This window comes from Xenia sp. Carnegie-2017, unplaced genomic scaffold, assembly GCF_021976095.1.
Source record: "Xenia sp. Carnegie-2017 unplaced genomic scaffold, XeniaSp_v1 HiC_scaffold_3, whole genome shotgun sequence".
NCBI classification, from domain to species: Eukaryota; Metazoa; Cnidaria; class Anthozoa; order Malacalcyonacea; family Xeniidae; genus Xenia; species Xenia sp. Carnegie-2017.
Window position 1 is genome coordinate 7134702 of NW_025813493.1, and position 72089 is coordinate 7206790.

The 72089-nt window shown below is 32.6% G+C and overlaps 1 protein-coding gene and 1 long non-coding RNA gene across 2 annotated transcripts; both read right to left on the minus strand.

Annotated features, from left to right (window-relative positions):
• Positions 1-1751: 1751 nt before the first annotated feature.
• LOC124454152 (deleted in malignant brain tumors 1 protein-like) lies at positions 1752-59577 on the minus strand. The gene is made up of 4 exons (XM_047004961.1): positions 59541-59577; positions 47725-48042; positions 46382-46699; positions 1752-2058 (listed from the first exon to the last, which is right to left on the minus strand). The coding sequence occupies exons 1-4, from the start codon at positions 59575-59577 to the stop codon at positions 2039-2041; spliced, it is 693 nt and encodes a 230-aa protein (XP_046860917.1). The 3' UTR covers positions 1752-2038.
• Positions 50496-55756, minus strand: LOC124454106. The gene is made up of 2 exons (XR_006951341.1): positions 55658-55756; positions 50496-50727 (listed from the first exon to the last, which is right to left on the minus strand). It is a non-coding gene; the product is annotated as an uncharacterized LOC124454106 (long non-coding RNA).
• Positions 59578-72089: the final 12512 nt, after the last annotated feature.

Sequence of the window (72089 nt, forward strand, 5' to 3'; positions counted from 1 at the left end):
ACTACTCAGCGACATGTTTGCCAGGTTACCAATGGTAGTCGTTATAACACATAGAACTAAAATACATGGAGTGCTACCTAAAGCTAATAATTGAAGCGAAAAGCCTAAATCTTACACCAGATAGGCGAGATTTTACCCCAGACACGCGTGCTTAGTGTTTTGAGACTCTCGCACGGAGTAATAATTGATCGACTTTACAAGCGTGTCTAGGGGTAAAATCTCGCGTTTCTGTAATAAAATCACGGCTTCAAAAAATTATCAGGGTTTTGTATTACAAGTAGCGTTCCATGTATTTTAATTAAATGTTATAACACCATTTGCAATCATGTCGCTATGTCGTTATGTTTTTGAGGTGTAAGGACCTAACGTCGAAGGTTAAAAAGTTTTGATCAAATTATAAGTGTTCTTTCTTAAAAAAAGGGTAAAAAAAGTCGTTAAACTCTTTACTAAGGCATAATGAAATGAAAATGTCTCATGTTTTGATCTAAGATAGTAAATATAGTCTATTGTAAACAGATTCTGCGAAAATCATTGACGTTTTAGCATTTCGTAAATATTTACTCTAATAAAGCAAGGATGTTATTTACAAATGAAGTAATTCTTACACAAATTAACAAATAAAAGATGTTTACTGCATGTGTTTGCACAGGCTTATGCAATCCGAGGATACCTTTGGGAGAACTCGAGAGCAGATCAGTGCAAGCCCGAGACAGAATGTCGAGGGTTTCACATGCTCAAGAGTTTTTACCCCAGACACACTTGCATAAGCCAGTGCAAACACGAAAATCATCTTTTTTTTTTAAAAAAATAACAATAATGCAAAACAAAAAACCGTTATAATATTCTTTTAACGTGTAGTCATGATCAATTTGCAAATTCTCTTTGATTGATTGATTGATTTGATTGGTTGAGCTTAGATCGTTTTTCGCAGACTAATGCAAACACAGGTCTAAACCAATCATCGCACGTGTTACATTTTGTTTATTTTATAATATGAAATGATGTCAAGCAAACGATACTTTAACATTACATAAAGTACATTTTCTTAATTACCAAAACTTTCTGAGCGATACCGTACTGATCTGGTTATGATTCTTCACTGATATATGTCATGAGAAAGATTAACACTTCATTTTAGCTGTAGTCTGTACTAAGAAAAAGTTCAAAAAAATGAAATGTTTTCACTAATAATTTATAATTTGCATTCATTTTATAATAATAAACATTGCAATTGAAGAAATGGAACTTTATGTTGTGCTTGATGTTTGATAAATCATAAATGATTGGAAACATAATAATTCATGAATGCAATATCTGACGTCATTTTCTAAAATCGTAATCCATTTTAAGTGAGACAAAATGATTCTTAATTTTTATTTCGATATCATATTCTAGACATTTCTGATTCCTACAATGCATCAATTTATTGGTATATCAATCTACAGGATTAACAAGTCCCAACGGAAAAACTAAATGTCAAGATTTACAATAGATTGATTTTAAGATTTCTATTAATTACAAAGCTAGTCGAGGTTTGCTTCTCCTTTGGAAACACATCATAAACTGATTTTATTAATTTTATTTTAATGCAATCGCGGTCATCTCTGGTTGGTGGGCAGTACAAGCGGCATGGTAGGTAGCAATCGCCAGCATTGTCTTGCGGAATCCACGCAATAACTTTATGTAACTTCAAAAGAAAATCTTACGGCTTAATTTGTCAATTGTCAAAGATAATGTAATTCAGTAAATCATTTGATTTGTCAATAATATTTATTCTTAGCAGAAATGAAACTTTATCATTTTACTTTTTTTTTATTGATTATGATAATATGTACATTTACTTTATATGATAACATGGTTGATTAAAATTTGTTTACACGTAGTTTTGTGTTACAGATACATTTCAACAATGGATAAAAATGTCAAACACACAGCATTTTCTACATAAGCTTTCAAATTTTCCACGACACTTTTTACGAAAAGCATCTTCGATTAGAATTAGGTTTTTAGTGTATTTCTTTGACATGATTCCCCATCACTAGGATCTTTCCTCATAGCCTATAAAATTTCATGAAATTTAACTCTTAGAAAAGCGCTTTTCTGCTTTCAGTCTATATCAAGGAATATAGGAAAACCCTATCCATGATCTGAACGGGAAAAATTTCGCAAATTTTGGCCAGTTTTAAATTTTGTCCGTAAATACTACTTGTGTTTGCCAAGTCTTACCAAACTCAAATCAAAACAGTTTCATTCATTGTCATAATCATAGTATTGTTCCTTGGTAGCAATAGAAAGATGAAGCACGTCATTTTTTTGCAACGAAAAGTAAAAGAACAATAAATACACTCCAAAAATTAATCTTTCTTCCTGAAGTGTTTATGAAGGAAAACTTCATAAACACTTCAGTAGCAAGTCCCATCAAGCTACTCTGGCTGATTTTGATCGTTTCTCAATAACAACTGGCCATATTGATGTAATGATGAATGCGAAAATGAAGGAAATATTGATGCAAGAGAGAGCAGATGAAGAAAAGAACAAAGAAATTATGTTGATTCTTCTTGATGTGGCTTGCACTCAGGCTTGCACTCAGGAATAGACGTAATGGCAGAATACACTCGTCATCATCGATCAAGAAAGTCACCCAAACGAATTGGTGAGCATTCCGAAATAACAACAGAAAAACCTTTAAAGATTTGTACCGAAAGAAATCTACTTGGTTCTAGACTCACTTATTACCGAGTATACCGATAACATTAAAGTTTGCATCAACCAGATAAAACTTCTTGGAGAGAGCTTACAGATGCCGCTAGAAAGGCCGATGGCTGAAACAGTTAATGGAATGTGTAGTCTTTCCACCGGTGGTATAAGATGTTGATGCAGAAATACTGCTGTCTGAGTTGGAAATTTTAATAATATTGTGTCGTCACAACTTAAATCAGAACCCAAATCCCTTTAAGACGTTGCGTTATTTGCTTTCAATCACAAAACGTCTTTCCAACGGTGCAAGGCGTATCAACTATTGCTGACCGCTCCAGTGTCCGTGGCAAAAGATGAAAGGTGTTTCAGCAAGTATATGATTGTCAAAAACTGCTTGAGATGCACAAAGAAAGATACGCGATTAAATGACTTAATCGTTCTTGCATGTGAAAAAGATCTTACGGACAATGTTGACTTAAATGTTATTTTAAAAAATTGGGCAACTGCAAGGATGTGAAAAATGCCATTAAAGATTTAATAATACACTAAAGTGCGTTCTGTCACAAGAATACAATATGCATTACAAAAATATGTAGCGAAAATCTGTTCAATCATCACAATATTTTATTGTTGAATAAGTACTAATCTATATGATCTGCAGGGCATCTTGTGTCTTTGCAGGGCAATTTCATCCCCACATTAAAAAGTGCTAGTTTAACCCCTGTGCATAAGCCAGTGCAAACACGAAAAAATCATTTATTCCTTTTATAAAGAAACAATAAAGTGAAACTGACAAATTGATAACTGACGTTTTAACTTTACCCCTAAAATGCATTTATGATCGATTTGCAATTTTATTAATTTGATGGGTTGAACTCAGATCTGTTTTGCAGAGACTAATGAAAACACAGCTATTGACCAATCAGAACAGCGTTTCACTCTCTTTACTTATATATTGAATTCTAATTAAGTGAATACCAATTTTATGTTGGTGCCACATAAAATGTTCACTTTAAACAAACTTAAGTCAATTGAGTTTGTTAATTCGGGATGCTGGATTAATTTGCAAACGAAAATGCATCGACTAACAAATTTATGTGAAATTAAAGCGTATCATCCATACCAAACAAGCTCGAAGGCTTACCCACAATAAATCCTTTAAAAAAAGTTTTTACAAAAAGTGGAAAAATCATATTTGATCCAAGCTTGTCGTGATTGATGTGAATATCTTGATATGCATAGTGGCGGTATTCGGAGATGTTACATCTTGCCTTAGAATTTTGATAAAATTGTTTAATGAAGCCTTATTCATTGTTCCATCAAGGAATGTTCATTTTCAAATTTATGGATTTCTTAGTAAATCAACTCGGAAAAACCAACAAAACAAGACTAAATACCAAATCGTTGGCTACGCCTAAGTCCAAAACTAGAACATTGATTGGGAGGGTTGAATATTCATATATGTGAGAATATTCATGGTTTGTGACCTAACATGCTCAGCAGTAGAGCGTGACCGACAAAGAAGTTATGTAAATAGGGGGGTGAATCTGTGTTGAAAAATTTCCAATTATGTACATACAAACCCGAACATTGAACACCAGCATCTTCAGTATGTCTACAATTATGTGATCCCCATCCTCTATGTGAACAACTCGAAATATTAGTTTCATTTCCTACACAACGAACTTCCTCTAACCATATTCTTCCACTGCCATAAGAAACATAACCTCCTTGTAAAGCCCTGACAGCATTGTCATAACCAAGTTGTCGACAAACAACTTTAGCATCGTTTATATCCCAGCCATCATCACAAATTGTTCCCCATTCTCCATTGTAAAATACTTCCACACGACCTCTGCCAAAAGAACTTTCTGGTCCCCGAAGTCTAACAGAGTTGATAACTGATAAAAAAAGAAAATAAAGAGATATTGCAAAATATAGAAGTCTCAACTCCGAAATATTCTAAGTTACATTTATACATATAAAGTATCCTAATATGTTAGATGCCATTGTAAAAACTTCTTAGGCGAAATTAATGAATTAAATTAGTAACAAAAATTGATAAAAACTTACATGAGTACAATATCAAAACGTTTTGGACAAATAGACACTATTTGACTTTCATGAGTCTAAATAATTTTTTATTTAGATCAATCCTCACTTTTTTTGTAATACAAATATCTTATTAACCTTTTAACTTGCAAATGTTCCCCATTGGTTTTCCATTTAATCGTTTGATTTTATTGCCATATGGCAACACTGCCCCATAAATTGTTGAAACAAGCAAAAATAAACAGTAAATTGTTCACATAGTCTCTTCGTTTACAACGTGGGAATCTTCATCGTATTTTTAAAATAACCGTCTTTTTAATTATTCAGAAATAAGTTTCGGGTGCTCTCTAGGCATAGCTTATGCTAAGCCTTAACGGTTTGTAAAAAACGAATTTAAAAATGAATTCTTCAGATAGACAGCACGCCATTACAAGACATAAAGTTACACTGTAGTCTAAATTTGGAGATGCTCCTTTTTAATATGCAAAAAAATTTTAATGGATCTTCATAAGCTACAGCCTGCAGCTTTAAAAAGACATAATTAATGTAAAATTAGTAACCAAACTGATAATATAAGGATTATCACATTCGTCCACGGAAAATTTGGTCAATGGGCTGCCCTTTTTCTCTAGGATTATCGAATCTTTCTATGGGCAATCATAAAATTGGTTATATTTAATTATGTACTCGTGGAACGAGTTGTGTTTATTTGGTTAATTTACGTCCGAAGCTGTGTTTATACTTAAGGTAATTGTCAATATTTGTTTCAGTATTATAAAATCATATTAAATGTTCAAACTATTCTTTGGAGATCACCCAAATAATTCAGTTTACCATCTTTGTACAAAAGGTAAATAATGTACATACAAACCTGAACATTGTATACCAGCATCTTTATCATGTGTACAATTATGCAATCCCCATCCACCATGTGAACAACTCAAAATATTATTTTCATTTCCTACACAACGAACTTCGTCTAACCATATTCTTCCACTGCCATGTGGAACATTACCTCCTAGTAAAGCCCTGACAGCATAGTCATAACCGAGTTGTCGACAAACGACTTTAGCATCGTTTATATCCCAGCCATCATCACAAATTGTTCCCCATTCTCCATTGTAAAATACTTCCACACGACCTCTGCCAAAAGAACTTTCTGGTCCCCGAAGTCTAACAGAGTTGATCACTGATAAAAAAAGAAAATAAAGAGATATTGCAAAACATAGAAGTCTCAACTCCGAAATATTCTAAGTTTATTCTAATGACTGAAAGTTTTACTTCCTATTATATATTTATAACCTTAACCACCAGAAGAAGCTGAACATCAGCTGTGACGTCATGTGCAAAGGGTCTATTAAAGCTTTTCATAAATTTATTACTGATTTCCTGCTTGATAGTATTGATAATGATGAACTTGTATGTGTGGCTGTGAGCCTTATTTTTGTGGTTACATGTAAAATGTAGATGCAGCAAATTCTTTGCACAGAAGCAACAGCACAGAGAACAGCTAAGGATTCTCAACAAAAACAAAGTTTTAAAACTGCACAGAGATGCTCTTTATTCATGATCGGTGATAAAAAATCTTGATAAAGACAGTAATAAATCCATACCTTGGGACGAGTTACATTCTCCTGAGTATCCTTCCATACACGTGCATTGCAATGTTCCAATAATTTTACGATAGTATGTGTTGGGTCCACACAAAGGAAACTGAAAAGTGCTTGTCGCTATATCGATTAATAAAATTAAAAATAAAATCAACCTGGGATTTTAAATGAAACATATTCTTCCTCAAAGAACACAATTTCTCACTCAGTATCCACGTTGACGTACCCAGCAAGCAAGTTTGTTATGCAATGTTGGTAATTTTGGTGTTCGCGCATTTTGTAAAAACAAAACAATTAAATAAATGTTGAAAATTTACAGAGTATGAACAAATTTGCTGGCTGTTTGAGACACTATAAAGGATAGATCTAAAGAAGTTAGATAACTGAAAAATGTTCAGAAATTATCAATTCATCAATAGTTCTCACAAAATTTGTTAAAGCTCATGTATTTTGGCATGGCCTTGCCTTGTTTATTTAAAAGTAAAATAAATTAAAAATTAATCTGGAAATCCTTAAGAGTACTTTGTAATTGCCTCAATTTGAACTGCATGCACAAAGAAAATGAAAACTTTCAAATCTAGTTCAACCAAAAATGTAAAAGTTTGCAATGTACTAAAATTTTAGAAAATTTGATAAATACTAAGCTCACTGCACAACATGCTCAAATTGGACGTTTTTGTCTTTCAATCTATTTTCAGGAATTTTTTTCTTATTTAAGACTGATTAAAAGCCAAAGTGATTCTTGAAACGATGTAAGAAACAATAAAGACTTAAATTTAACACCCAAGAAGTTTGACAAGAATAGACAAACGGCAAAAACGTCCAAATTAGGCACTTTGCACTTTGAACGTAATGTTTATCAAATTTTCTATAATTTGGGAAGGAAGAACAAGCGTTTACTAAGGCAATGTAACTTTGAACTTTTTAACGTCTTTCTATTTTATGAACATTAGCGTGAGAGTTTTTGCAAGTCTTAGATTATCATGTCAAATAAGTAAATATTTAACTACCGTTTGAGTCAGGAGTGATACTGTTTATAGCTACAGCCAAATCAAGATAACCGTTGTTTGCAGGAAGAAAAAATTTACGTCTCGTATCTGCTTGATCTGCTGTGTTATGGACACTAACGACACTTCGTCCAACACTAGTCATGATATAAATAAAATCTCCAAATACTGCCATGGGACCTCCTGAAGTTCCAAAATAAACTACATTATGGGAGTAGTAATCACAAGAAAAAACATTTCCGTTTGAAAGTCGCCAATAAATCTTCTTTTTAGCCATGTCAAGCGTTAGATCATGTGCTATTGACTGAAGTGAAACTGAAAAAATATGATGTTTATTTGCAGTCATGCTCCATAACCATAAGAAAAGTTCTGTACTTTCTGCCAAGAATAGATACCTTAATAAAAATATTTGTTTTGTACATTAGTTTTCTCTATACGTACTGAAATACATAATCAATAAGCAGGCTAATATATGCAAGAAAGGAAAGATAGGATGTTTTTTTTAGTTTAAACAAAGATTTTGTCAATATATTCAGAACTACCTTCATATATAGACGGTTTAATGGAACATATTCATGAAATTTGATAATATAGAAACCTAAAGCTATTGTAACTAACAGCAAAAGATCATCTTTATCATTTGAAATCTCTCTTTTGAAAACCGAACTAAAATATATAAAGTAATTAAACATTGCATTTGGTTCAGAATATAATAATAAATGTAATATGTTATTTTTATTCACATAACTTCTATAAAGATTGGTATTGTTTGCGATTATTGTTTAAATGAGTAATGCTGTAGTATACAAAAGAGCACAGTATAGCAACAAACAATGCTCCCAATTTGTTGAAATCTTTTGTGTAGGGCATATCTTATAAAGCATATAATTACCATGGAGGCGTCAAGCAAATTGCTTTTTCTGAAAAAGAAAAGCCCCCTTAGGTGGCTAGCCGAAGCCATTAATGGAATTAAATGTACAACACTAAGTTGCACAGTGAAGTTGTACTACTTTTTTTTAGGTTGTGGAAAGCCAAGGTTCTGTGAGTATTTCACTAAAGTTTTATGTTCAAAGTAATTATTTAATATTTTATTTCATTTTCTACCGCTCTGTTTTATTTCATTTAATGACTTCATCATATATAAACATTGATCCCTCCGTTGTTACCTTTTTTCTTAAAGCTCTTTGGTTGCTCAACATAAATATCGCTGTCGATTTTTAAAGTTTCAGGATCTGCATGTTATTTTCTACTGCATGTGTGCTGAATAATCACACGAAGCGTGTTCATTATTGCAGTTGGTTTGAAATGCCTTATAGTCACACAATAAAATTCTGCTGGCCAAATCTCTCCGAAAGACGTTGATTTTAATAAAAATATGTCGAACTATATGACGTTTGTTTCTTTATAGCCAACAAAATACTTAATATTTGCTCCCTCGGGAAAAAGCGAGTTTTGATTTCCCTGGAAAATCAATATTTTTTTCTATTATTAAACCTTTAAATAACAAACCATAATACGGACTTATAAAATTCAACTTTTCTATTAAATTAAAACACCGTCTCTAAAAACAAAAACTCTTACCTTACTTAAAAAAATATCCTCCAATAGATTGACATAGTTTATTAATTTTACGCTTACAAGTAAATAAAAGGAGATTCAATATCGCCTTACCCATGTTTTGAGTCAAATGCAATGCTGGAAAATTGTAAGCCTGGTTGAAGTCTCATAACACTTGTAATTTTCGTTTTCAAATAAATTTGGTAGATAATGTTCGTGGAGTCAATGTAAAAGATACGACGACCAATCCAGTCAACTGTAATATGATGAACAGAAACATTTTTCGCAAAAATTTCGTTTCTAGTCAAGTCAAGATTTCCCCGTTTGATGTCTTTGTCATCAATGTAATAAAGCACATTCTCAACTACATCAATTTCTATGTCATTATATCTTGATGCATGGTCAGATTTTTTCTTGCTGGAGCCATTAATAGTGCTGACATGAATATCTCCAGTAATGAAATCAACAGAGTATATTTTATCAAAGCTCATAATAATCAAATATGGCTTTGGATAAACATCTAAATAAATAATAAAAAAACTACAAATAACAACGATGAGAGTGGATTAAAAAAATGCAAATTTTATAGAATTTACGATCATAATATTTTGTGAAAGACCAGAATAATTATTTTTAGAAAGAATTTTTCACTGTGGAAATATTACTAATAACTGAAATTAGATTGGCTGCACACTTTCTACCTATTTTTGTTGAATACTGTTTTTAGTGCTATGAACAAGAAACTATGAAAATTTGTCAAATCTAAAGATTATACCTTTGTAAAAACACATTTCTGTTTGTATTTGCATCATTTCTTTGTTGTATTGTTTTACTTCCTTGCATGCAGTTGTGTTATTGTCATTGCCATTTTTATCAACGCAAGTTTCCATCCATTCTTTCACGTTATCTTTTAGTGTCTCTAAGCTTTTCTTGCAGATCGATATGTCGTCATTACCATTTACTATTTGTAAACTAATAGACAGGATGATAAGAGTCCCAAGAAACGCTTTTGTTGAGCTTGTTATCATCTTTATTTTCTATTTGTTGAAAATTGGACGATTATTAATTTCTTTAAAGCTTTCGTAGTAAAACATTTACTTTTTTTATGAAATGTTTATCATCAATATAATGAGTTCGTTTTTAACTTTGTGGGGGATGAATAAATAAAATAATGATTTCTATAATTATGTAACATTTTAACTTCCTTCTCCAAAAAGTATTTTCACGTTTGCTTTCAGATAATTTATGATGATTGGATATTGTTGCAATAGATTAGACAAATTGTTCATTATAAAGGCTCATGTTTACAACAATTCATTTAAGTAGAGTTCACCCGCCTAGAACGTGTTTTGAATAAATAGATGTAAGGTTTCTAGGAAACGAAAGCATAGAAAGAAATAAAACATTTTAATGTCCACTATAAGGAGATGATGCAATATATGAAATTCACCAAGAGCAGTTTAGAAAAAAATTTAAAATGTGTTGATTTCAAATTTGCTCATGTTAACTCAGTTTACCAGATAAGAGGGAGAGACGTATTGCTTAACTAAGCAAGCAAAATCAAATGCCAAATAATCTGTTGCGCAATGTTTAACAGACTCGCTGGCCTCTCTGTAACTACATGTCGTCTAGTTACAGAAATGGAGGCCATTAAACAATACATGATATTCTGCTTTACAACATCTGTCAGTCGTAAAGAGAAGTTCGACTCTCATAATTATATAAATTCTAAATTAAATGAAATTTATAAGTATTTTGACAGAACTGCTAAAGTAAAGAAAATCTAAAAAGCTAAATAGAGGAATGCAACTTTGCAATACTAAAAAATTCTTACTTCTTCAAATATTTTGTTTTAGACAATTAAAAGACATTTGCCATTTGTCAAAAGTATTCTTGTAATATTGAATAATTGTAGCAAAACACACAAGAGGCGAAAAATGTATCATTTGTTTTACATGCATTCCTTGCTTTTTAAAATGACTTCTGTATTGATGTTTGATGACGATTTGCCCCATTCAATTTGTTGAATCATGTACCTCTCTTTCTTTATCATTTCCCTCAATCCTAAAGCTTAGTTTTAATGTCCAATCAAATATTCTTTATCACACATGCATTCAAATTTTAATTTACTATCATTCTCATGTAAAAACGCAAAACACTTTGCAAATATTCTATTAGTCTTAAATGTCTATGATAGCTAAAAAACATTTTTTTGTTATCTCTATTTAGAAAAAAATTTAATGATGGTTTCTTCAAATATTTCTGATGTAGCTACTATTTTCTCTGGCTTATCATTGGAAATATGATATAATATATTTGCAGACATTTATAAATATAAAAAAGTAGAACTTTATCTTTAGTTGTGATCAGTCAATTAGTTTTTGTTTCCATCATAAGGATAAACATAAAATGATAAAAAGATTTGCCAAACGGTAAAAGATTTTTAAAAAATTATAGACTAGTCAAATTACCAAATGGCAGCTATGTATATATGATGATTAGCTGCGCTACTCTAAACTACAGAAAATGTTTAAAAAAACATACAAAAATGTTTCATAATGCTTTAAGTATTTTATAAGATAAAGATTGTGTTAGATTATCTGTTGGATTACGTATAAGCATGACTATGATAAATGAAATGTATGGTCTTGATAAGGAAGTTAAATCCATAAGAGCTATTATTTTCGCATTATGTGATAGGCTCTGAATTTTAGGATGTCTTTATGTTTTCTTTGCTTACCATTGAAGAGGCAATTTGGCTATCAATGAAATTTCTCTTTTGAATTCTGACGAGTTGTTTTCTATTCTTCTCAAACAGCAGCTTAGAAAAAATACAACTGAAGCACAAAGTGTCTTTTCCTAAAGTGCTAGTAGTATTGGCATTTTGAATTTTGAAATTGACACAAGACAAGTACTTTTCTGTGGACAGGGACACAAATTTTGATGATTTTTCATCTATTTTGGGATAAAGAGCCATAATTGCGAAATTTAGTGTAAGAAAAAGTATGCAACAAAAATATTGTTTCAACAATTCCAAGAAATATGATTTACATTGAAAATAACAGACCAAGTTATTTTAATTTCTTATAACTACATTCCGGGAAAAATATGTTTATGATGACGTTATTCAAATTGGTCAACTATTTCAAGTGTCTCTATAAGCTAAAAGAAAAATGTGCACTGCAGATGTTAGTTTTCGCTCATAGATAAGATACTATAAAGCCAGAAAAGGAGGATTGTATATAAGCATCTTTTGTTCAATTTTATAGTTCATTATAATATGTTTTACCCACTTTTACTTAACCTAACATGAAACTTTCTAAAGTATATCAAATTCAAACAAGCTAATTTCTTAGGTGATTATTTTATACATCCCATTTCACATGATTTCAATTTCTCATGTTTTTAATAAATGTAGTTTATTTCAATGTATTCATTCTCTTTCCTCTCTCAAAATGCAGAAAATAAGGACAAAAAGACACATTAGTGATTGCAGACCCTCCTCTTTAACATTTTCAGACCACAATTTTTGACTTACATTTTACATGATATACATGATATTCTGTTTACAACATCTGTCAGTCGTAAAGAGAAGCTAGACTCTCATAATTATATAAGTTCTGAATTAAATGAAATTGATGAGCATTTCGACAGAATTGCTAATGTAAAAAAGTCTAAAGAACTAAATAGTGGAATTCAACTTTGAAGTATCAAAAAGTTTTAATTCTTCAAATATTTTGTTACAAACAATTAAAAGGCGTTTTCCATCTGTTAAAAATATTTTTGCAATATTGAATAATTGTAGCAAAAGAAACAAGAGGCGAAAAATGTATCATTTGTTTTACATGCATTCCTTGCTTTTTAAAATGACTTCTGTATTGATGTTTGATGATGGTTTGCCCCATTCAATTTGTTGAATTATGTACCTCTCTTTCTTTATCATTTCCCTCAATCCTAAAGCTTAGTTTTAATGTCCAATCAAATATTCTTTATCACACATGCATTCAAGTTTTACTTTACTATCATTCTCATGTAAAAACGCAAAACACTTTGCAAATATTCTATTAGTCTTAAATGTCTATGATAGCTAAAAAACATTTTTTTGTTATCTCTATTTAGAAAAAAATTTAATGATGGTTTCTTCAAATATTTCTGATGTAGCTACTATTTTCTCTGGCTTATCATTGGAAATATGATATAATATATTTGCAGACATTTATAAATATAAAAAAGTAGAACTTTATCTTTAGTTGTGATCAGTCAATTAGTTTTTGTTTCCATCATAAGGATAAACATAAAATGATAAAAAGATTTGCCAAACGGTAAAAGATTTTTAAAAAATTATAGACTAGTCAAATTACCAAATGGCAGCTATGTATATATGATGATTAGCTGCGCTACTCTAAACTACAGAAAATGTTTAAAAAAACATACAAAAATGTTTCATAATGCTTTAAGTATTTTATAAGATAAAGATTGTGTTAGATTATCTGTTGGATTACGTATAAGCATGACTATGATAAATGAAATGTATGGTCTTGATAAGGAAGTTAAATCCATAAGAGCTATTATTTTCGCATTATGTGATAGGCTCTGAATTTTAGGATGTCTTTATGTTTTCTTTGCTTACCATTGAAGAGGCAATTTGGCTATCAATGAAATTTCTCTTTTGAATTCTGACGAGTTGTTTTCTATTCTTCTCAAACAGCAGCTTAGAAAAAATACAACTGAAGCACAAAGTGTCTTTTCCTAACGTGCTAGTAGTATTGGCATTTTGAATTTTGAAATTGACACAAGACAAGTACTTTTCTGTGGACAGGGACACAAATTTTGATGATTTTTCATCTATTTTGGGATAAAGAGCCATAATTGCGAAATTTAGTGTAAGAAAAAGTATGCAACAAAAATATTGTTTCAACAATTCCAAGAAATATGATTTACATTGAAAATAACAGACCAAGTTATTTTAATTTCTTATAACTACATTCCGGGAAAAATATGTTTATGATGACGTTATTCAAATTGGTCAACTATTTCAAGTGTCTCTATAAGCTAAAAGAAAAATGTGCACTGCAGATGTTAGTTTTCGCTCATAGATAAGATACTATAAAGCCAGAAAAGGAGGATTGTATATAAGCATCTTTTGTTCAATTTTTATAGTTCATTATAATATGTTTTACCCACTTTTTACTTAACCTAACATGAAACTTTCTAAAGTATATCAAATTCAAACAAGCCTAATTTCTTAGGTGATTATTTTTATACATCCCATTTCACATGATTTCAATTTCTCATGTTTTTAATAAATTTAGTTTATTTCAATGTATTCATTCTCTTTCCTCTCTCAAAAATGCAGAAAATAAGGACAAAAAAAGACACATTAGTGATTGCAGACCCACTCCTCTTTAACATTTTCAGACCACAATTTTTGACTTACATTTTACATGATATACATGATATTCTGTTTACAACATCTGTCAGTCGTAAAGAGAAGCTAGACTCTCATAATTATATAAGTTCTGAATTAAATGAAATTGATGAGCATTTCGACAGAATTGCTAATGTAAAAAAGTCTAAAGAACTAAATAGTGGAATTCAACTTTGAAGTATCAAAAAGTTTTAATTCTTCAAATATTTTGTTACAAACAATTAAAAGGCGTTTTCCATCTGTTAAAAATATTTTTGCAATATTGAATAATTGTAGCAAAAGAAACAAGAGGCGAAAAATGTATCATTTGTTTTACATGCATTCCTTGCTTTTAAAATGACTTCTGTATTGATGTTTGATGATGGTTTGCCCCATTCAATTTGTTGAATTATGTACCTCTCTTTCTTTATCATTTCCCTCAATCCTAAAGCTTAGTTTTAATGTCCAATCAAATATTCTTTATCACACATGCATTCAAGTTTTACTTTACTATCATTCTCATGTAAAACGCAAAACACTTTGCAAATATTCTATTAGTCTTAAATGTCTATAATAGTTAAAAACATTTTTTGTTATCTCTATTTAGAAAAAATACTTAATGATGGTTTCTTCAAATATTTCTGATGTAGCTACTATTTTCTTTGGCGTATCATTGGAAATATGATATAATATATTTGCAGACATTCATAAATATAAAAAGTAGAACTTTATCTTTAGTTGTGATCAGTCAATTAGTTTTGTTTCCATCATAAGGATAAACATAAAATGATAAAAGATTTGCGAAACTGTAAAAGATTTTTAAAAATTATAGACTAGTCAAATTACCAAATGGCAGCTATGTATATATGATGATTAGCTGCGCTACTCTAAACTACAGAAAATGTTTAAAAACATACAAAATGTTTCATAATGCTTTAAGTATTTTATAAGATAAAGATTGTGTTAGATTATCTGTTGGATTACGTATAAGCATGACTATGATAAATGAAATGTATGGTCTTGATAAGGAAGTTAAATCCATAAGAGCTATTATTTTCGCATTATGTGATAGGCTCTGAATTTTAGGATGTCTTTATGTTTTCTTTGCTTACCATTGAAGAGGCAATTTGGCTATCAATGAAATTTCTCTTTTGAATTCTGACGAGTTGTTTTCTATTCTTCTCAAACAGCAGCTTAGAAAAAATACAACTGAAGCACAAAGTGTCTTTTCCTAACGTGCTAGTAGTATTGGCATTTTGAATTTTGAAATTGACACAAGACAAGTACTTTTCTGTGGACAGGGACACAAATTTTGATGATTTTTCATCTATTTTGGGATAAAGAGCCATAATTGCGAAATTTAGTGTAAGAAAAAGTATGCAACAAAAATATTGTTTCAACAATTCCAAGAAATATGATTTACATTGAAAATAACAGACCAAGTTATTTTAATTTCTTATAACTACATTCCGGGAAAAATATGTTTATGATGACGTTATTCAAATTGGTCAACTATTTCAAGTGTCTCTATAAGCTAAAAGAAAAATGTGCACTGCAGATGTTAGTTTTCGCTCATAGATAAGATACTATAAAGCCAGAAAAGGAGGATTGTATATAAGCATCTTTTGTTCAATTTTTATAGTTCATTATAATATGTTTTACCCACTTTTTACTTAACCTAACATGAAACTTTCTAAAGTATATCAAATTCAAACAAGCCTAATTTCTTAGGTGATTATTTTTATACATCCCATTTCACATGATTTCAATTTCTCATGTTTTTAATAAATTTAGTTTATTTCAATGTATTCATTCTCTTTCCTCTCTCAAAAAATGCAGAAAATAAGGACAAAAAAGACACATTAGTGATTGCAGACCCACTCCTCTTTAACATTTTCAGACCACAATTTTTGACTTACATTTTACATGATATACATGATATTCTGTTTACAACATCTGTCAGTCGTAAAGAGAAGCTAGACTCTCATAATTATATAAGTTCTGAATTAAATGAAATTGATGAGCATTTCGACAGAATTGCTAATGTAAAAAAGTCTAAAGAACTAAATAGTGGAATTCAACTTTGAAGTATCAAAAAGTTTTAATTCTTCAAATATTTTGTTACAAACAATTAAAAGGCGTTTTCCATCTGTTAAAAATATTTTTGCAATATTGAATAATTGTAGCAAAAGAAACAAGAGGCGAAAAATGTATCATTTGTTTTACATGCATTCCTTGCTTTTTAAAATGACTTCTGTATTGATGTTTGATGATGGTTTGCCCCATTCAATTTGTTGAATTATGTACCTCTCTTTCTTTATCATTTCCCTCAATCCTAAAGCTTAGTTTTAATGTCCAATCAAATATTCTTTATCACACATGCATTCAAGTTTTACTTTACTATCATTCTCATGTAAAAACGCAAAACACTTTGCAAATATTCTATTAGTCTTAAATGTCTATAATAGTTAAAAACATTTTTTTGTTATCTCTATTTAGAAAAAAATACTTAATGATGGTTTCTTCAAATATTTCTGATGTAGCTACTATTTTCTTTGGCGTATCATTGGAAATATGATATAATATATTTGCAGACATTCATAAATATAAAAAGTAGAACTTTATCTTTAGTTGTGATCAGTCAATTAGTTTTGTTTCCATCATAAGGATAAACATAAAATGATAAAAGATTTGCGAAACTGTAAAAGATTTTTAAAAATTATAGACTAGTCAAATTACCAAATGGCAGCTATGTATATATGATGATTAGCTGCGCTACTCTAAACTACAGAAAATGTTTAAAAAACATACAAAATGTTTCATAATGCTTTAAGTATTTTATAAGATAAAGATTGTGTTAGATTATCTGTTGGATTACGTATAAGCATGACTATGATAAATGAAATGTATGGTCTTGATAAGGAAGTTAAATCCATAAGAGCTATTATTTTCGCATTATGTGATAGGCTCTGAATTTTAGGATGTCTTTATGTTTTCTTTGCTTACCATTGAAGAGGCAATTTGGCTATCAATGAAATTTCTCTTTTGAATTCTGACGAGTTGTTTTCTATTCTTCTCAAACAGCAGCTTGGAAAAAATACAACTGAAGCACAAAGTGTCTTGTCCTAAAGTGCTAGTAATATTGCCATTTTGAATTTTGACATTAACACAAGACAAGTACTTTTCTGTGAACGGGGACACAAATTTTGATGATTTTTCATCTATTTTGGGATAAAGAGCCATAATTGCGAAATTTAGTGTAAGAAAAAGTATGCAACAAAAATATTGTTTCAACAATTCCAAGAAATATGATTTACATTGAAAATAACAGACCAAGTTATTTTAATTTCTTATAACTACATTCCGGGAAAAATATGTTTATGATGACGTTATTCAAATTGGTCAACTATTTCAAGTGTCTCTATAAGCTAAAAGAAAAATGTGCACTGCAGATGTTAGTTTTCGCTCATAGATAAGATACTATAAAGCCAGAAAAGGAGGATTGTATATAAGCATCTTTTGTTCAATTTTTATAGTTCATTATAATATGTTTTACCCACTTTTTACTTAACCTAACATGAAACTTTCTAAAGTATATCAAATTCAAACAAGCCTAATTTCTTAGGTGATTATTTTTATACATCCCATTTCACATGATTTCAATTTCTCATGTTTTTAATAAATTTAGTTTATTTCAATGTATTCATTCTCTTTCCTCTCTCAAAAATGCAGAAAATAAGGACAAAAAAGACACATTAGTGATTGCAGACCCACTCCTCTTTAACATTTTCAGACCACAATTTTTGACTTACATTTTACATGATATACATGATATTCTGTTTACAACATCTGTCAGTCGTAAAGAGAAGCTAGACTCTCATAATTATATAAGTTCTGAATTAAATGAAATTGATGAGCATTTCGACAGAATTGCTAATGTAAAAAAGTCTAAAGAACTAAATAGTGGAATTCAACTTTGAAGTATCAAAAAGTTTTAATTCTTCAAATATTTTGTTACAGACAATTAAAAGGCGTTTTCCATCTGTTAAAATATTTTTGCAATATTGAATAATTGTAGCAAAAGAAACAAGAGGCGAAAAATGTATCATTTGTTTTACATGCATTCCTTGCTTTTAAAATGACTTCTGTATTGATGTTTGATGATGGTTTGCCCCATTCAATTTGTTGAATTATGTACCTCTCTTTCTTTATCATTTCCCTCAATCCTAAAGCTTAGTTTTAATGTCCAATCAAATATTCTTTATCACACATGCATTCAAGTTTTACTTTACTATCATTCTCATGTAAAACGCAAAACACTTTGCAAATATTCTATTAGTCTTAAATGTCTATAATAGTTAAAAACATTTTTTGTTATCTCTATTTAGAAAAAATACTTAATGATGGTTTCTTCAAATATTTCTGATGTAGCTACTATTTTCTTTGGCGTATCATTGGAAATATGATATAATATATTTGCAGACATTCATAAATATAAAAAGTAGAACTTTATCTTTAGTTGTGATCAGTCAATTAGTTTTGTTTCCATCATAAGGATAAACATAAAATGATAAAAAGATTTGCGAAACTGTAAAAGATTTTTAAAAAATTATAGACTAGTCAAATTACCAAATGGCAGCTATGTATATATGATGATTAGCTGCGCTACTCTAAACTACAGAAAATGTTTAAAAACATACAAAAATGTTTCATAATGCTTTAAGTATTTTATAAGATAAAGATTGTGTTAGATTATCTGTTGGATTACGTATAAGCATGACTATGATAAATGAAATGTATGGTCTTGATAAGGAAGTTAAATCCATAAGAGCTATTATTTTCGCATTATGTGATAGGCTCTGAATTTTAGGATGTCTTTATGTTTTCTTTGCTTACCATTGAAGAGGCAATTTGGCTATCAATGAAATTTCTCTTTTTGAATTCTGACGAGTTGTTTTCTATTCTTCTCAAACAGCAGCTTGGAAAAAATACAACTGAAGCACAAAGTGTCTTGTCCTAAAGTGCTAGTAATATTGCCATTTTGAATTTTGACATTAACACAAGACAAGTACTTTTCTGTGAACGGGGACACAAATTTTGATGATTTTTCATCTATTTTGGGATAAAGAGCCATAATTGCGAAATTTAGTGTAAGAAAAAGTATGCAACAAAAATATTGTTTCAACAATTCCAAGAAATATGATTTACATTGAAAATAACAGACCAAGTTATTTTAATTTCTTATAACTACATTCCGGGAAAAATATGTTTATGATGACGTTATTCAAATTGGTCAACTATTTCAAGTGTCTCTATAAGCTAAAAGAAAAATGTGCACTGCAGATGTTAGTTTTCGCTCATAGATAAGATACTATAAAGCCAGAAAAGGAGGATTGTATATAAGCATCTTTTGTTCAATTTTTATAGTTCATTATAATATGTTTTACCCACTTTTTACTTAACCTAACATGAAACTTTCTAAAGTATATCAAATTCAAACAAGCCTAATTTCTTAGGTGATTATTTTTATACATCCCATTTCACATGATTTCAATTTCTCATGTTTTTAATAAATTTAGTTTATTTCAATGTATTCATTCTCTTTCCTCTCTCAAAAATGCAGAAAATAAGGACAAAAAGACACATTAGTGGTTGCAGACCCTCCTCATTAACATTTTCAGAGCACAATTTTGACTTACATTTTAATGATATACATGATGATCTGTTTAAAACATCTGTCAGTCGTAAAGAAATTTCGACTCTCATAATTATATAAGTTCTGAATTAAATGAAATTGATGAGCATTTCGACAGAATTGCTAATGTAAAAAAGTCTAAAGAACTAAATAGAGGAATTCAACTTTGAAGTATCAAAAAGTTTTAATTCTTCAAATATTTTGTTACAGACAATTAAAAGGCGTTTTCCATCTGTTAAAAATATTTTGGCAATATTGAATAATTGCAGCAAAAGACACAAGAGGCGAAAATGTATCATTTGTTTTACATGCATTCCTTGCTTTTAAAATGACTTCTGTATTGATGTTTGATGATGGTTTGCCCCATTCAATTTGTTGAATTATGTACCTCTCTTTCTTTATCATTTCCCTCAATCCTAAAGCTTAGTTTTAATGTCCAATCAAATATTCTTTATCACACATGCATTCAAGTTTTACTTTACTATCATTCTCATGTAAAACGCAAAACACTTTGCAAATATTCTATTAGTCTTAAATGTCTATAATAGTTAAAAACATTTTTTTGTTATCTCTATTTAGAAAAAAATACTTAATGATGGTTTCTTCAAATATTTCTGATGTAGCTACTATTTTCTTTGGCGTATCATTGGAAATATGATATAATATATTTGCAGACATTCATAAATATAAAAAGTAGAACTTTATCTTTAGTTGTGATCAGTCAATTAGTTTTGTTTCCATCATAAGGATAAACATAAAATGATAAAAAGATTTGCGAAACTGTAAAAGATTTTTAAAAAATTATAGACTAGTCAAATTACCAAATGGCAGCTATGTATATATGATGATTAGCTGCGCTACTCTAAACTACAGAAAATGTTTAAAAAAACATACAAAATGTTTCATAATGCTTTAAGTATTTTATAAGATAAAGATTGTGTTAGATTATCTGTTGGATTACGTATAAGCATGACTATGATAAATGAAATGTATGGTCTTGATAAGGAAGTTAAATCCATAAGAGCTATTATTTTCGCATTATGTGATAGGCTCTGAATTTTAGGATGTCTTTATGTTTTCTTTGCTTACCATTGAAGAGGCAATTTGGCTATCAATGAAATTTCTCTTTTGAATTCTGACGAGTTGTTTTCTATTCTTCTCAAACAGCAGCTTGGAAAAAATACAACTGAAGCACAAAGTGTCTTGTCCTAAAGTGCTAGTAATATTGCCATTTTGAATTTTGACATTAACACAAGACAAGTACTTTTCTGTGAACGGGGACACAAATTTTGATGATTTTTCATCTATTTTGGGATAAAGAGCCATAATTGCGAAATTTAGTGTAAGAAAAAGTATGCAACAAAAATATTGTTTCAACAATTCCAAGAAATATGATTTACATTGAAAATAACAGACCAAGTTATTTTAATTTCTTATAACTACATTCCGGGAAAAATATGTTTATGATGACGTTATTCAAATTGGTCAACTATTTCAAGTGTCTCTATAAGCTAAAAGAAAAATGTGCACTGCAGATGTTAGTTTTCGCTCATAGATAAGATACTATAAAGCCAGAAAAGGAGGATTGTATATAAGCATCTTTTGTTCAATTTTATAGTTCATTATAATATGTTTTACCCACTTTTACTTAACCTAACATGAAACTTTCTAAAGTATATCAAATTCAAACAAGCCTAATTTCTTAGGTGATTATTTTATACATCCCATTTCACATGATTTCAATTTCTCATGTTTTTAATAAATTTAGTTTATTTCAATGTATTCATTCTCTTTCCTCTCTCAAAATGCAGAAAATAAGGACAAAAAGACACATTAGTGGTTGCAGACCCTCCTCATTAACATTTTCAGAGCACAATTTTTGACTTACATTTTTAATGATATACATGATGATCTGTTTAAAACATCTGTCAGTCGTAAAGAGAATTTCGACTCTCATAATTATATAAGTTCTGAATTAAATGAAATTGATGAGCATTTCGACAGAATTGCTAATGTAAAAAAGTCTAAAGAACTAAATAGAGGAATTCAACTTTGAAGTATCAAAAAGTTTTAATTCTTCAAATATTTTGTTACAGACAATTAAAAGGCGTTTTCCATCTGTTAAAAATATTTTGGCAATATTGAATAATTGCAGCAAAAGACACAAGAGGCGAAAAATGTATCATTTGTTTTACATGCATTCCTTGCTTTTTAAAATGACTTCTGTATTGATGTTTGATGATGGTTTGCCCCATTCAATTTGTTGAATTATGTACCTCTCTTTCTTTATCATTTCCCTCAATCCTAAAGCTTAGTTTTAATGTCCAATCAAATATTCTTTATCACACATGAATTCAAGTTTTAGTTTACTATCATTCTCATGTAAAAACGCAAAACACTTTGCAAATATTCTATTAGTCTTAAATGTCTATAATAGCTAAAAAACATTTTTTTGTTATCTCTATTTAGAAAAAAATACTTAATGATGGTTTCTTCAAATATTTCTGATGTAGCTACTATTTTCTTTGGCGTATCATTGGAAATATGATATAATATATTTGCAGACATTCATAAATATAAAAAAGTAGAACTTTATCTTTAGTTATGATCAGTCAATTAGTTTTTGTTTCCATCATAAGGATAAACATAAAATGATAAAAAGATTTGCGAAACGGTAAAAGATTTTTAAAAAATTATAGACTAGTCAAATTACCAAATGGCAGCTATGTATATATGATGATTAGCTGCGCTACTCTAAACTACAGAAAATGTTTAAAAAACATACAAAATGTTTCATAATGCTTTAAGTATTTTATAAGATAAAGATTGTGTTAGATTATCTGTTGGATTACGTATAAGCATGACTATGATAAATGAAATGTATGGTCTTGATAAGGAAGTTAAATCCATAAGAGCTATTATTTTCGCATTATGTGATAGGCTCTGAATTTTAGGATGTCTTTATGTTTTCTTTGCTTACCATTGAAGAGGCAATTTGGCTATCAATGAAATTTCTCTTTTGAATTCTGACGAGTTGTTTTCTATTCTTCTCAAACAGCAGCTTAGAAAAAATACAACTGAAGCAGAAATTGTCTTTTCCTAAAGTGCTAGTAGTATTGGCATTTTGAATTTTGAAATTAACACAAGACAAGTACTTTTCTGTGGACAGGGACACAAATTTTGATGATTTTTCATCATTTTGGGATAAAGAGCCATAATTGTGGAAATTTAGTGTAAGAAAAATATGCAACAAAATATTGTTTCAACAATTCCAAGAAATATCATTTACATTGAAAATAACAGAGACATAATATATTTCAATGTTATGAAAAATGTGCAAGATGTTAGTTTCCGCTCATAGATAAGATACTATAAAGCCAAAAAGTATTGTCAATTAGCAACTTTTGTTCAATTTTATAGTTCATTATAATATGTTTTACCCACATTTTACTTAACCTAACATGAAACTTTCTAAAGTATATCAAATTCAAACAAGCCTAATTTCTTAGGTGATTATCTTTATACATCCCATTTCACATGATTTTAATTTCTCATGTTTTTAACAAATTTAATTTATTTCAATGTATTCATTCTCTTTCCTCTCTCAAAAATGCAGAAAAAAAGGACAAAAAAGACACATTAATGGTTGCAGACCCCCATTCCCTCTAAACATTTTCACAGCAAAATTTTTGACTTGCATTTTACATGATATACATGATATTCTGTTTACAACATTTATCAGCCGTATACAGAAGTTCGACTCTCATAATGATATAACTTCTAAATTCAATGAAATTTATGAGCATTTCGACAGATTTGCTAAAGAAAAAAAACTCTAAAGGCTGAGACACACTGTCGCTGTCGCTATGTCGTTACCGCGCAGCGACGGGATTGCGCGGTTACAAAGCCGTGTCGCTGTGTCGTTTCAACACAGCCAGCGAATTCGCTGGAGCACATGAAATCGCTGTGTCGCTAGGACAAAATTTTCAAAATGGCGTCACTAGAAGAAGCACTTATAAATTCTTTTCGCGCGTATCCTGCTCTTTACGACATGTCTTTAAAAGACTATAAAGATGAAAAATTGAAGGGAAATATCTGGCAAAAGATAGCCGAAGAAATGCGTGCAATCAGTTTTGATTTCTCAGGTAAATACTCATTTCGCAAAACATGTTTTCTTATCTCACAATATTTTTTGTCACTATCGTCTGACCCAGTCAAATAAATATTTATTTTTCTCTTATTAAGCAAACGAACTAAAAGGTAAAATGAAGAATTTGCGAGACACTTATAGGCGATGCAAAAAGAAGCATGATGCAGCTATCAAATCTGGTGCTCCTGGTTCCTCAACACCAAACTGGGAGTTTTGGTCTATTATGACCTGGCTAGATGATTACGCAAAACGACGCCAGTATGTAATTTTTGAAATTACACTATGACTTTCTAATAACAATGTAGGAAAAAATAAGCTATTTCTATGAGTAATTGATCATTTTATTCATAGGACAATCTCGAATGTTGTTATCCCTGTGGAAGACCAACTTACGTCTTCTCAAATCCAGGAAGACTCTGAGGAGATAGCTGAGAGTGTGCTTGCTGACAGTCCATCAAGCCAATCAACAAATTTGTCCTGCACATCTGAAATTGTACGATGCAAGAAGAAGAAGGCTGAAGACATGTCACCATATCAAACAAAGTTGATTGGGTATCTAGAAACTCTTCAAAAAAAACAAGTTAAAGAGCCAGAGAGTCAAGATGAATATGACTTTTTCGGAAAGAGTGTTGCTGAGCAAATTAGGAAGCTACCTACTCCATATGCTAGGGCTAAAGCCAAGAAGGAGATTCAGGATGTTCTTTTTAAGCTGGAGTTTCCAGAAAATTAGTTTTATGTTTTTTAAGTGTTTCTGTTACAATCATTATTTTCAAATAAAAAAAAACTAACAAAATAAACCGACTCTTTTCCAATTATTCTATTTATGATTATGATGTACGAAGGACATAATCCACTTGCCAAGATAACTCTCCTTCAGATGACATAAAATAACATGCAAAATCTTCTCTTACTCTAAGAGCTGCTTTTGTTTGGTTTCTAGAGCTCTGAGCAATGGGTTGAAGAGTAGCTTTTCCATCTCAGCTCTCCAACTCCCTTCATTTATTTGGCCATTTTCATCCACTATATCTGTCGAGCCAGGAGGTGTGTAACTTGCTGCAGATTGCTTTCGCAGAAAGTTGTGAAGAACACATATAGCTTTAACCAATTTGACAACGTTGTTTGGCTCAGCAACAATAGCAGTTTTCAAGATTCTCCACTTGGAAACCATGATGCCTACAAATATTGACATAATCAAATTATGAAGTATTGATATATACAACAATGTTTTTATTTGAGTTTACCAAATGTATTTTCAATTGTCCTTCTAGCTCTTGATAATCTGTAATTGAATACTTTTTTTGCTACACAGTCCAAAGATTTACCAGGATATGGTCGCATAATCCATGTCTTCAATGGAAAAGCCTCATCCCCAACAATGCAATATGGCATCTTCTTGCCATCATTTATCAGAGGTCTGGGGTCTGGTAACTGGACTTTTCCTTTAAAAATTGCACTTTATGTATATATACAAAATATATATGTTTTGCATTTTAAGATCAATTACATGTGCATACCATTTAGGAATGCTGATCCAAATGTTGTATTTTGAAGACTCCAGAGTCACTCCACCGGCCAGATTCTCCAACATCAACATACACAAACTGATAATGGGCATCACACATTGCCATCAGCACAATGGAATGAAACTTTTTGTAATTGAAGAAGGCTGAGCCAGAGTTTCTAGGAGCCTAAATTGCAATATGTTTCCCATCCAAAGCACCAATACAATTTGGAAAATTCCAGACAGTAGAGAACCTATTTCAATTGAAAAACTAGGTCACAAACAGTAAAGAAACTTTGTTTCAAGCTCAGGAACTCACTCCGTGCAATAAATCAACATGATAATGAGATAGAAACTCACCCTTGCTCAATACCCTGCCATTCTAATACACTCGATGGTGCTTTTAAATACATTGGCATAAGTACAGACCACAAAACCTCACATGTATCGTATATTATGCTGCGAACTGTACTTAAACCACGACGATATGCAAAGGCCACTGACTGAGGCGAATCTCCTGTTGCCAGTCTACGCAAAGTGATGGCTAGCCTTTCTCCTGGTGAAACTGACTGCCGCAAATGAGTATTTTGCCTTCTTAATGAAGGACCAACTAAGCTCAAAAGGAAATCAAAGGTCATTTGATTCATTCTGAAGTAAATAAAGAATTGTTCTTCGTCATTCCTCAATTCTTGAACCAAGTTTCCAAAGTCACCTTGTTCGCGTTGCCGTCGGTTGATATCTCTCACCCAGCAGCGCCTCTTACGAACTACCGTCGGTTTTGTTTGTTTTCTTCCTCGTCCAACTCGTTTAAAACAATTGCTATTAATATATCTCGTAAGTTCTGGTTCGACGCCATACTGAAATGAACCGCCAAATTCGTATTTCCCGCTAATATTCTCTCTAGGGGGACTGGTACGTGCTTAAAATCAGGCCGCTTTGCCTGTTGCGCTAGCGACAGTGTGTCTGTTATCATTTTTCGTGTCGCTTCGTCGCTCTGTCGTTTCACCGTAACGACCAAGCGACAGCGACAGTGTGTCTCGGGCTTAAAGAACTAAAAGAGGAATTCAACTTTGAAGCATCGAAAAGTTTTAATTTTTCAAAATTTTGTTACAGACAATTAAAGGCGTTTTTCATCTGTTAAAATATTCTTGCAATATTGAATAATTGTAGCAGAAGATACAAGAGACGAAAAATGTATCATTTGTTTTGCATGCATTCCTTGCTTTTTAAAATGACTTCTGTATTGAAGTTTGATGACGATTTGCCCCATTTCAATTTGTTGAATTGTGTACCTCTTGTTCTTTATCATTTCCCTCAATCATAAATCTTAGTTTTGATGTCCAATCAAATATTCTTTATCACACATGCCTTCAAGTTTTAGTTTACTATCATTTTCATGTAAAACGCAAAACACTTTGCAAATATTTTATAATTTTTAAATGTCTATGATAATTGGAAATTATTTTTTTGTTATCTGTATTCAGAACAAAAATACTTAATGATGGTTGCTTCAAGTAGTTTTGATGTAGCTACTATTTTCTCTGGCGTATCAATGGAAATACGATATAATACATTTCCAGACATTCATAAATATCAATTAGTCGAACTTTATCATTGGTTGTGATCAATCAATTCGTTTTTGTTTTCATCATAAGGATAAATATAAAATGATGAAAAGATTTGCGAAAGAGTAAAAGTTGTTTTAGGAATTTTAAATTAGTCAAATTACCAAATGGCAGCCATGATGCATGGCTGCATACTCTTAACTACAGAAAATGTTCAAAAAACATACAAAAATGTTTCATAATGCTTTAAGTATTTTAAAAGATAAAGATTGTATTAGATTATCTGTTGGATTACGTATAGGCATGACTATGGTAAATGAAATGTATGGTCTCGATAAGGATGTTTAATCCATAAGAGCTATTATTTTTGCATTATGTGATAGGCTCTGAATTTTAGGTTTTCTTTATGTTTTCATTACTTACCATTGATGAGGCAATTTAGCTATCAATGAAATTTCTCTTTTGAGTTCTGACGAATTGTTTTCTATTCTTCTCAAACAGCAGCTTAGAAAAAATACAACTGAAGCAGAAATTGTCTTTTCCTAAAGTGCTAGTAGTATTGGCATTTTGAATTTTGAAATTAACACAAGACAAGTACTTTTCTGTGGACAGGGACACAAATTTTGATGATTTTTCATCATTTTTGGGATAAAGAGCCATAATTGTGGAAATTTAGTGTAAGAAAAAATATGCAACAAAAATATTGTTTCAACAATTCCAAGGAATATCATTTACATTGAAAATAACAGACCAAATTATTTTAATTCCTTATAACAACACCCCGGGAAAAAATACGTATATGACGACGTTATTCAAATTGGTCAACTATTTCAAGTGTCTCTATAAACTAAAAGAAAAATGTGCACTGCAGATGTTAGTTTCCGCTCATAGATAAGATACTATAAAGCCAAAAAAGGAGTATTGTCAATAAGCAACTTTTGTTCAATTTTTATAGTTCATTATAATATGTTTTACCCACATTTTACTTAATCTAACATGAAACTTTCTAAAGTATATCAAATTCAAACAAGCCTAATTTCTTAGATGATTATCTTTATACATCCCATTTCACATGATTTTAATTTCTCATGTTTTTAACAAATTTAGTTTATTTCAATGTATTCATTCTCTTTCCTCTCTCAAAAATGCAGAAAAAAAGGACAAAAAAGACACATTAATGGTTGCAGACCCCCATTCCCTCTAAAAATTTTCACAGCAAAATTTTTGACTTGCATTTTACATGATATACATGATATTCTGTTTACAACATCTGTCAGCCGTATACAGAAGTTCGACTCTCCTAATGATATAAGTTCTAAATTCAATGAAATTTATGAGCATTTCGACAGATTTGCTAAAGAAAAAAAACTCTAAAGAACTAAAAGAGGAATTCAACTTTGAAGTATCGAAAAGTTTTAATTCTTCAAAAATTTTGTTACAGACAATTAAAAGGCGTTTTTCATCTGTTAAAAATATTCTTCTTTAATTCCTTATAACAACACCCCGGGAAAAAATACGTATATGATGACGTTATTCAAATTGGTCAACTATTTCAAGTGTCTCTATAAACTAAAAGAAAAATGTACACTGCAGATGTTAGTTTCCGCTCATAGATAAAATACTATAAATTAAAAAATGAACATTGTCTATAAGCAACTTTTGTTCAACTTTTAGAGTTCATTATAATATGTTTACCCCTTAAAGCCAAAAAAGGAGTATTGTCAATAAGCAACTTTTGTTCAATTTTATAGTTCATCATAATATGATTTACCCCATTTTACTTAACCTAACATAAAACTTTTAAAGTACATCATATTCAAACAACGTTAGTTTCTTATGTAATTATCTCTATACATCACATTTCACATGATTTTAATTTCTAATGTTTTTAACAAATTTAGTTCATTTCAACGTATTACTTCCTTTCCTCTCAAGATGCGGAAAATAAGGACAAAAAGACAAATTAATGGTTGCGACCCCCTAGACATTTTCAGAGAAAATTTAGGACTTACATTTTCATAAGGTACAATCCTCATACAGGTAAGTGTTTTTTCGTTTTCACCGAATGTATAAAAGCAAAGTTTCTGCACATACTTTTTTATTTTTTCTATCATAAATTTTGGTGTACTACGTATGTTTGTGTCTTATTAACATAATGTCAAATCTAAGTTGTTTGGGCCCATTACTTGTGCAATATGTATAAATGTACATCATTAGACTATACTTTTGAACAATTTTTCTGAAAATAAAAATGATTTTTCTGCAATTCGTTTGTAAAAATATTACATTGTCATTGAATGCAAAACGTTCTCTCAAATTTATTCAGTTTCTACAAGAAAAAACGCTTTCTGAAAAAAAATTTGCAAAGAAATGTCTGTTTTGTTACGTTGCTTTTAAGTCGGATTGTGTGACAGGGAATATTTAATACTGATTGCAAAAAAATATAAACACCTCCTAAAAAAATTCTTTTTAATGTTTAAATTATTCAACAGCTTAATTCCATTGACGTAATTATATTGGCGTGCTTTAAATTTGCATTGAAAGCCAGTTAGAGAAGTCATAGGACGTAGATGTGGCTCTAACACGCCTTTTTAGAGATTTTACTTTATTCATCATGTTTGTAATAAATTTTGCTTCGTCAGGTAACAATGAACCGAATTTATTCATCTTTTATGCTTTAACATCGATCCCAAAATACTTTAGAAAATTCTCTATGCATTATGCTTTTTAATATTTTCTTGCATTTACGCAGCATAATAGAAACGCTTTACCTGCTGCTTTAATATTTAAATTCTAAAATTGTTTGTGTGGGAGAATAAATTAGTTTTTCTTCTATCAGGTGAAAAGCTGTTTTGTAAATTTCAATTGACTATATTTACAATGTATGGATCTCTGCAAAGTAAAAACTTTCGTTATAATTTTGCTATTGTTCAACCGAATAGTTTTTGATATATTACAGAGTTAAACTTTCACTAGTTGACAGAGATCATTTTAATAAAATATGTTGTCATGTAGCAAAGTAAACTATTTGTTACAAAGAATTTGTTGCTAATGTCCTTTTCTGTGGACATTTAAATGTCACTCGATCCATTGACTTTTCTTCAAACCATGCAATCACAGATCTGATGCAGAAACATAACTGAACAACAAACACACTAAGAAATCTATTTGAAAAATAAGGCCAAAACTCCTTTGTTAAAGATTGACTGTTTTTTTGGTTTCGCGTTCATACTTTGCCAGCAGAGTAAGAGATACTTCAAAGAGTGACTTACTAAAAAAACCAACCTATGCAACTATCTTTATCGAGCAGCTATGAACATGCCAACAAGCAGACTAATCAAAGTGCTTGTTCAACACGGCAATATCATAGAGCATGACACGTCATTTAAAAACAGGTGAATTTAATTATATTCTTTGTACTGCATGTCACAAGGTGGTTTATAAAGCTGCTATCGAAAAAATGCTTCCGCCAATACCTTTATGAAGATTTGAAAATGCATTACCACCTACTTTCTCTTCTACTTCCGAAACAGCTTGAGACAACAAATAAATTTGATATTCTACGGAATATCTTATCTTGTATTCAATATAGATTCACTGGAGAATGTTATCGATTTTGACAAACTTTAAATAATTTATGGCTCGGAAAAGAAAATTCATAAATGTCCTAGTATACGACATAGCAAGCTTTCTAGCTTTAACAGATCTTTAAACCAGCTATTATTCCATCCATTAACTGAGTGTGACACAGTGTCTTATTTTGGAGGGTGCGACAAAAAAAAACTGCATTGGATGCCTGGAAATTAATTCATCCTCAACGGATTATTGAACCAAACAATTACATCGTCAGAAGAAAACATCACAAAGCAATCTATGGACGTTATTGAGAGGTGTGTGTTGCTGTTGTTTCATCGAAAGAAAAGGAAACTGATACAAACCGATTAAATATGCATGCAAAGAAAAAGTCAATGCAAGTACTTTAAAGGCAATCTGTATTAAAACTGCGCTTTGTAATATGACTTTTATCCATTGCGTTTTTACGACAGCTGTACGACCAATTTCGTATGAAAAATCAGTTTCCTCGTATTCACAATTTATTGATTTGAACTTCATTGAATTGGTTAGCAAATAGCTCATGTTAAATCGATGCAGACAAATGAAACAGTAAAATTGTCTGAATTTTCTGTTTCAAGAGCATTTAACTCGCAGAAAAGCGATTTCCTGCTTTCAGTATATATGAAGGATTATAGGAAAATCTATCCATGATATGAACGGAAAAAAAATTCGCAAATTTTGGACAGTTTTAAATTTTCTCCGTAAATACTACTTGTGTTTGTATTCAGGTGATAATACGTAATGATACGTCCTTGGGTAAATTTATTCTTAACGTCTTCATTAATGAATTTACACCCATGTGGAGATCGGGGAATTACAGTGTGTTGCTTCTAGGCGTGCCAAACTCACTCGTATTTGGTAAAGAAGGCGATAATTCCATGCCTGTCAGTTATTTAATTAGGGTGAAGAGTGCAGAAAATGCCGAAGAACTTCTCACGAAACAGAAGCCATTGTAAACGTATGCTGATTACGAGAATATGTAGTTGATAATGTCATCAAGTTCAGTAGAGAATTACTTGACAGAGTCGTGGTGATGATTTTATCCATTCTTAATGGAGGGATGATTAGTAAAAAAAGATTTGTAGCTATCTGGTGGATGCTTGGGGAAATTTTGTAGAATATTAAGGGTTTTTAAAAGAGTGAAAATGTTTTATTGTAGGACTAAATAGCAACATCTCAAAATGACACCCTGAGTTGAACAAACAGAGCTTACAAAATTTGGACAATCACGAATATGGAACTTTTGCTCACTTACATACTTCATATATATATTGCTGAACTCTTGCAAAGCTTTTGTAGCTCTGTTTTACATACCTTTATTAAAACCTATTTGTAAATATCCATGCTTTCACACTTTGCCAGTGTATTTATTTTGTGGCAGTTGTTGTTTGAGGCTAAACTCGCGTTACTTCCGATAAGTTTATTTATAACATTCAATGAAAACTTCTACATTGCAAGAAACTACAAATACTACAAGTAAGCACATGCTGATACAGGTATTTTACATAAAACCTGCTACATGGTTGGTTGATAATAATCTATCATGAGATTAAGTTCACAATGATAGGGTGACATTATTACACAATTTACTACACTTTCCTTATTTCATTATAAAGACGTGGCTTGGCAAACACCTTACATTATACTTATACATATGGCAGTGTCATTTTGGCTACATAGAAAATGTTGAAAATGATCTAATTTAACTTTACTTGTTGTCTTTGTAAATATATTTACTAAGTTATCTTCGTTGGCAATTAATTAAGTTCACTGTTCCACGCTACCTGCACTTTGCTTCAAATGAATGGTTTTTAATTTCTATGTGTTTAGACGTTCTTTTTTTGAAAAGTTGGGTTCTTTGCTGATATTATTCCTCCTTGGTTGTGTGCTTTGATTTTGCGCCTATGTTCTTTTCCACTATGCTTAAATCACTGCACCAAGCTAAAGTTGTACACTCTGTTGTACATGCAGAAAGTAAAACAATTTCCTATTCTTTGCGGATATCAGTGATCCTTCTTCTGATATTGGAAAACCATTTCTATCACTACTCAATTTAAATGTTTACTTGTTATCTTCTTGTAAAATATTTCGTAAGTTGTCTTTGCCTGCAGAATAACTTAAGCTATTAAGCCGCGCTGTATTTCGCTTCTATTGAAATGGTATTTGATCTCCATGTGTGTTTAGACCTTTTTGTGAAAAGTTGCGTCCTTTAAATTGTTAATTTTATCGGTCCCTGGTTATTTTCATTGATTTTTGCGCTTCTGTTTTATTCCACTATGCCTAAATTGCAACATAATTGTTATAAAAATTTACGCTCTGTTTCACAAATAGAAAGTAAAACCATTAAAATCTTTCAACAAGGCTCCATCTACAAACATAAAGTATACGTAAGGGTGTGCAGTGATTGCCTAAATATTTTCCCGTGAAGTAAATTATTTAATGTTTCATTCCAGTTTCTGCTGCTTCGTTTGAGACCATACAATGGCTTACACTGTATTTCATTTGTAAACGAACTTTTCTCCGTTCTTGGTCCTATTATTTAAATAACCCTTAACTTGCCCAAAATAAACATCCCTGTCAACTGAATATGCCGACCACAGAATAGATATCTTGACAGAAGGTCCACTCGTGTCGGAACCTTTAATGATCGTGTCCCTCACTTTTATGAAGCAATTCCTAAGAAGACACGCCTTTCAGAAAGATACTTCCGCTAAATCGCAATAGAAATATAAATGTTTTTACAAATATGTTGATTTGCACTACAAAAGCTTGGAACCTTATCTTTTTGGAAAGATGATAACTCTTTGTAAAAATTGATAACTCATGGTAATCACCAAGACTAATTCGGTTGATCCGCCTCTGAATAAGAATTTGCTACGTTATTTAATCTATAACGTTAATCAACTGCACGCTTACTGGTGTTAGCAGTTATGCTATGCTGGCTGGCTTGTTTTCGACTTGAGATGGGTACCTTCCTGCATTCTCAACTTAATCGTAAAAATTTCACTCCAATTTTTTAGTTTCTTGCTCTGAATTGAAGCAGGTTTATAGTACAAAGTGATAGGCCTATTTCATTATCCGTTTTACTTTTGTCAATCACAAATTTATCGACTCCATCAAAATTTTACCTTACTCGCTCTATTTTCGAGGTTTCACAGTGATATACTAGGTAAGCTGGACTCCTCTTATCACATGTCACAAAAATGCCTCTTTTGCCTCCTGTCTCGAGCTTCCTGGGATTCAGTACGTATAAGCAAAAACACACTGAACCGAACCATGCATTTTACTAAGATTAGACTTGAATCTCGTTAGATCCTCACCTGCAATTGTTTCAAATATATTATTTCAAACCTATTATTGCTACATCTGTTTGCAATATATGCAGATGCCATTACTGCATATGTTTACAAGAACTAAAAAATTGGTAAATTTGATTCTACTGGTAACCATCTGGCCATATTGAATAAATTCAACAAGTCTCGCTCTTCCGTCCCATTTTAGTAAGGCGAATAACTCTCAATGAACAATGTCTCCTGCTTCATTAGACTATTATTTAAAAGAAATTTGAACTCATATCCTGCAAAATCTCCTAAATTATCACTTTTGATAAATTTTAGTTTTCCTTTGGTTGCAATTTCAGCAAAAAATTCAATAAGCATCTCTTGACATTATATATTCAAAGAAAAGAATATTTAGCTACATAAAACCACGGTTGTTAATTATCTCATTTCACAACTAAATCTGGGCTAGAACTCGAAATGTCAAAACAAAACCGCAATGAAATGAAAACATTGACACAATACAATAATTACGAAATAATCCGACAGGACCTTCACAAATCAGCTCAAAAAATTAAACAAACTCATTTTAATACATTAGGCTCACTTGATTTTTTCCTATTTAATCTTGATGATCAGTAATCAATAGAGGTTTAGAAAGGCATTAAAATTGAAGAAATCTTTTCTTAATGTTAAGACATATAAAAATGTAGATCCAGGTGCCAAATGATGCGTAAATATTTTCAAATAATACCTGTCTCAGTAACTTGTTGCACAAAGATCAAAGTGATTTGATTTCATGGAACATTCCACAAAAACAAAAAAAAATTTTCTGTAATGTTTTTCAGGGTAAATTACACACAATAAAAGATCTCTTTATTGCAAATCCTTCGTATTACGTTGAAACAGGTTTGAAACATTTGACATTTTAGTGCTTTTATCTCAGGTAACTTAAATATTAGGGTATGGTATTTTGAAAAATGAGGTAGTGAATACTCGATTACAAAAACATGTATTTATTGTTTTTCTTGAAAGTTTTTAAGATCCCATTTTGAACTTCTACGAATTTTTCATCATCAACAAAACCTGACAAAAAGAGGCAAACATAATTTTAAGTGCTCTTCCTCATAGTCCAGCTGTTAATGACAAAAAATCACCTAACCCTTCACTTTGATGATACAAGTATGAAACTTTCTCACATTCTTACTATGCCTAGTAACACAAAATATTGATATAGGGCCAGCCCATATTTTACATTTAAAACGAGTTCTGCGAATGTCGTGTTTGATGACGTCGTCGGTAGTAAAAAAATAAAGTTCAGACAAATCTGCAATTTCCTTGTATAGTCTTATACAACAGCTAAAGACGATAGAAAAACTATATTACAAATTTTTCTTTTGGGCAATACTTTCCCAAATATTGTGTATGGAATATTCTGAAAAGTGCTGAGTCATCACTTTTGTATATATTTTAATACAAATTTGTATTCATTTAATATTATCCCCTGAAGAGTGAGAAATCAGGAAACAGGCTTGTCGGGATAAAATTGTAGTTTTTGTGTATTTTCTTCTTCTCATCAATATTTACGCTCTGCTTTAAGCATCGAGCACTGTACTTACGGAGATTCAAATAAAAAACTTCCTGCATATATATATATATATATATATAGGAAGTTTATAATTTATGATTTTCCGTATAAAACAGTGCTCGATGCTAAGAGCTAAATATGTAGTGTGATTTAAATCCCCTGAAGAGTGAGCAATCACGAAACAGGCTTGTCGGGATGAATCTGTAGTTTTGTGATTTTTCTCAACACCACTACACATATATATATATATATGCGCAGTTTGAGTGCTCTCGGATTGCGTAGAGAGTCTCATAAAGAGACGTTCACCGCATACGCTTTATGCAATGCTCACCTATATAGGTTTGAGCGCTCTGGTGACTCTACAATACAATCCATACAATGTGTAACCGTACGTCCTGTGTCCCAAGTGCAGGAGTCACCATTTTACTATGGTGATAGCCGGGAGGGCACATTGTTATACACTTTATATATATATATATATATATATATATATATATATATATAAATGAAGAACGTTCAATTAAGTTTCTTTAAGATTTATTAGCTTACTTGTGTTAGCATTCAGAATACTTACTCATTCTATCCTTTAACATTTCAGGTTTTAGCACTTTTGTCACTTCATTGTTTTGAAACGCTTCAAAACAATCACCTAATTGATTCTCAACTCGTGCATAAAATCGTACGCACTGACCAACCATGAAGTAATCTATTATTATGTCCTTACTTGTTCTTGTTGTAAAACTTTGCTTTAAGATTTTATGACGTGTGTCGAGGATTCCGCTCTTCAGCTGGTTCACTAACACTCTTCGTTTTGAACCTTTTATTTTACAAGCTAACAAGCTACACAAGCACATCACTGGTGTAATTTTACGCTATCTATTAGAGTTAAATATTTAAATGTTATTTATACTATCGGTAATTACATAAGTCGAGCTTTCCTTTACGTCATTAGCAGTACTCACTCTTTCATTGCGTTTCAAGTTCTCACGCATTGCAACAAAAAAGAAGAAGAAACTAAACAAACAAACAACTTACAATACGTACTTGAAACAAAGAAATGTTAAAGTGCAACTAACATAGTTACGACAATTTTATTGCTAAGCTAAAAAGAATGCAATATCCCACACAACGTGCGCATAATTTGCGTGTTCAATTTAATCTAGAAGATTCTTTTTTGAACAAGATGTAAACACAACAAAGCATGCACATGTAGTGTCAATAACTGCTTCCCTCGTAGAATATTATGTAATTCATGGACTGGAAACTATGCATTTATTTGTCAAAAAGACACATCAGAACGTCTACAATGTCCATCAAATTCAAAAAGAAAGGATGCAGGAGTTGGGTACTCCTCATTTGCGAAAAATCTGCAAGAATTTATTAAAATTGATATGTTACCGGTGAATTAAAACGTAAAGGGTCTCGGTAGAGGTAATGGAATAGAAGAAACGCTGAAAGAACGCCAAGCATCATGGCATAAGTCATGTAGGGATCTTTTCAACAATACAAATTTGCAAGGTGCCCTGAAAAGAAGTTTAAGTGCGGAGAAGACAGACGAAGAACAAACATCTGAAATCGAAAAAGGACGTCCAGTTAAAGCCAGAAGAGCAAGCTTCCCTGCAGTTTCAAAGAACGAGTGCATTTTCTGTGATAAACCAGACAACTCTTCAAACCTTCGTGCAGCTTCAACGCTTGAGATAGACTGCAAGGTTAGGGAATGTGCTGTTTTGCTAAACGACAGACAACTTATGGCAAAAGTATCGAATCGTGATATGGTATCAATGGAGGCAAAGTACCATCCTAAATGTCTTATTTCTCTCTATAATCGAGCAAGGGCAATGAAGGCCGAGACGTCAACAAACGCTGAACGTTCAGGACCAAGTCTTGATGGGCTAGCGTTTGCTGAACTTATTGCTTATATTGAAGAACGACTAGAATCAGATTGTTTAGTTTTGCTTAAGATGACGGAACTGACAACATATTTTAAAATGAAGTTGAAGGCATTAGGAGTTGAGAGTGGATCAATTAATACTACCAGACTTAAGGAATTATCTTGACTGTTTTTCCCAATCTTACTGATCAAAGTCAAGGAAGAGACACCATACTTGTATTGAAACATGAAATTGGAAACGCTCTTAAAAGGACAAAGGAAGAAGATTCGGAAGCATGGCATTTAGCAAGAGCGGCTACGATTATAAGAAGAGATATATTTCAAACAAAGAACTCATTCAACGGAAAATTCTCCGAAAATTGTCAAAAGGATTCTGTTCCATCATCATTAAAATTTGTTATAGATATGATACTTAAAGAGGCCATTGTAAAAAAACAACCGACAGAAAGAGATCCAAATCAAGCTGGCTTAACCATCTCTTAACATATTGTCTTCAATTGCACTTCACGCGAGCGTGAAGCGTCAAGACCTCATCACACTAGAGAAAAAAAATGTCCCGTACCAATATACACGTCCCTCAAAATTCATGGACCGAGAGATAAATCACTTATCGACGCTTTTCAAGTTGGGATTGTGCATCTCGTACGATCGGCTTTTATCTGTTTCTTCCGACATTGCTAATAAAGTAATAGCAAGGTACGAGTGATGATGTTGTTTGTCCGTCGAAGTTACGGAAAGGATTGTTTACAACTGCAGCAGTTGACAACATAGATCATAATCCCAGCTCCACAAGTGCACAAGACTCTTTCCACGGTACAGCAATTTCGCTCGTGCAGCATCCAACAGTTCATGAAAATGGTGAGAGTAGAGAAGTAGACTTATTTGATTCGTCTATTTCTAGTTCCAAAAATTTCACAGCTTCCACCATCATTTTGTAATGTCCCACCAGTGACTCTAACATGTGGCGAACTTTATGCCCTCCACTTCATACCGTTATGCAAACTGTATCTACCACCGTCAACAAAGGCAAGATCTGGAGGAAGACTGGCTTGTTCAAGCAACATGTGCGACATCTCGTTCAAAAGGAAGACCTGAGTAAGGACGACACTTTTCATGGGCAGCATATCGAGCGTCAAAACGTCGTCAACCTCTTACGAACCGGCAATCATTGCACTTCTCCCAATGTTTCGGGAGAATGCTCATTCATTTGCGATGATATTACATTCAATGAATGTTGTTAAATCAACTGTTTGTCATGTCAACTACTCTCAAACTCCAGTTATCGCCGTAGACCAGCCCCTATTTGCTTTAGCCAAGCAAATTCAATGGACTCTTGCAAACAGTCATGGAGAAGATAAATTTGTGGTAATGTTTGGTGGCTGACACATTGAGATGACGACTTTTAAAGTTCTAGGAAAATGGCATGATGGGAGTGGCTGGACCGAAATTTTGACTAACACATTTATAGCTAACCAAGGTGTTGTACAGTCACTCATCGCTTGCAATCATGTGGCAAGAACAAGACGCGCACATCAAGTTACAGCAGCCAGTCTTTACTACCTACAACAAGATGCCTATGAGGAGTATGTCATGAAAGTTGACAATGGAGAAGCTAAAGAATTCCACATTTGGAAAGAAGATATGTCAAAGGATCATCCACAGTTTCTGTATTGGACCAGAGTTTTGGAACTAGAATTACTCTGTTTACAACTAGTGCGATCATTTAGAGAAGCTAATTTCTCCTTATACTTCCAGTCAATTAAGCAACTTGTCCCGTGGATGTTTGTTTTGGACAATGTTAATTATGCAAGATGGCTTTCTGTCCATATCCGTGATATGTCGGAGCTTCCATTCAAACATCCTGACGTCTTTAACCAGTTCTCCAAGGGCTCGTTTGTGGTGCATAAAACGAAGAAACAGTTTTCAGCTATAGCATTAGATCATGCTCACGAGCAAGTTAATGCAGTGGTATAGAGAGAAGGTGGTTCTGTGGGACTAACCGAAAACCTTTCAGCTTTAAGGAGATGGATGATTGCAGGTCCAGAAATTGCACGAATAATTAGGAATTCGAGATGAGTACACATGTAGACAGTCAGCTACACCATGAGCAAACTCCATCCATTCAAAGAGAATTTTATAAAGATGTCTCAAATGTTGTCTCCAATTTTCAAGCGATGGGAAATCCTTTTGTAGAAGAGAGCGAAGACCTATTTGCCATCCACACAAATGACGTGATGAACAGTTCCGTTGTTGACACGGTGAAGAATGTTGTAACCCTTGGAGAAGAACAATATCAAGCATTTGTTAAAGAAAGATTTGCTGAGAGAAGCAAGAGTATTACTGAAACGTTGAAAAAATAATCTGCCAACGTTTAAAACAGGAATAAAAGAGTTTCGTCAAAAGATAAAGTAAATATACAAACTCTGAAACTAGACTGTGCTTTATTTTCAAGATTGTATATAGCCATTCAAAATCGAAGTGGTGATCTCGATGATTTCTTTAAATATGAGAACCAACCATGGCCACCATCTCTCTCACAAGCAGGAAGTTTGCGTACTGGTAATAAAGCAGACTTGACAAAGTATATCGAGCCGACTACCAAAGTTCAGTCACCAACTCCCGATGTTATTATTTTGGACGGGGCTGTTGTTGTTCAAATGATTTCACCTGGAACTTGGGAAACGTTCGAAGAGTACGCTCAGTTTGTTTTCATTCCTTATGTGTTAAAGCAATTTCAATCAGCTAAAAGAATTGATTTAGTGTGGGATGTATACAAAGAGGATTCGCTGAAAAAACGCACGGGAGAAGAGGCTTTGGTCAACGCCGCAAGGTTTCATCGACAACACGTATCCCTACTGACTGGAAGGGCTTCCTGCGCGTAGATGCCAACCAAATGGATCTTTTCAATTTCTTAGCGCAGAAAGCTATTTCCTAGCAGATTCCAGAAGGAAGAGAAATTTACAGTACATTTGAAGAAAAGGTCTTGTGCTTCCCTAAAAGAACAGAAGTATCAATGTTGGAACCATGTAATCATGAAGAGGCTGACACACGATTGATGGTGCACGTGTTAGATGCAAGTGACTGCCGCCACCAGAGGATTGTTGTAAGAACAAATGACACTGACGTATTGATACTGGCCATTTCAATTGTGAAAAATATCAAAGCAGAAGAATTATGGATTCTTTATGGCACAGGAAAGCACTCGCGTTATATTCCCGCGCATAAAATTGCATCGACTATCGGACCTGACAAAGCATCTGTTCTACCGTTGTTTCACGCTTTTACGGGGTGTGATACTGTTTCCTTTTTTGGAGGTCGAGGAAAGAAAACTGCATGGGATGTATGGAATGTATTTCCAGAGCTAACATTAGCGTTTCAAGAGCTAAATTTGTTGCCAGAAAGGATTGATTGTTCGTCCTTCCAGGTAATTCAGAAACCGCCAAAGGCATGTATTATCTATCAAATAAGGTCCCTATTATGATTCATATAATGTTTTGCAAGTGATTGAGCGATATGTGGTCCTCTTATACGATCGTACAAGTAATCTCACCAGAGTCAATGAAGCTAGACAAGAGTTGTTTGCCAAAAAGTCCAGAACACTGGATAACATTCCACCAACCCAAGAAGCGTTGCTTCAGCACACCAAGCGTGCACTCCGTCAGGTTGGGGCTGGTACCGTGATGAAAATTCTTGGCTACCAAAGTAGACAAATATCCCTCAATTTAAAGATGCCTGTTATGAACTTATTCGTTGCGGATGCAAAAGTTCATGTTCTAGTCGTTGTAAATGCGTCAAAGCACACTCAGTTTGTACTCGTTTGTGTAATTGTGGGGGTGATTGTCAATAACATGAGGGCATTAAAATCATTTTAATATTACGGATCTTGGTTAGGCGCTTTTCCAATGTATTTAAGAAAAAGCAATAACACTAAACAAAAGTGCTGAGCCAGCACTTTAAAAACACTTTTAATGTAGAATATTTCAGAATGTATTTCTCAAAAGCAAAAGTTTTAATATAGTTTTTCTATCGTCTTTAGCTGTTGTATAAGAATGTACAGGGAAATTGCAGATTTCTCTGAATTTTATTTTTTTTACTACCGACGACGTCATCAAACACGACATTCGTAGAACTCGTTTTATATGTAAAATATGGGCTGGCCCTATATCAAAATTTTGTGTTACTAGGCATAGTAAGAATGTGAGAAAGTTTCATATTTGTATCATTCAAGTGAAGAATTTTGTCATTAACAGCTGGACTATCAATGTAAGAGAGAATGAAAAGATAGAAAAAGTTATTACAAATCGACGCAACATATCTTGTAACTTAATGTAGTTTTAGTACGTTCATCAAAAACATTATGACCAAGCAAACTTTGCACTTTGTTTTATTTGGCTATTTTTTAGCCTGTGTTAAGGCATATACCATCTAATTCAATATAGGCAAGATAACACTTCCAGGAAATTAGGTAGCTAGCTATGTGTGTAACACACCGTCGTTGACGCTAGGTTGTTACTACTCAGCGACATGTTTGCCAGGTTACAAATGGTTGTCGTTATAACACATTGAACTAAAATATATGGAGCGCTACCTAAAGCTAATAATTGAAGCGAAAAGCCCAAATCTTAGACCAGATACGCGAGATTTTATCCCAGACTCTCGCGCGGAGTAATAATAGATTGACTTCACAAACGTATCTGGGGTAAAATCTCCCATTTCTGGGATAAAATCGCGGCTTCAAAAAGTTATCAGGGTTTTTTATTACAAGTAGCGTTCAATTTATTTTAATTAAATGTTATAATACCATTTGCAATCATGTCGCTATGTCGTTATGTTGTTGAGGTGTAAGGACCTAACGACCAAGATTACAAAGGTTAGATCAAATTATAAGTGTTCTTTCTTAAAAAAAGGGTAAAAGAAGTCGTTAAACTCTTTACTTAGGCATAATGAAATGAAAATGTCTCAAGTTTTGATCTAGTATAGTAAATGTAGTCTAATGTAAACAGATTCTGTGAAAACCATTGACGTTTTAGCATTTCATAAATATTTTGTCTAATAAACAAGGATGTTATTTACAAATGAAGTAATTCTTACACAAATTAATAAATAAAAGATGTTTACTGCATGTGTTTGCACAGGCTTATGCAATCCGAGGATACCTTTGGGAGAACTCGAGAGCAGATCAGTGCAAGCCGAGACAGAATGTCGAGGGTTTCACATGCTCAAGAGTTTTTACCCCAGACACACTTGCATAAGCCAGTGCAGACACGAAAAACATCTTTTATTTTTTTAAAAAATAACAATGCAAAACAAAAAACCGTTATAATATTCTTTTAACGTGTAGTCATGATCAATTTGCAAATTCTCTTTGATTGATTGATTGATTTGATTGGTTGAGCTTAGATCGTTTTTCGCAGACTAATGCAAGCACGGGTCTAAACCAATCAGCGCACGTGTTTCATTTTGTTTATTTTATAATATGAAATGATGTCAAGCAAACGATACTTTAACATTACATAAAGTACATTTTCTGAATTACCAAAACTTTCTGAGCGATACCGTACTGATCTGGTTATGATTCTTCACTGATATATGTCATGAGAAAGATTAACACTTCATTTTAGCTGTAGTCTGTACTAAGAAAAAGTTCAAAAAAATGATATGTTTTCACTAATAATTTAAAATTTGCATTCATTTTATAATAATAAACATTGTAATTGAAGAAATGGTACTTTATGTTGTACTTGATGTTTGATAAATCATAAATGATTGGAAACATAATAATTCATGAATGCAATATCTGACGTCATTTTCTAAAATCGTCATCCATTTTGAGTGAGACAAAATGATTCTTAATTTTTATTTCGATATCATATTCTAGACATTTCTGATTCCTACAATGCATCAATTTATTGGTAAATCAATCTACAGGATTAACAAGTCCCAACGGAAAAACTAAATGTCAAGATTTACAATAGATTGATTTTAAGATTTCTATTAATTACAAAGCTAGTCGAGGTTTGCTTCTCCTTTGGAAACACATCATAAACTGATTTTATTAATTTTATTTTAATGCAATCGCGGTCATCTCTGGTTGGTGGGCAGTACAAGCGGCATGGTAGGTAGCAATGGCCAGCATTGTCTTGCAGAATACACGCAATAACTTTATGTAACTTCAAAAGAAAATCTTACGGCTTGATTTGTCAATTGTCAAAGATAATATAATTCAGTAAATCATTTGATTTGTCAATAATATTTATTCTTAGCAGAAATGAAACTTTATCATTTTACTTTTTTTTATAGATTATGATAATATCTACATTTACTTTATATGATAATATGGTTGATTACAATTTGTTTACACGTGTTTTGTGTTACAGATACATTTCAACAATGGATAAAATGTCAAACACACAGCATTTTCTACATAAGCTTTCAAATTTTCCACGACACTTTTTACGATAAGCATCTTCGATTAGAATTAGGTTTTTAGTGTATTTCTTTGACATGATTCCCCATCACGAGGATCTTTCCTCAGCCTATAAAATTTTATAAAATTTAACTCTCAGAAGAGCGATTTTCTGCTTTCAGTATATATCAAGGAATATAGGAAAACCCTATCCATGATCTGAACGGAAAAAATCCGCAAATTTTGGCCAGTTTTAAATTTTGTCCGTAATTACTACTTGTGTTTGCCAAGTCTTATACCATAATGAAAGCAAAACAGTTTCATCCATTGTCATAATCATAGTATTGTTCCTTGGTAGCAATAGAAAGATGAAGCACGTCATATTTTGCAACGAAAAGTAAAAGAACAATAAATACATTTTAAAAATTAATCTTTCTTCCTGAAGTGTTTATGAAGGAAAACTTCATAAACACTTAAGTAGCAAGTCCCATCAAGCTGCTCTGGCTGATTTTGCTCGTTTCTCAATAACATCTGGCCATATTGATGTAATGATGAATGCGAAAATGAAGGAAATATTGATGCAAGAGAAAGCAGATGAAGAAAAGAACAAAGAAATTATGTTGATTCTTCTTGATGTGGCTTGCACTCAGGCTTGCACTCAGGAATAGACGTAATGGCAGAACACTCGTCATCATCGATCAAGAAAGTCACCCAAACGAATTGGTGAGCATTCCGAAATAACAACAGAAAAACCTTTAAAGATTTGTACCGAAAGAAATCTACTTGGTTCTAGACTCACTTATTACCGAGTATACCGATAACATTAAAGTTTGCATCGATCAGATAAAACTTCTTGGAGAGCTTACAGATGCCGCTAGAAAGGCCAATGGCTGAAACAGTTAATGGAATGTGTAGTCTTTCCACCGGCGGTATAAGATGTTGATGCAGAAATACTGCTGTCTGAGTTGGAAATTTTCAATAATATTGTGTCGTCACAACTTAAATCAGAACCCAAATCCCTTCAAGACGTTGCGTTATTTGCTTTCAATCACAAAAACGTCTTTCCAACGGTGTGCAAGGCGTATCAACTATTGCTGACCGCTCCAGTGTCCGTGGCAAAAGATGAAAGGTGTTTCAGCAAGTATATGATTGTCAAAAACTGCTTGAGATGCACAAAGAAAGATATGCGATTAAATGACTTAATCGTTCTTGCATGTGAAAAAGATCTTACGGACAATGTTGACTTAAATGTTATTTTAAATAATTGGGCAACTGCAAGGATGCGAAAAATGCCATTAAAGATTTAATAATACACTAAAGTGCGTTCTGTCACAAGAATACAATATGCATTACAAAAATATGTAGCGAAAATCTGTTCAATCATCACAATATTTTATTGTTGAATAAGTACTAATCTATATGATCTGCAGGGCATCTTGTGTCCTTGCAGGGCAATTTCATCCCCACCCCCACCCCACCCCACATTAAAAGGTGCTAGTTTAACCCTTGTGCATAAGCCAGTGCAAACACGAAAAATCATTTATTTCTTTTATGAAAAACAATAAAGTGAAACTGACAAATTAAAACCGACGTTTTAACTTTACCCTAAAATGCATTTATGATCGATTTGCAATTTTATTAATTTGACGGGTTGAACTCAGATCTGTTTTGCAGAGACTAATGAAAACACAGCTATTGACCAATCAGAACAGCGTTTCATTCTCTTTACTTATATATTGAATTCTAATTAAGTGAATACCAATTTTATGTTGGTGCCACATAAAATGTTCACTTTAAACAAACTTAAGTCAATTGAGTTTGTTAATTCGAGATGCTGGATTAATTTGCAAACGAAAATGCATCGACTAACAAATTTATGTGAAATTAAAGCGTATCATCCATACCAAACAAGCTCGAAGGCTTACCCACAATAAATCCTTTAAAAAAGGTTTTTACAAAAAGTGGAAAAATCATATTTGATCCAAGCTTGTCGTGATTGATGTGAATATCTTGATATGCATAGCGCCAGTATTCGGAGATGTTACATCTTGCCTTAGAATTTTGATAAAATTGTTTAATGAAGCCTTATTCATTGTTCCATCAAGCAATGTTCATTTTCAAATTTATGGATTTCTTAGTAAATCAACTCGGAAAAACCAACAAAACAAGACTAAATACCAGAACGTTGGCTACGCCTAGGTACAAAACTAGAACATTGATTGGGGTTGAATATTCATATATGTAAGAATATACATGGTTTGTGACCTAACGTGCTCAGCAGTAGAGCGTGACCGACAAAGAAGTTATGTAAATGGGGGGGTGAATCTGTGTTGAAATATTTTCCAATTATGTATATACAAACCTGAACATTGTACACCAGCATCTTCCTTATGTCTACAATTATGTGATCCCCATTCTCTATGTGAACAACTCGAAATATCATTTTCATTTCCTACACAACGAACTTCGTCTAACCATATTCTTCCACTTCCATGTGGAACATTACCTCCTAGTAAAGCCCTGGCAGCATAGTCATAACCGAGTTGTCGACAAACAACTTTAGCATCGTTTATATCCCAGCCATCATCACAAATTGTTCCCCATTCTCCATTGTAAAATACTTCCACACGACCTATGCCACTAGAACTTCTTGGTCCCCGAAGTCTAACAGAGTTGAAAACTGATAAAAAAAGAAAATAAAGAGATATTGCAAAACATAGAAGTCTCAACTCCGAAATATTCTAAGTTACATGTATACATATAAAGTATCCTAATATGTTAGATGCCATTGTAAAATCTTCTTCGGCGAAATTAATGAATTCAATTAGTAACAAAAAATTGATAAAAAAACTTACATGAGTACAATATCAAAACGTTTTGGACAAATAGACACTATTTGACTTTCATGAGTCTAAATAATTTTTTATTTAGATCATTCCTCATTTTTTTGTAATATAAATATCTTATTAACCTTTTAACTTGCGAATGTTCCCCATTGATTTTCCATTTAATCATTTGATTTTATTGCCATATGGCAACACTGCCAATAACTTCTTGAAACAAGCAAAAAATAAACAGTAAATTGTTCACATAGTCTCTTCGTTTACAACGTGGGAATCTTTATCGTATTTTTAAAATAACCGTCTTTTTAATTATTCAGAAATACGTTTCGGGTGCTCTCTAGGCATAGCTTATGCTAAGCCTTAACGGTTTGTAAAAAACGAATTTAAAAATGAATTCTGCAGATCAACAGCACGTCACTACAAGACATAAAGTTACACGGTAGTCTAAATTTGGAGATGCTCCTTTTTAATATGCAAAAAATTTTTAATGGAGCTTCATAAGCTACAGCTTGCAGCTTTAAAAAGACATAATTAATGTAAAATTCGTAACCAAACTGATAATATAAGGATTATCACATTCCTCCACGGAAAATTTGGTCAATGGGCTGCCCTTTTTCTCTAGGATTATCGAATCTTTCTATGGGCAATCATAAAATTGGTTATGTTTAATTATGTACTCGTGGAACGTGATGTGTTTATTTGGTTAATTTACGTCCGAAGCTGTGTTTATACTTAAGGCATTTGTCAATATCTGTTTCAGTAATATAAAATCATAATAAATGTTTCGATTAATCATTGAGGATCCTTCAAATAATTCAGTTTATTATCTTTGTAAAAAAATGTAAATAATGTAGAAACAAACCTGAACATTGTATACCAGCATCTTTATCATGTGTACAATTATGCGATCCCCATCCACCATGTGAACAACTCGAAATATTATTTTCATTTCCTACACAACGAACTTCGTCTAACCATATTCTTCCACTGCCATTTGGAACATTACCTCCTAGTAAAGCCCTGACAGCATAGTCATAACCGAGTTGTCGACAAACAACTTTAGCATCGTTTATATCCCAGCCATCATCACAAATTGTTCCCCATTCTCCATTGTAAAATACATCCACACGACCTCTACCAATAGAACTTTCTGGTCCCCGAAGTCTAACAGAGTTGATAACTGATAAAAAAAGAAAATAAAGAGGTATTACAAAACATAGAAGTCACAACTCCGAAATATTCTAAGTTATATGTATACATATAAAGTATCCAAATATGTTAGATGCCATTGTAAAAATTTCTTTGGCGAAATTAATGAATTAAATTAGTAACAAAAAATTGATAAAAAAATTTACATGAGTACAATATCAAAACGTTTTCGACAAGTAAACACTATTTGACTTTCATGAGTCTAAATAATTTTTTAGTTAGATCATTCCTCCTTTTTTTTGTAATATAAATATCTTATTAACCTTTTAACTTGCGAATGTTCCCCATTGGTTTTCCATTTAATAATTTGATTTTATTGCCATATGGCAACACTGCCCCATAACTTGTTGAAACAAGCAAAAAATAAAAGGTATATTATTCACATAGACTCTTCGCTTACAACGTAGAAAACTTTATCGTATTTTTAAAATAACTGTCGTTTTACTTATTCAGAAATACGTTTCTGGTGCTCTATAGGCGAGGCTTTTGCTAAACCATAACGGTCAGTAGAAAACGAAATTAAAAATGGATTTTTAACATAGACAGCACGCCATTACAAGACATCAAGTTACACCGTAGTGTATATTTAGAGATGCTCCTTTCAAATATGCAAAAAAATTTAAATGGAACTTCATAAGCTGCAGCCTACATCTTTAAAAAGCTATAATGAATGTAAACAATCCTAACAAACAGAATATTTAAGGATTATCACATTCCTCCACGGAAAATTTGGTCAATGGACTGCCCTTTTTCTCAGGTATTATCGAATCTTTCTATGGGCAATCATAAAATAGGTTATGTTTAATTATGTCCTCGTGGAACGAGTTGTGTTTATTTGGTTAATTTACGACCGAAGCCTTGTTTATACTTAAGGCATTTGTCAATATTTGTTTCAATATTTGAAAATCATATTAAATGTTTCGATTAATCATTGAGGATCCTTCAAATAATTCAGTTTATTATCTTTGTAAAAAAATGTAAATAATGTAGAAACAAACCTGAACATTGTATACCAGCATCTTCATCATGTGTACAATTATGTGATCCCCATCCACTATGTGCACAACTCGAAATATTATTTTCATTTCCTACACAACGAACTTCGTCTAACCATATTCTTCCACTGCCATAAAGAACATTACCTCCTTGTGAAGCCATGACAGCATAGTCATAACCAAGTTGTCGACAAACAACTTCAGCATCGTTTATTTCCCAGCCATGATCACAAATTGTTCCCCATTCTCCATTGTAAAATACTTCCACACGACCTTTGCCAAAAGAACGTTCTCCTCCCCGAAGTCTTACAGAGTTGATAACTGATAAAAAGAGAAAATAAAGAGATATTGCAAAACATGGAAGTCTCAACTCCGAAATATTCTAAGTTACATGTATACATATAAAGTATCCTAATATATTAGATGCCATTGTAAAATCTTCTTAGGTGAAATTAATGAATTAAATTAGTAACAAAAAATTGATAAAAAAAACTTACATGAATACAATATCAAAACGTTTTGGCAAGTAGACACTATTTGACTTTTATGAGTCTAAGTAATTTTTTATTTAGATCAGTCCTCATTTTTTTTGTAATATAGATATCTTATTAACCCTTTAACTTGCAAATGTTCCCATTGGTTTTCCATTCAATCATTTGATTTTATTGCCATATGGCAACACTGCCCCATAACTTGTTGAAACAAGCAAAAAATAAAAAGTAAATTGTTCACATAGACTCTTTGCTTACAACGTGGAAAATTTATCGTATTTTTAAATTAACTGTCGTTTTCCTTATTCAGAAATACGTTTCTGTTGCTCTCTAGGCATGGCTTTTGCTAAACCTTAACGGTCAGTAGAAAACGAAATTAAAAATAGATTTTTAAGATATACAGCACGCCATTACAAGACATCAAGTTACACCGTAGTGTAAATTTAGAGATGCTCCTTTCAAATATGCAAAATTTTTAATGGAGCTTCAAATCCTACAGCCTACAGCTTCAAAAAGCTACAATGAATGTAAACAATCGTAACAAAACAGATAATTTAAGGATTATCACATTCCTCCACGGAAAATTTGGTCAATGGACTGCCTTTTTCTCAGGTATTATCGAATCTTTCTATGGGCAATCATAAAATAGGTTATGTTAATTATGTCCTTGTGGAACAAGTTGTGTTTATTTGGTTAATTTACGCCCGAAGCTGTGTTTATACTTAAGGCATTTGTCAACATTTGTTTCAGTATTTGAAAATCATATTAAATGTTTCGATTAATCATTGAGGATCCTTCAAATAATTCAGTTTATTATCTTTGTAAAAAAATGTAAATAATGTAGAAACAAACCTGAACATTGTATACCAGCATCTTTATCATGTGCACAATTATGCGATCCCCATCCACCATGTGAACAACTCGAAATATTATTTTCATTTCCTACACAACGAACTTCGTCTAACCATATTCTTCCACTGCCATGTAGAACATTACCTCCTAGTAAAGCCCTGACAGCATAGTCATAACCAAGTTGTCGACAAACAACTTTAGCATCGTTTAAGTCCCAGCCATCATCACAAATTGTTCCCCATTCACCATTGTAAAATACTTCCACACGACCTATGCCAATAGAACTTCTTGGTCCCCGAAGTCTAACAGAGTTGAAAGCTAATAAAAACAGAAAATAAATAGATATTGCTAAACATAGAAGTCTAACTCCGAATTATTCTAATTTACATGTATACATATAAAGTATCCTGTTATGTTGGATGTTATTGTAAAATATTCTTTTGCAAAATTAATGATTTTGAATTAGTAACAAAATATTGATAAGAAAACTTAACATAAATACCATATAAAGACGTTTTGGACTGTTAAACACACTATTTGACTTTCATGAATTGAAAAAAACTTTTATTTAGATCAGGCCTCATTTCTTTGTGTAATATAAATTACTTCTTAACCCTTTGACTTGCAAACTTTCCCCATTGGTTTTCCATTCAATCATTTGATTTTATTGCCATATCGCAGCACTACCCATAACTTGTTGAAACAAGCAAAAATTAACAGTAAATTGTTCACATAGGCTCTTTGTTTACATCGAGGGAATCTTTATCGTATTTTTAAAATAACTGTCTTTTAATTATTGAGAAATACGTTTCTGGTGCTCTCTAGGCATGGCTTTTGCTAAACCTTAACGGTCAGTAAAAAACGAATTTTAAAATGAATTCTTAAGATAGACAGTAGGCCATTACAACACATAAAGCAGGGGCGGATCTAGAGTATGTCAAATCCGTCGCGCGACTGATGTTTGAAATTCAAAAATTACCTATTTATATTAGTTAAAAATTCATTGATTATTCTTACTTTATTATCGCATTTACTTCGTGATTAAAATCCAGCTTTATTTATTATTGAAAACTAATGACTAATCCAATGATCTCCTTGGTAACCAGATCAGTTGAATTTTATTTGACCTGGAATAACCGACTGATAAGCGGGTGGCTTGACTGGTTCGACGGGTAAAGGAGTCTATGAGCGCCAAAAACGCTTATTTTATTGGTCAATGGCCAGATCAGTGGACAGTCTGGAATAGTCTTGACTGATAATAAGGGTGGCCGGACGTATAAGGGAGTCCAATTGCTATCTTACAATTGGTTCATTTGAATTTTTGTTTTATTGTGATTGGTTTGACGATTTTCAACTGATAGCCAACTGAACTAACATAGTCAAGCTCACTGTCTGAATTGCATGTTTGATCGTTTCATAGTAATTTTTATAAGCATGATAGAAACTAAACTACAATCAGATGGAATTTATGGAAATCTTTTACAAATTCATATATTATTTATCTTTTATATAATTCATATAAGTCTGATGATGTCTTTGGAATAAAGACGAAATATTACACATTATTTTGTTTCAAACTCTTGTAATATCTTGAATATCAAGAAAACGAGATGTCCCTCTTCGGAATTTGCTTTATTTTGTATTATTTGAAATTCATATATTGACATGAATGCTGCTGTCCAAACTGTGAATTTTTTCAAGAGGGCGAAAAATTTATGGATGAAGTGTAAATTCTTGGCAAAGACGATCTCGCGAGCGACATTTCAGTCCTTGATGTTAAAAAGCAAGCCAACATTGTTTTTAGTTTTATGAGCAGAAATTTACATCCTAAATCGTAAGTAAAGGACAACTGAAGTGTATGCATGAATGTAATATATCAAAGTCAATTTATGCAAGTGTGTGATGCGATTTATGTCAATATGGCATATGGTAAGCAGATTGATGCTTCTAAAATTGTTGTTGACGAAGGACTTTTAGCTATGATTTCTTTATTGCTTGGGGAATAAAATAAATCCTACATTCTAACATTCTTAAAAAATCCTACATTCCTAAATAAATCCTACATTAATAAATCCTACATTCCTGCAAATATATTTCAATGGACAAAAAATCTGTAGCCATAAGGCGCCATACTATTATTTACTTTATTATAAACAAATGTTTGGGGCTTTTCAATTTATGATCATTGATCATTCAATCATTAGACAGTTATACTACATATTGTTTAAGATTTGAGAAAACTAACATTGATTACATGAGAAGCTGTTTAATATAACCTGTGATTTTGAGTCTTCTGATCCATGAAGCTTTTTATTTTGACAATTTGACTGGAATGGTATTAAACCTGAGTATTTCACATACATAAAATGTTGTCCCACGTCACATATTATCCCCTTTTCTAACTGAACACCTCATGTAGATATGTCAAGGTGTGTTGATCTACGGCTCATACCAGATTGTTTGCCATAAATTCGAAAGGGCTATTGATGTATGAAAAGCATTTTCTATAAAGTAAAAATGTCTTCCTATGTATGCAGATAAACCTTGAAATTTCGCAAAACAGCAAAGTATTTTTCATGATCACTAGGTAATTTTTCTGATAATCATTATAATTTCTAAACTAAATTATTTCAGATTTACATTTAAACGAGCTTTGATCATATGAAAAGATATTTATCATAACCAGTAAACATGACACATGAACCAATTTTAACATTCATGTAATTATATAATTAAAGACATGTTGGTTGCATTCTGTTTATATTTGATAATACAATGCTACTAGTGATTGCTATATAGCACACCTTGCAGAAAATAATAGTCAAGTGAAATGCCTAATAAACATTTATGGCATTAAGCTGTCCTTAACTGCAAATTTACACTCTGATAATTTTTCTTAATCTTTGGCAGAAAATAAATTTTGATTTTTTTCTCAAAACGTGAATTTGCTGGCACTGATGTGGAGATGGGTAAAGGGTTACAATAAACTTGCATGGTTTGAAGTCTGAGCTTTTCTATATCTATGAACTGTCACTTGTAGTACCAAATTTCTAACTTAAGTCATTACATAGAGGTTTGAATGGGAGTCTCTAGGGGTCTATGCCTGTCAACTTGGTAGAAATTTTTAAAGACTATATCTGTTTTTGAATAGCATTACTGTAAAATAAATTTTACGTTCCTAGACATGCTAATGAGCCATATATTTGGAATGATAATGAGCCTAAATATTTGGAAAAACATTCAAGTATTGTTCACTTCATTTTGTTTTGAAAAACGTAAGCAAAATGTGTTGTTTTTACGCAAAAACGATTCCCACAAAATACATTTTGTACTGCTCTAAAACGCTGAAAATGGCATTTTCAAGGCTCTGAAATTAAAAATTTCTCAAGGGAGAATGCCTCAGACCCCCTAGGTGCGGAGGGCCTCGGACGTTTTATGACTGATGTTTGAAAAATCCTAGATCCACCCCTGACATAAAGTTACACTGCAGTGTAAATTTGGACATGCTCCTTAATATTATGCAAGAAAATTTTAATGGAGCATCATAAGATACAGCATACAGCTTCAAATAGCTATAATGAATGTAAACAATCGTAACAAAACTGATAAATTAAGGATTATCACAATCCTCCAAAGAAAAGTTGGTCAATGGACTGCCTATTTTCTCTGGTATTATAGAATCTTTCTATGGGAAATCTTAAAATTGGTTATGTTTAATTATGTACTCGTGGAACGAGTTGTGTTTATTTGGTTAATTTACGTCCGAAGCCTTGTTTATACTTAAGGCATTTGTCAATATTTGTTTCAGTATTTGAAAATCATATTAAATGTTTCGATTAATCATTAAGGATCCTTCAAATAATTCAGTTTGTTATCTTTGTAAAAAAAATGTAAATAATGTAGAAACAAACCTGAACATTGTATGCCAGCATCTTCATCATGTGTACAATTATGTGATCCCCATCCTCTATGTGCACAACTCGAAATATTATTTTCATTTCCTACACAACGAACTTCGTCTAACCATATTCTTCCACTGCCATGTGGAGCATTATCTCCTAGTAAAGCCCTGCCAGCATAGTCATAACCAAGTTGTCGACAAACAACTTTAGCATCGTTTATATCCCAGCCATCATCACAAATTGTTCCCCATTCTCCATTGTAAAATACTTCCACGACCTCTGCCAATAGAAATTTCTGGTCCCCGAAGTCTAACAGAGTTGATAACTGAAAAAAAAGAAAATAAAGAGATATTGCAAAACATAGAACTTTTAACTCCGAAATATTCTAAGTTACATGTATACATATAAAGTATCCTAATATGTTAGATGCCATTGTAAAAACTTCTTAGGCGAAATTAATGAATTAAATTAGTAACAAAAAATTGATAAAAAAACTTACATGAATACAATATCAAAACGTTTTGGACAAGTAAACACTATTTGACTTTCATGAGTCTAAATAATTTTTTATTTAGATCATTCCTCATTTTTTTGTAATATAAATATCTTATTAACCTTTTAACTTGCAAATGTTCCCCATTGATTTTCCATTTAATCATTTGATTTTATTGCCATATGGCAACACAGCCCCATAACTTGTTGAAACAAGCAAAAAATATAAAGTAAATTGTTCACATAGTCTCTTCGTTTACAACGTTGGAAGCTTTATCGTATTTTTAAAATAACCTTCTTTTTAATTATTCAGAAATACATTTCGGGTGCTCTGTAAGCATAGCTTATGCTAAGCCTTAACGGTTTGTAAAAAACGAATTTAAAAATGAATTCTTCAGATAGACAGAACGCCATTACAAGACATAAGTTACACGGTAGTCTAAATTTGGAGATGCTCCTTTTTAAAATGCAAAAAAATTTTAATGGAGCTTCATAAGCTACAGCCTGCAGCTTTAAAAGACATAATTAATGTAAAATTGTAACCAAACTGATAATATAAGGATTATCACATTCCTCCACGGAAAATTTGGTCAATGGGCTGCTCTTTTTCTCTAGGATTATCGAATCTTTCTATGGGCAATCATAAAATTTGTTATGTTTAATTATGTACTCGTGGAACGGGTTGTGTTTATTTGGTTAATTTACGTCCGAAGCTGTGTTTATACTTAAGGCATTTGTCAATATATGTGTCAGTATTATAAAATCATACTAAATGTTCAAATTATTCTTTGGGGATCACCCAAATAATTCAGTTTATCATCTTTGTACAAAAGGTAAATAATGTACATACAAACCTGAACATTGTACACCAGCATCTTCCTTATGTGTACAATTATGTGATCCCCATTCTCTATGTGAACAACTCAAAATATTTTTTTCATTTCCTATACAACGAACTTTGCTCAACCATATTCTTCCACTGCCATGTATAACATTACGTCTTAGTAAAGCCCTGAAATAATAGTCATAACCGAGTTGTCGACAAACAACTTTAGCATCGTTTAAGTCCCAACCATCATCACAAATTGTTCCCCATTCTCCATTGTAAAATACTTCCACACGACCTATGCCACTAGAATTTCTTGGTCCCCGAAGTCTAACAGAGTTGATAACTGATAAAAAGAAAATAAAGAGATATTACAAAACATAGAAGTCTCAACTCCGAAATATTCTAAGTTATATGTATACATATAAAGTATCCAAATATGTTAGATGCCATTGTAAAATTTCTTTGGCGAAATTAATGAATTAAATTAGTAACAAAAAATTGATAAAAAAACTTACATGAGTACAATATCAAAACGTTTTCGACAAGTAAACACTATTTGACTTTCATGAGTCTAAATAATTTTTTATTTAGATCATTCCTCCTTTTTTTTGTAATATAAATATCTTATTAACCTTTTAACTTGCGAATGTTCTGCATTGGTTTTCCATTTAATAATTTGATTTTATTGCCATATGGCAACACTGCCCCATAACTTGTTGAAACAAGCAAAAAATAAAAAGTATATTATTCACATAGACTCTTCGCTTACAACGTAGAAAACTTTATCGTATTTTTAAATTAACTGTCGTTTTACTTGTTCAGAAATACGTTTCTGGTGCTCTATAGGCGTGGCTTTTGCTAAATCATAATGGTCAGTAGAAAACGAAATTAAAAATGGATTTTTAACATAGACAGCACGCCATTACAAGACATCAAGTTACACCGTAGTGTATATTTAGAGATGCTCCTTTCAAATATGCAAAAAAATTTAAATGGAACTTCATAAGCTGCAGCCTACATCTTTAAAAAGCTATAATGAATGTAAACAATCCTAACAAACAGAATATTTAAGGATTATCACATTCCTCCACGGAAAATTTGGTCAATGGACTGCCCTTTTTCTCAGGTATTATCGAATCTTTCTATGGGCAATCATAAAATAGGTTATGTTTAATTATGTCCTCGTGGAACGAGTTGTGTTTGTTTGGTTAATTTACGTCCGAAGCTGTGTTTATACTTAAGGCATTTGTCAATATTTGTTTCAGTATTTCAAAATCATATTAAATGTTTCGATTAATCATTGAGGATCCTTCAAATAATTCAGTTTATTATCTTTGTAAAAAAATGTAAATAATGTAGAAACAAACCTGAACATTGTATACCAGCATCTTTATCATGTGTACAATTATTCGATCCCCATCCACCATGTGAACAACTCGAAATATTATTTTCATTTCCTACACAACGAACTTCGTCTAACCATATTCTTCCACTGCCATGTAGAACATTGCCTCCTAGTAAAGTCCTGACAGCATAGTCATAACCAAGTTGTCGACAAACAACTTTAGTATCGTTTAAATCCCAGCCATCATCACAAATTGTTCCCCATTCACCATTGTAAAATACTTCCACACGACCTATGCCAATAGAACTTCTTGGTCCCCGAAGTCTAACAGCTGAAAAAAAAAGAAAAGCTGATGAAAATAGAAAGCTGAAAAGCTTTCGAAAGCTGATAAAAATAGAAATTAAATAGATATTGCTAAACATAGAAGTCTAACTCCAAATTATTCTAATTTACATGTATACATATAAAGTATCCTGTTATGTTGGATATCATTGTAAAATATTCTTTTGTGAAATTAATGATTTTGAATTAGGAACAAAATATTGATAAAAAAAAACTTAACATAAATACCATATAAAGACGTTTTGGATTGTTAAACACACTATTTGACTTTCATGGTTCGAAAAAACGCTTATTTAGATCAGTCCTCATTTCTTTTTGTAATATAAATAACTTCTTAACCCTTTAACTTGCAAACTTTCCCCATTGGTGTTCCATTCAATCATTTGATTTTATTGCCATATGGCAACACTACCCCATAACTTGTTGAAACAAGCAAAAAATAAACAGTAAATTGTTCACATAGTCTCTTCGTTTACAACGTGGGAATCTTTATCGTATTTTTAAAATAACCGTCTTTTTAATTATTCAGAAATACGTTTCTGGTGCTCTCTAGGCATGGCTTATGCTAAGGCTTAACATTCAGTAAAAAACGAATTTAAAAACGAATTCTTCAGATAGACAGCACGCCATTACAAGACATCAGTTACACGGTAGTCTAAATTTGGAGATGCTCCTTTTTAATATGCAAAAAAATTTTAATGGAGCTTCATAAGCTACAGACTGCAGCTTTAAAAAGCCATAATTAATGTGAAAATCGTATTAAAACAGATAATATAAGGATTATCACATTCCTCCACGGAAAATTTGATCAATGGGATGTCCTTTTTCTCCAGGATTATCGAATCTTTTTATGGGCAATCATTAAAAAGGTTATGTTTAATTATGTCCTTGTGGAACGAGTTTTGTTTATTTAGTAATTTTACGTCCGAAGCTGTGTTTATACTTAATGCATTTGTCAATATATGTGTCAATATTATAAAATCATACTAAATGTTCCAATTATTCTTTGAGGATCACCCAAATAATTCAGTTTATCATCCTTGTACAAAAGGTAAACAATGTACATACAAACCTGAACATTGTACACCAGCATCTTCATCATGTCTACAATTATGTGATCCCCATCCTCTATGTGAACAACTCAAAATATTTTTTTCATTTCCTATACAACGAACTTCGTCTAACCATATTCTTCCACTGCCATGCAGAACATTACCTCCTTGTAATGCCATGATAGCATAGTCATAACCAAGTTGTCGACAAACAACTTTAGCATCGTTTATTTCCCAGCCATCATCACAAATTGTTCCCCATTCTCCATTGTAAAATACTTCCACACGACCTCTGCCAAAAGAACTTTCTGGTCCCCGAAGTCTTACAGAGTTGTTAACTGATAAAAAGAGAAAATAAAGAGATATTTCAAAACATGGAAGTCTCAACTCCGAAATATTCTAAGTTACATGTATACATATAAAGTATCCTAACATATTAGATGCCATTGTAAAATCTTCTTAGGCGAAATTAATGAATAAAATAAGTAACAAAAAATTGATAAAAAAAACTTACATGAATACAATATCAAAACGTTTTGGCAAGTAGACACTATTTGACTTTTATGAGTCTAAGTAATTTTTTATTTAGATCAGTTCTCATTTTTTTTTGTAATATAAATAACTCGTTAACCCTTTAACTTGCGAATGTTCCCATTGGTTTTCCATTCAATCATTTGATTTTATTCCCATATGGCAACACTGCCCCATAACTTGTTGAAACAAGCAAAAAATAAAAAGTAAATTGTTCACATAGACTCTTTGCTTACAACGTGGAAAATATATCGTATTTTTAAATTAACTGTCGTTTTCCTTATTTAGAAATACGTTTCTGGTGCTGTCTAGGCATGGCTATTGCTAAACCTTAACGGTCAGTAGAAACGAAATTAAAATGGATTTTAAGATAGACAGCACGCCATTACAAGACATCAAGTTACACCGTAATGTAAATTTAGAGATGCTTCTTTCAAATATGAAAAAAATTTAATGGAGCTTCAAATCCTACAGCCTACAGCTTCAAAAAGCTATAATGAATGTAAACAATCATAACAAAACTGATAGTATAAGATTATCCCATTCCACCACCGAAAATTTGGTCAATGGGCTGTCCTTTTTATGTTTAATTATGTCCTCTTAAAACAAGTTGTGTTTGTTTAGTAATAAATCCATACCCTGGCACGAGTTACATTCTCCTGAGTATCCATCCATACACGTGCAGTATAATGTTCCATTAATTTTACGATAGTATGTGTTGGGTCCACATAAAGGAAAGCGAAAAGTGTTTGTCGCTATATAGATGAATAAAATTAAAAATAAAATCAACCATGGATTTTAAAAGAAAACATGTTCTTTCTCAAAGAACACAATTTGTCACTCAGTATCCACTATGTCGTACCCAGCTATGAAATTGGTTGTGTATTGTTGGTATCTTTGGTGTTCACGAATATCGTAAAAACAAAACCATTAAATAAATGTTGAAAATTTACAGAGTATGAACAAATTTGCTGGCTGTTTTGGATACTATAAAGGATGTATCTAAAGAAGTTAGATAATTGAAAAATGTTCAGTTAATTATCAATTCATCAATAGTTCTAACAAAATGTGTCAAAGCTCATGTGTTTTGGCATTGTCTCGTCTTGATTATTTAAAAGTAAAATGAATTAAAAATTAATCTCGAAAACCATGAGAGTATTTCGTAATTGCCTCACTTTGAACTGCATGCAGAAAGAAAATGAAAAGTTTCAAATCTAGTTTAATCCAAAGATGTAAAATTTTGAACTCTGATTTGCAATGTACTAAATATTTAGAAGATTTGATAAATATTAAGCTCACTGCACAACATGCTCAAATTGGACGTTTTTCTTTCATTCTATTTTCATGACTTTTTTCTTATTTAAGACTGATTACAAGCCAGAGTGATTGTTGAAATGATGTAAGAAGCAATAAAGATATAAATTTAATACCCAAGAATTTTGGCAAGAATAGACAAACGGCAAAAACATCCAGATTAGACAATTTGCACTTTCAACTTAATGTTTATCAAATTTTCTATAATTTGGGAAGGAAGAACAACCGTTTACTAAGGCAATGTAACTTTGAACTGTTTAACGTCTTTCTATTTGATGAACATTAGCGTGGGAGTTTTTGCAAGTCTTAGATTATTATGTCAAATAAGTAAATATTTTACTACCGTTTGAGTCAGGAGTGATGCTATGTATAGCTACAGCCAAATCAAGATAACCGTTGTTTACAGGAAGAATAAATTTACGTCTCGTACGTTGATCTGTTGTGTTATGGACACTAACGACACTTCGTCCAACACTAGTCATGATATAAATATAATCCCCAAATACTGCCATGGGACCTCCTGAAGTTCCAAAATCAATTACATTATGGGAGTAGTAATCACAAGAAAAAACATTTCCGTTAAAAACTCGCCAATAAATCTTTCCTTTAGCCATGTCAAGCGTTAGATAATGTGCTATTGACTGAAGTGAAACTGAAAAAATATGATGTTTATTTGCAGTAATGCTCCATAACCATAAGAAAAGTTCTGTACTTTCTGCCAAGAATAGATACCTTAATAAAAATATTTGTTTTGTGCATTAGTTTTCTCTCTACGTACTGAAATATATAAACAATTGGCAAGCTAATATATGCAAGAAAGGAAAGATAGAATACTTTTTTAGTTTAGACAAAGATTTTGTCAATATATTCAGAACTAACTTCATATATAGACGGTTTAATGGAACATATTCATGAAATTTGATAATATAGCAACCTATCGCTATTGTAACTAACAGGAAAAGATCATCTTTATCATTTGAAATCTCTCTTTAAAACCGAACTAAAATATATGAAGTAATTAAACACAGCATGTGGTTCAGAACATAATAATAATTGTAATATGTTATTTTTATTGACATAACTTCTATAATGATTGGTATTGTTTATGATTATTGTCGGTATGAGTAATGCTGTAGTTTGGAGTGGCTGCTGAATGAATTGTGTTGGCAATTGATAATGCTGAAAATTAGCTGATGCGTGGAAATTTTGTTCGAATTGAAAATTTGGTGTTGGTAAATGATATGCACTATTTAATATAGATATAAAATTAAGAAATCTTTTTCATTTCAATTTCAAGCTTTCTTAATTTTTCAGTTTCATCTTGCATGAAAATTAGCAGCTCCTTGGAAGGATCATCGTCCACAAATGTCTTTAAAAGAGCTATAGCTTCAAAAACATTGTCTTTTGTTGATACTTTTTTTCAGTTTGTTTGGACAAACGATTTTTTAAAACTATCTTAACCTTCTCTTTTCAATTGTCAAATTTCTTCATTGTTTTTCTGAAAAATCAGAAAAAGATTGACACTGGAGCTAGTGCTATTGGTATCATTTGAAAATGATGATTCTATCGCCATTTCATGTTCGCGTTTTTAAGAATCTCTGGATTGGACAAGCTGCAAATTTGCTTGAACACTATGGCCTTTACTTTATTGAAAATGTTTGATGCAACTGGCAGTTTTGATAATCATCGCAGCATATTTGCATTCTCGAATACATTTCTTAAGTATATTACGCATTTGAGTAACAGTAAAGTCCATGTCTTCTTGTCGTTCATTTCACCTTGTCCTAAATTCTTTCAAAACTTTCTCTTATATATTACCGTTCTTTTGGCTTTTTGTGTTTGTGAAAACTAATTTTTTCTTGTAATATGATAAAAATTAATGCCTAACATAAAGTTTTTATTAGAGCCCTAGAAATAGACCAAAAGTTGTAAAATTGAATTTATACTGACGTTTCGTCCTTACTCAAGTCATATTCAGGCAAGTGATAATTTATAATGAGATGTTAAGACAAGATATTGTATTTAAAAAAGGTGTTAAATTACGACTAAAGGAGGCGGTGTCAAATGAATTACATGATAAAGAAGTTGGGAAGTAAAATTAGTGAAGTTAAATAATGTTAAGTGGAATGGAACCTCCTTGCACGGAGAGTGAAGGCTTGTATTTATTGATTAGAAGGCTATCATGAATGGAGAGTTAGTAGATAAGATGCAGCTTTGTCACACTTTTGTCACAGAGCTCTTACCCGTGCCAGTTAGTTTCCAGTCCCCTGAAGTTGATCGGTGCGCGCGCATGTCAACCGGAAATAGGGTTTAATAAACATGGCAGGGCATTGTATGGCGTGAAAATCGGAAATACGACAAAGCTGGAAGTTGCATGCTATTGACAAAGTAACATTAGATCCGTTTCCTTTTCTCAATCAAAGGTAAAAACGGTAGAAAACGAGGTAATTGCATTTTGTAGTTTATACTTTATCGAAAGGTTTACATTTTATCTCTTGAAACAAATGGAATTGAATGTAGACATTGATCTGGCATTAAGAATGAACAAATTGACTTTGGAGTCAGAAAAGGATGAAATAACTGTACGTCAAAGTTTGTTAGAAAATAAACTTTTAGACTGCTATGCTGAAGAAATTGCTGCAATGATAAACGCTGAAGTAAATAAGAACTGCAATGGATGCATGATTGATCACCCCTCTCAACTCGAGCATGACTGTCTCATGATGGAGCATGACGAGCGTATGTTGTTGCATTTTGATGATGCCTGGGAAGCGTGTCTGAGGAGACTGTTATGAAAGATTTTATGAAAAGCATTGAAGATGTCGACCCACCTGTTAACGGACTTGAGATACTAAAATATACTTCTAAAGATTGGCTTAAAATATTTGTTTCAGATAAAATGAACAAACTTAAAAAACGAGTCATTCAACATTTGTAAATTTTATTTATATTGTTACATCAAATCTTCGTCGTCAATGTTCTACCTCGAACATGATGCCCTCTGTACACAGTTTTCTGAATGAATGAAATAAGAACCATTATATAAAATTGCTGCTTCCGTATGACAGTTTATACCTCAAACATATATATATATATATATATATTTAAACTTTATATAATAGCACAGTATGGTATAAACACACCCATGAATTAAAACTTACATCACAAATTGACGTACAGCGGCATCGACACCTGCGTCCGATACACTACATGAATGAAGAGTAAAAATCAATGACATGAAACGCAACCTGAGATTAAAATATCTTTAAAGACATACAAACCCGCAAATTTTGCACTTGAATTTTCCCCGTGACTCCATCAACGGGGACAAATGGACTGTATGTCCACATTTAGCTGTTATGCAGAAATCGCGACAGCGATTACATTTTTCTGAAAATGAGGAGATAGATTCTGTTGAATATAAAAAACATTCTCTAATTTGAAATAAACAGAAAGAGCTCGCACTTACTAATTTCATGGTATTCTGTCTGTTGTGTTGCCATTCTGTCAGATTTCCAGATTTGTGTGTCTTGATTTTTGCAGAGTTTTAACGTCTTAACACATACAAAACACTTTTAGTATTTCAAGTGTTTGAAGTACACAGCGCATGCGCTTGAGATGTGACCTTAGCTGCCATCTCGCACGTGTAAATTTCAAGTGGTTGAAGTACACAGCGCATGCGCTTGAGATGTGACCTTCGCTGCCATCTCGCACGTGTAAATTAAAAATTACTATTGAGTAGTATGACCTTGAATAATGAGGCGTGGGTAAGATTTGTGCAGAATCCTGCTGAGGGGAATGATGCAGTAAATGATAAGGACCAACGAAAGATGCCTGACAATGTGAATAAAGGAGCGGCGTGAACATAAGTCAATATTAAAGGAAATGAAAAGAGCCTTTAACATACCGACATGATACAGTAAATGATAAGGACCCCAGGAAAGATGCCTGACAATGTGAATAAAGGAGCGGCGTGAACATAAGTCAATATTAAAGGAAATGAAAAGAGCCTTTAACATACCGACATGATACAGTAAATGATAAGGACCCCGGGAAAGATGCCTGACAATGTGAATAAAGTATCGGTTTGAACATGAGTCAATATTGAAGGGAGATTAAAAAGAAAAATCATGTTGTGAAGATAAGATCCTTCGGTGTGGGATGGTATCATACAGTGGAAAGTGATGCAGTTAATTAATGATGAGACCCTCTGGAAAGATATCAAACAATGTACCAAAAAGGGGTTACTGATTTGAACAAGCGTGAGTCTTACACTTGAATGTGATTCTATTCAATTTTTACTCACAGTATGAATGAGACTTTTTCTTCTTTAAAGAAAATCATGCGTTGGTAAATGATTATTCATGTGACGGCCAACACTTTAAAAAAGGTGGAAAATGTTCTTGTTGCACACACAACTTGAACAGTGCTTCATAAACGTGTTAAATCTGTGTTAGGACAGCAAATAATTTGAACATCATGGTTTCCATTGAGAAATATCCATGTTTCTGTGGTGCAGGCCTCGAGAGAATCGTATCTAAGAAGGACGAACGTGCATATGTTAAATGTAAAGGTGAAGGATGCACATTGTTCTGCCACGAAGAAGGGTACCATATTATAATGGATGCCTACGAAACGAAAGTCGCGAAAGAATTCAAACCTAACAAGTTCCCCCCTGTGCGAATGCGGTTATCCAGGCTGTCTCATGGTCTCCCAATCGAGCAATAATCCTGAAAGGCCATATTTTCGATGTCAATCTATCGCCGACGGAGAAAAATGTAGCTTCTTCCATTGGGGCGACGTGACTATGAATAGCAAGATCATTAAGAAAAAAAGAAAGGTAGAACTGAATGACCGTAAGAGGAAAGAGCCTAAAGAAAAGGAACCTAAAACGGTCGCCGTTAAGAAACAGAAAAAAAGGACCCACCCATTCCAGGACGATGAATAAACACGAAACGTTAAGCAATAACAACAATCCATGCACGAACGGTTGATCACTGTATCTAACTATAAAAAATTCACGCAATAAATTTTTTTAATGTATCGCTGTGAGTGTTTGTTCATTACACATACAATGCCTTCCTGAACACCTGAATATGCTGTCTGTTTGTAAGTATTCAATTACTCTGTAGGAGTTCAATGAACATATACTATAAAATGAAGCATGATTTCACAAATTGCCATTACTGCATGAAAATCATCGCCCGATGATCATGGGAGAAAAAGAGTATCTAGAGCGTTTACGTGTTCGAGCCATCAGAAAAAATGTAAAGGCAAAACGTTTGCTGAAAAAAGTTCAGAAAGAAATCTCTAAAGATAAAACGGATATTTCAAAAGTGTTAAAATGGGTAAAAAAATCAACGAAGTTGTTGCAGCAAAGTGTTGAACTTGTGGAAGTAAGAAAAACATAAAAAATCAAACTAAAAATGATGAAAAATCTGTTAACTTTGTGCTTGAAAAAGTTTCGGAACGATATGTTCGTAAATTTGGTGCCAAGTCATGTATATTCCGTGCTAAGTTAGACGATCTATCCGTTCGCGATAAGCAAATAAAAGTCAAAGACATAATGACTGAGCTCGATGGCTTGTTTGACGACGCCATTCGTCAGGTGAGAGTGAAAAAAGCGCTGTGTGACACAAAGCATCTTTTTAATTTTTATATTAATGTTCCTAGGTAAAAGAACAGTGTGATTTTAGAACACCATTGGAAGATCGGCTTCGTGTAATGATTAGATCGGATGCTTTGAAAACACCAATCAGGACTAAGTTTCTTCCTGCCGCTGAAATTAACTCTAGCAGAATTTTGGGTGAAATTACAAAAACTTTGCAGAGTAATGAGAAGATTCCTTTGGACAACTCGTTTATCATCGACCTTATTCGTGTAAAAGCGCCTGTTGGGAGTGGTAAGGCCTTTAAAGTCTTAGATTACTCTAAAGACAGTACTTTAAAAAAATCGATTGTAACTATCAAGAATAATGATAACCTATGCTGTGCTCGGGCTTTATTTGTAGCCATAGGGATGGCTGACCACCATCCTAAATTAAAACAAATGAAGATGGGTAGACCTATACAAAAAAAATTAGCCTTAAAGTTGCATAAACGTGCCAATATCTTGCCTGGTAAATGTGGATTGAGGGAAATTTCAAAGTTTCAAGGTGTTCTTTCAGACTATCAAATTATTGTAATAGACTTTGATGCACGAAACACTTCAATTTATGAGGGGCCTAAAAGAGTAAAGAAGTATTGCTATACAAACACGGAGATCATTTCAATGTTATCAATCCGGCAAAGCTCCCAGCTTTTTTCGGTAAAAGATTTTACTGTGAACAGTGTTCAAGCTTTGTAAACTACTATATTAATCACCCATGTTTTGATGTCTGCAGCACATGTTTACGCAAAGGATGTGCATTAATTCCGACGGAACAGCGGGAATGCTCGGACTGTTATAAGTCATGCCGGTCAAATGCATGTTACAACCTACATAAAAAACAACGTAGATTAAAAGGACTTGATCTTCCCTCAAAATGTGACAGCACGTATAAATGCCGTACATGCAATGTCATTGTCAACAGAAATAGACAAGACGAACACAAGTGCGGAGAATTTAAGTGTCATATCTGCAAACAGCTGGTTGCTAGTGGGCATTTATGTTTTATTCAACCCGAACCAGCAAAAAAGCCAAATGTTAAACTCATTTTCTACGATTTTGAAACGGATTTTACAAGCGGTGAGCACGTTGTGAATTTTGCAGTTTTACAGTTCGCTTCAGGTGACGAACGTGTTTTCAAAGGATACAATGCGTTAAATGATTTTTGTGAGTTTCTGTTTTCAAGAGAGCATATAGGCTATACAGCAATTGCCCATAATGCCAAAGGATTTGACGCTGTTATCATTCAAAAATGGCTCATACAATATCGGCCGACATCAGATATGCATGTCATTCATTCGCGTCAGAAAGTAATGCAACTATTTTTAAAGATTATCAGATGACGCTAATCGACTCGTTAAACTTCCTAAGTATGCCTCTTTCCGATTTACCTGAAACGTTTGGATTAGATCTGTCGATGTATTCGAAAGGCGATTTCCCTTTTAAATTTAACACACGAGAAAATCAGAAATACGTTGGACCTATTCCGGCTCTTGAATATTATAGCCCCGACACAAAATCAAAATGTAAAAGAGATGAGCTAATTGCATGGCATCAGAATTTAATTGATGAGGGATACGTTTTCGACTTTTAAAAAGAAATGTACAAATACTGTTCTCAAGATGTAACTATTTTGCGTTTGTGTTGCATGGAATTCAGAAAGTTGTTTTTGGCCGAAACACGTGTAGACCCGTTTTGTTATTGTACAATTGCGTCTTCGGTCATGGCAGTGTTTCGTTCAAACTATTTAAAAGAAAAAACCATTGGCATTGTACCTAAGAATTTTACCGTGATAGCAATAAACCGTATTCAAACAGTGCCATTGAGTGGCTGGAGTTTGTTTCCTTTCAAACAAAAAGCAATATCAAACACGCTCTTCATAATGGGGAGAAAGTTATTTATGACCCGTTGTTAAACAAACATTACTATGTCGACGGATTTTGTGAAGACACAAACACCGTGTATGAGTTCTACGGAAAAGTTTATCACGGCTGCCCTTTATGCCTGGATTTGAAGAGTGAAAATCCTTACCGTACAGGTACAACACTAAGAGAAGCATATAACCGAACCATTGAGCGTGAAAAAAGATTAACGGAGTTAGGATATAAAGTAAAAACCATATGGGAGCATGATTTCAAGCAGCTCAGACAAACTCCTCAAATGCATCATTTTTTAAACACACATCAATTTATAACAGACCTTTACCCTGCCGATAGCTTTTTTGGTGGAAGAGTTGAGGGTTTTAAACTGTTTCGTAAGGCCGAATAAAATGAGAAAATCTTTTATAACGATTTTACAAGTCTTTATCCATTCGTTATGAAAAATCGCCGTTATCCTATAGGTCACCCTACAATTATTCGCAAAAATTTTGAAGATCTTTCAAATTACTTCGGTTTGATTAAGTGCCGCGTTTTGGCACCGGCAGGCTTGTATCATCCCGTGCTCCCGATGAAAGTTAATGGTAAATTAATGTTTCCATTGTGTAAGCGATGTGCTGTAAATTCCTCGGCGGAATGTCATCATTCCGAAAACCAGCGTTCATTTTGCGGGACGTTTACGACCATTGAAATGAACAAGGCAATCGAAAAGGCTACAAAATTTTGGAGGTGCATGAAATTTGGCATTTTGAAGAAACATCGGACAGTTTATTTAGTGAATATGTAAATTTCTTTTTGCGGTTGAAACAAGAAGCTTCGGGCTTTCCGGATTGGGTAAACTCAGACGCAGACCGGGCAAAATATATCGATGACTATCTAAAGCACGAGGGAATTCTATTGCGTAAGGAAAAAATTGTGAAAAATCCAGGGTTAAGAGCGCTAGCAAAACTTTGTTTAAACTCGCTTTGGGGTAAATTTGCACAACGTAATGATATGTTAATTACGGAGTTTATTCACGATCCGCTTATATTTTACAAACGACTAAATAGTGCAGACACTGAAATTCACGACATGCAATTACTGAATGACGATTTAGTCGAAGTTGTATATAAGCGTGATTGGGAGTTTCAAAAAGAAAATAAAACAACAAATATTTTTATAGGTATTTTTACAACTGCATGGGCACGTTTGGAGCTCTACAGTTTGTTAGATTTACTAGGACAAAATTCGCTATACGCAGACACAGACAGCTGTGTGTATGTTGCAAAGCCTGATTCTCCAAAGCCTCCTTTAGGAGACTATTTAGGAGATTTGACCGATGAAATTGGTGAAGGCGAGCACATTACTGAATTTGTCTGTTCGGTTTTTGTACATTCTGCAGATTTTGGATGAACGAAATCCATATTTAGCCGAAAATGTCCTCCGCTTCTTTAGCTGCTTTACGTCTCTTGGCTGAACTGTGAATGGCAATGGAGGTCGTCGCCTTTCTCTTTTTAGCTGGTTTTCTTGACCGTTTTCTTGACCGTTCTGTTTACAGCCATTTTCCCCACATCTTTAGCAGCCTGATTTACTCGCGATTTTGCAGATTCTTTCACACTTTTCCCAGTGATAACATCGCCTAAAACGTTTGCTCCTGTGTTAAGAGCAATTTTACCCAGAGCTTTTGCACCGCTTTTTGCCAGAGGTATTACAGCTCTAGCCAAACTGCGAAATAACCCACCAAGACCATAACCCACTTGCCCATAACCTCTTTGCCAAGGTGCTCCTTTAAACACTGGCGATGAACCGTATCCTTGTTGTTGGTTGAGATAATACTGAACATAACGATTTGTTAGAGTCATATTTCTTATGTAAAATAAGACGAAGCTTGCTTTCTGAAATGAAGTGTAACTATCGACTTCCCTCGTTCAAATGCGATGGGGTTTCCTAACTCGTCCCTTAAGAGAATTTCGATGTCCCCAAAAGATTTTGTTTGCACGGGTATGTATTGGATATTAGCGAATGTTCTTGAAACAATGTCTCCATATTTTCCTTGAATAGCAACTGCCTTTAGTAATTTTACATTGACGTCTCCAACAACTTGCGGTTGTACAATGTTGCAATATACATACATCATGACGGATCCATGCAAATCAGAAGCATAAGGGCTTTCGGTTGTTTTTGAAATCTCTACGTCTTTTCCGCCAAAACCAAGTAAGACCGACATTCGTTGATTAAATGATATTTTGTAACCATGTCTTACATGCACTTTAATTTTTTCTGTGCGGTGGTCAAAGCTCAATTTGATATTGACTTTTACTTCTTTGTCAAGAGTCTCGTTAACTGATTTTACTAGGTCGAAGGCTTTTTCATACAAGCCATAGTTGACATATACCGGAGTAGGTAGACCTGTTTTCTGAGTTACATATATATGTGTATCCAAACCTTTTTTCAACGTGTACCATGTATGAGGATATGTAATTGAATACAGTCCTACTTCCCAATTACCATTTAAATTCACAACGTGAGGTAGTTTTACGCGATAACCTGAAATCTTATTCTCAGGAAATACAGAGAGAGATGCATTACTAGGTAATGTCAGGTAGAAGTGTGTCCCGCTCATCTTTAAGGTATAATGTGAAATGAAAAATCATGAAAACGGTTACGTTTTATATATGTATTTCCGATGCCGGTACCCATGAATTAAATTTGTTAGGGTAGCCAGACCACTTTACAAAATATTGTACATTGCCCTCTACCACGTTTCTTAAGTATTTTTCAATCTCATAAACATCGTCTTTCTTGATGACTTTTGAAGTTCTTTTCATAAAATTTTCCTTGAAGTTCGTCCCCTGCATGATCTTTCAGTCTGTATACAGGAGGATTGCGTGGTATTTTTTGACTTACAGTGAAAATTTCTTTTGAAAAATTCGGTAAATACCCCTTCTCAAACTTTCGTTTTATTTTACTTATTCGTACTTGATCACCAATATCAAACTTATAATTTACATGCGTAGGCTTATTTAGTTTGCTATCACCGTATAAATTTTGCCGAATTCTATCTTCATTTTCCCTTGTAACGTTGATCGGTTTTTCCTTAATGCTGCGATGCATGCTATGATTATAAGAATACAGTAGATCAGGAAGCATGTCAATGTATCTCATTGTTTTGTTTGCTGTGAAGTAGCGCCACATTTTAGTTTTCAGTGTACGTATCAAACGTTCAACAATGGATGCCTTCGTCTCGTTAAATGTATTAAACAAGGTAACGTTTTCTTCTGCCAAAGTTTCTTAAAGTCTCGATTAAAAACTCCGAGCCTTGATCCGTTTGAATGTGTGTGGGTTTACGTCCTGATGACAAAATCTTTTAAAAGCTTCTACCAACGACGATCCTGTTTTCTTTTTAATGGAACAGCCCATGCATATTTGGAAAAACATCAATACAGATAAGAAGATAGCGATAACCATCATTATACTTTTGCAAAGATTGCATGTCTGCAAGATCCAATTGCCACTGGTCGTCAATACCACTCACTACGACACGATTTCTTTCAAACTTTCTTCGAATAGGTTTATGCAAAGAGTATGCGTCTTGTTGCATGAGCCATTCTTTAATTCTTTCACAACTAATGTCATATATTCCTTCTGCCTTTACATCGCGGTACAAACGTTCAACACCTCCGTAGCTTCCTGGGCGTTTTGGATTGAAGTATACACCGGCTAAGTACCGGTCAACGTTACTCATGACAATGTTCTCGTGATAATAATTTTGCAATTAGATGTCAATTTCTTTTAACTACTCATTATCGATGGGTTCAATGTTTTCAGTTACAGGCAGTGTTTCTTCTATCGCATTATCTGTTGGAAGTTTAATTGCTACGGGTCCATAATTTTTAACAGTTTTACTTGTGTATCCTGCTTGCAAATGACCCTCAAGATTGAGATCGTTGCGTCCGAAACTTATACCCAAGCGAAACATTTTCTGACGATTATGATTTTTATCCCTTTTTGCATTTCTATTTTCACGTTTGCTGCTACCGATCCCCATTTTCACAATGACATGGTCATAAAACAACTGAAGACAAAATGCAATAACATTGAAATTTATATTTTATTTTTTTGTCAAAGCAATTACATAGTTGATCTGTATTTCAGTTTACAACTACAATCAGCATAGTCAAAGAGATGTTGATAAAAAGGAGGACGTTTTGTCTCCGTGTACATTAACATTAGTTCTACCCAAGTAACACTAAACAGTTTGTCAAAATATGTCTTGTGAGAGTTCGAAGGTCCACTGTACTTTAGAAACTTAAAGGCTTCACATATTCCATTCCAGACATGTTCGCGATTGATTGTTTCGACTGCACGAGC

Bases quoted from the DNA above. Each gene is read 5' to 3' on its own strand.
- LOC124454152 (XM_047004961.1), bottom strand. From the start codon at position 59,577: ATGGATGGATACTCAGGAGAATGTAACTCGTGCCAGG. The intron at 48,043-59,540 runs GTATGGATTTAT...TTTTTTTATCAG, and splicing joins AGAATGTAACTCGTGCCAGG to TTATCAACTCTGTTAGACTT. The intron at 2,059-46,381 runs GTTTGTATATAC...GAAATTTTATAG, and splicing joins TGCTGGTGTACAATGTTCAG to GCTATGAGGAAAGATCCTAG.